The sequence below is a fragment of the Equus asinus genome, chromosome 21 (genome assembly GCF_041296235.1).
Source record: "Equus asinus isolate D_3611 breed Donkey chromosome 21, EquAss-T2T_v2, whole genome shotgun sequence".
NCBI classification, from domain to species: domain Eukaryota; kingdom Metazoa; phylum Chordata; class Mammalia; order Perissodactyla; family Equidae; genus Equus; species Equus asinus.
Genome location: NC_091810.1, coordinates 57,716,807 through 57,788,895, shown reverse-complemented (window position 1 = coordinate 57,788,895; position 72,089 = coordinate 57,716,807). Strand labels below are relative to the sequence as shown.

At 45.4% G+C, this 72,089-nt stretch overlaps 1 protein-coding gene across 4 annotated transcripts; it reads right to left on the bottom strand.

The window, feature by feature from the left end:
* Positions 1-19,676: 19,676 nt before the first annotated feature.
* Positions 19,677-36,771, bottom strand: CX3CR1 (C-X3-C motif chemokine receptor 1). 4 transcript variants are annotated; one of them, XM_070492437.1, is made up of 5 exons: positions 36,527-36,726; positions 35,636-35,775; positions 34,412-34,769; positions 33,895-34,060; positions 19,677-22,614 (listed from the first exon to the last, which is right to left on the bottom strand). In XM_070492437.1, exons 4-5 carry the CDS (start codon positions 33,895-33,897, stop codon positions 21,535-21,537), a joined length of 1,083 nt encoding a protein of 360 aa, XP_070348538.1. In that variant the 5' UTR covers positions 33,898-34,060; positions 34,412-34,769; positions 35,636-35,775; positions 36,527-36,726; the 3' UTR covers positions 19,677-21,534. The 4 variants fall into 4 exon arrangements, with proteins under 4 accessions (XP_070348538.1, XP_070348539.1, XP_070348537.1 ...); XM_070492438.1 differs by having other exon boundaries at positions 34,585-34,769; positions 36,527-36,678; XM_070492436.1 differs by having other exon boundaries at positions 33,895-34,769.
* Between the last annotated feature and the right edge of the window lie 35,318 nt (positions 36,772-72,089).

The following is a 72,089-nucleotide window of genomic DNA, read 5'->3' as shown; positions in this document are numbered from 1 at the left end:
GTCCATCAGAGCCCACTCCAGGAACTGGGTGAAGTCAAACTTACCAAACTTTATGACTGCTGTAAAGATGAACTGAGGGAGGAATGATTGCTGGGGAGATAGCCACAAAGCCCACAATATCGCCATTGTCTCCAAACATGCCTGCCCCTTATATTGTCCAGCTCTCTGCATTGTATCCAGAGTTATCTTTCTAAATCTTGCATATTTACCTTGCTTAAAACCTTCTAATGGTCCCATGCTACATGCATGATACAGTCCAGATCCTTCACTGTGACTTACAAAGTCCTCCAAGGACTAGCTCTTAGGCCCCAAGACTTGTCTTCCCAGTCTGTCCAGGCTTGTCCCTTGCCCCCGCCCTTCCTCATCCCCTACTCCTGCCATCTGTTTTCCAGGCACACAGATCTTGTTTCTTTTCTTGTTTCCTTCTTTCTTTTCTCTTTCCTCTAGAGGTTTATACATACTGTTTCTTTTGCCTAGCACACTCTTATACCACATCTTCACCTAAGTAAATGTCTCCTGACATCTTAATTATCAGGCTAGGTGACCCCTTCCCATGGGAAGACTATACTGACCTTTTCTACTCCAAGGCTGGGTTAGCTGTCTCTTTGCTTATGTGTGTCACCTGTCTGCCCCCCTTTAGCTTGTCAACTCTGTGATGACACATATGAGTTTGTCTTGTTCACTACTCTATCTCCAGTGTCTTCCCCTTTTCCTTGACATATAGAACATGTAAAATAAATATTTGTTGAACAAATGAATAAAATAACAAAGAATGGAATATTATAGTTAATAAACCCATGTAAAATATTTACCTTTGGGAAGAGGGCTGAAGAATAACATTTTTTTTAAGCTTTGTATAGTGTTCCAAATTGTCTTCAACAAGCCTTTATTACTTACAGAACAAGCACAATACAGAAGAAGGCAGGTTCTTCCTAATATTGACTGGAGACTTAATTCCTGGTAACCTCCCCCACTGATCCTGGCCCAGACCTTGAGAACTTCCCAGAGACTTCCACATTGTCAACCTTAAGTCTTGGGGAGAAAAACAAATAAACAAGCAAAAAAAAAAAAAAAAGGAACAAGAGTAGTTCCCTTCTCTTTTCTTCTTTCTCAGACACTCCTGGGGATGATAGGAAAGGAAAACAACACAGAGATGATTTAAAAAAAATTTTTAAAGCCTTTTAAAATTGTGGAGCATAGCCTACATGCAAAGGAGTTTATGAAGACCTAATTGAATTTATAGAAAGATAATAAAAGGAACACTCATGTAGCCATTACCCAGGCCATGAGATAGAATAGTATCATGTGTCAGAAGCCCCTATGTGCCCCTCCCCAAATGTGCTCTTTTCCCTGGTTCCAGAGGTAATGACCATCCTGAATTTTATACCATTCATTCCCTGGTTTGGCTTTATTCTTTTTGTTCTTCTTTTCACCACTTAGGTACGTGTCCCCAAACAAGGTAGTGCTTCATTTCACCCACTGTTGAACTTAATACTAATGAAACTATAAACATTCTTCTGTGTCTTGTTTCTTCCATTTAGTGTGCTTTTGAGATTCATTATGTAGGGTGCGCTCTAAGAAACTCATTTTTTAAATGTTGTATTCTCTTCTACGATATGGGTGTAAGTAAGCATACATTGTCTTGCAGGTGGAAACTTAATTGCTTTCAGTTTTTTGTATTACAAGCAAACTTTGCTGCTATACATTCAAGTACATGGCTCTAGCACATATGAGTGAGATTTTCACTAGATTATGTAACGACAGCTGGAATCGTTGAGTTACAGAACATGCGCTTGTTCAACTAGATATGTCAAACTGTCTTTCAAAATAGTTGTACCAATATACACTACTTTTCATCATAGAGTGACGTTTTTAATGCTTCACATTTTCTCCAATGTTAGGCTGATATAAATCATCTTCAGCCTTTTCTTTTGACTTCTATATCCTTATATTTTAAATGTATGTTTGGAAACAGACTATAGTTAGACTTTAAAAATCAATCTGACAATCTTTATTTTTTAATTGGAGCATTTGATCCATTTATATTTGCTGTAATTACTAGCATTTTAAGTAATGTTTTCTTGCATTCCCCCCCTTCTTTTTTTGCTGAGGAAGATTTGCCCTGAGCTAACATCTGTGCCAGTCTTCCTCTATTTTGTATGTGGGTCACTGCCATAGCATGGCCACCAATGATTTGTGTAGGTCCATACCCAGAAACCGAACCTGGGCTGTCAAAGTGGAACACACTGAACTTAACCACTAGGCCATGGGGCCAGCTCTGCATTCCCCTGTTTTTATTTCTAGGAGATCTATTTGGCTTTATTCTAAAGCTACTTTTCTTTAACTCACATTTTCAAGCTTCTCTGTTATTTCTTGAAACATATTAAATATATATTGTTTTCTCTTACTGATATTCTTAATATCTGAATTTCTTTAGAGCTGATACTTTTGTCACTTTTTTTTCTGGTAGCCTTTAATCATAGTGCCTTCTTCCTTTGTATGACTTACATTCCAGAAATAAAAATTATAATAATTAAAACTGAAAATTCAAAGGACAGGTTTAGCATGGAATAAATAGAGCTAAAGAGAGAATTAGAAAGCTGGAGGACAGAACTTGAGAAATTAACCAAAATGTATGCCATGGAGACAAAGAGATTGAAAGCCTTAAAGAGAGATTTAACAAAACAAGGAGGATAAGATTGTTTGAAACACTGGTTGGTGATCGAGGCTCAGTTTTATGGGCCAGCATGGATATAGGCTTATTCAAAGAACGAGGACTCCAAGGGAGATGGAAATCTACTCTCCAGTCTCACCTGAAAGGATAATGCATTATACAATTATAAGCTGTTTCATGCTTCTCTGGCTTTGTACATGCATTCCAAATACCCAGAATTTTCCCCAGTTCTTATCTACCTAGCAAACTGGGACTTATACTACAAGACCCAACTCAACATTGCCTTTCAAAATAGGTATAAAAAATATTAAAGCTTAAAATATGATAATGAGTGAACATTATTTATTTATTTTTACTTCCATTTTCTCAGAAATTTGTGGCCATTCTTTCAGAACTGGGTTGGGGGAGTTTCCTCCAGAGATTTGAGTTTACCTTTATCCTGTATTAGGGTTACTGTCTGTCCAGGACCACTTTAAATTAAGTTGTTAGCTGAGGTTTTTTTGACCACTGGGAAAGAATGAACATGGGTTTCAAATTCATGTGATGGAAGGGCTTGCGGTTAAAAATTTTCAGGGAAATAGTTCCTCTCTCTGTTCCACACTAAGGATTGAGACTTTCACTTTCTTGGGTTGGGGGTGTAGAAAAGTCCCTGTTTGTCCACTGTCATACTATGGATGCAGTCCTGGGTATCCAGCTTTAGGTGCATTATCCTCTTAGACTCTCTGCCTTGGGCAAGTCATGGATTTCTCATCTGTCTCTGTCTCCTCGAGCAGAAAAAGTTATACTCAATTTCATAAAGTTTTATAAATGCTGTTAAGGCTAAATATGGCATTAGAGCTCTGCTTACATGCACTAAATTAGTCCCTGACTGAGCATTCCTCTTCTTCCAGATCATATATGCTTTTATATTTTATTCAGAATTTTAAATTGTTTTTACTATGAGAGACAGGAGATACAAATATGGAATGGGAGACCAGTAATGTTGGCTTGAAATCAGGATCGATACGGACTCATGATTTTCAAAAACGGTATGTGTGTATGTACATTTCCGTGTGTGTGTCTATCTTAGCTCTGTCCATTAAAAGAGCCTAGAAACAATGACATCCAGTAACATGCAGGATACCTAGTACCAGATCTTGGTTTGTAAACTCAATTCCTTACTAAAAGAATCAGGGCTCCTTGAAAAAAATCATTAATTCAATGTCCAGGGCAGGGAAAGGATGTTGAAGTCCTGTTGTGCAAAAAAGCAAGGATGTACTCAAATACTAATGGAGATGTGTGAAAAGACACAGGAGCCAGCTTGAATGGGTTCCCACGGGCCAAATCTGGGAGAATTTGAGCATCCAAAAAGAATAACAATGGAAATGGATTATAACACATTGAATTTTAAAAATCCATGAATCCATAGTAATACTCAAGGATGAGGGAAAGGGAGTGTGGGTGAAAGGCATCTTTGATAGAAGAGTAAATATCAAGGTTGAGTTCCCCAGGTAATAGACTGGAGAATGGAGATTTGTATGCAGGAGATTTGCTGGGGAAGGCTGCTAGGATCAACACTGTGGGGGACTAAGGAAAGCAGGAATGCGCGGGGGAAGGGGTGAGCCATGATGTCATCATAGCAGGAGCAAAAGCTGTTTTCGTGGGGAGCTCTGGAGTCGGGATGACCCATCGGAGTTCTTCTAAATTGGGGCGAGGGGCCTGAGCCTTTGTATTTCCTCCTACTACATCATTGGAGATAAGGACTATCCCGGGCAGTAGCCATAACCTTGGGGAAGGCAGTTTTTTCCACTGAAGGTAGTTCCTGTGGAGGACCTTAGCTGAGAGCTCTCAGCAGACAACGCCAAGAGCAGCTGGAGGAGCGAGTGTTCCCATCATCAGGGGGAATCACAAAGCACACAGCATGCACCACAGTGCCAGATAATAAGTGTAGAAGGAATGATAGAGTTAGAAAATCACAATTTTGCAAATTTCAGTGTAATAATTGATCCAGGCATGAATCATCAATGCCTGGATGATCAATGCTGCAACCATTAGGTGAAAGGTGAAAGGTTTTGGGGCAACAAAATAGTCAAATAGTCTGAAAGTTTCTCCTCACTTTTTAATTTAATTACTTCAATTAATTCACTTTAATTCACTTCACACATTTAATTTACTTCAACGTAATTACTTTTTAATTGCAAAGATTTTAAATGCAAGGTGTCCGTAACTTCTCAAATGGTTCAGCCAAAGAAAAATTAATCTCTCTCTTTCTCTCTCTCAATCTCCCCTCTTTGTCTCCGTAAAGAGAAATCAAACAAATGTGGCAGAATATTAAAATTCATGCATCCAAATAAAGGTTATATGGTGGTTATTGTAGTACTCATTGAACTTCTTAGCTTTGAAACTTTTCAAAATAAAAAGTTGTGGAGAAAAGCAGAAGAAACTCTCTTAATCTTAATCCTTAATCTAAATATTCTGCCAGTCAGTTTCAGGCTGCTTAAAATGGTTCATTAAATTTTTTTGAAATCTAAAGATGAAAAACTCTGAAGAGGATTTCCCGAGTCCCTCTGACGTTCTCTTCCTATTCCTGTAGATACAACAATAAATCTTGCCAGAGAGGAGGAGAACTGGGTGCTTTCAGCCTGGGTAAGGCCCAGGCAACACCAACCAACGGGCTGAAAAGGAAGGCCACCAAAACTTAAAAACATCCGGTTACACGTCAGTAATGAGAGAGGAGATGACCTCTCCTTTCAGTTCCTAATGTTCAGTTTTGAACTCTAAGGAATGGAAATTTCCAAATTAAAAAGAGCTTCATGGAAAGAGTGTGCCTGAGTATTAACACGGTACTGCATTCAAACCCCTGGCCACTTGCTGCTGGTGGGACGTATCTAATAATGATAACAACCAGTACCATTTCTAACATTCAAGGGGAGTTGGCTGTGTGCCAGGTCCACGTCTAAGAACTCTACAAGCATTCATTCATTTAATTCTTACAGCACTATGGGGTAAGTTATTATTGTCACTCTCATTTTACAGAGGAAGAAACTGAGTCCGAAAGTGTTAAGAGCCTGCCCAAAGTCTTAGCTGGTGGGTGAAAGAGCTGGGATTTGCACCAGGCTGTGTCCCTCTGGAGCTCCCACTTGTCACCACTATACCATGCAGTCTTTCAGTAATGGCTTTAGGGGAAGAGTTGTGGTAAAAGGCAAGTGACTGGTGGTTTGGTTTTGAGGAGGGTTGGTCCATATGCATGTTGACCTTTAACACCCTGGGGCAGAGTGTGCACCAGGTTAACCAGAGTGACCGTCCTTATGATTGGGCCACTCCAGATGAGGTATCGGCAAGGACAGCTATTAAGGGAACCAACCCCAATCCACAAAATGGAAGATCCTTTATAAGGAATGAAACAGAAGTCCATCAAATTCAGAGCTGGGTGGCAGATGGGTCAGAGAGCCAGACTTTCCACTGGAGATATGTGCCTGAACCTCCACCTCATGAAAATCTGGACACTTACTCATTTCATTGCCACGTGCTCCCACACTCTTCCCCTGATAGCAGGAAGAGAGCACCCAGAGTGGATTTCATGTCAGCTCAGCTGGAAGGCTCCCTGCCCAGAGGGGGACAAGACCAATCACAGATGTTCTCAGGGGATGAGGAGTGAGGGAATGAGCTCAGGGAAAGATGTCGCACTTGACTTTGTCACCCTGAAGTTGTACCCCTAAACCTCTCTGCCAGCCTCTTGCAGGTAACATCCAGTACAAGGTGTGACCCTGACTTGGATGGACACTGATTTCTCACATGTTGGGGCTGCCCTGTGTTTGGGTACCAATCAGGCCAGGTATTTCCCAGGACAGGATGATGCCTCCCTTTGGGGTATGCATAATACCCAGACTCCCCACCCTGGCCAGGTTCCCTGAATTAGAAACACAAGGGAGGGAGTCAGCTTGTCCTGCAGAGTGCCTCGGGGCACCTTTCTTGTCCCATCAAGCACAGAAGAGCCTCTGCTGGAACAGTCCATCTTAGTGCTCTCCTCCTAGGGCCTTGGACTCGTTTCAGGGTAAGTCGTGGCTTCTTTTGTCCATTTTTAGAAAGATGCTATTTGGATTTTGCACGTATCTGTGAAAGTAAAAACAGGATTTATGATGCTGGGGATTGAGGAAGAGTTTTGCAACTCACACCCCAAAGGAGAAGTATTGGCTTCCTCAGCTTCCCCCTGACAATGGAGATTAATGTTATCCCACCGCACTGGTGACTAGCAGGCAGTGGAACTAAAATAGATCTTCTTCATGTGGGAAGGAGGAGTGAGGGTGCTAGAGGCTCCCAGCTTCCCTCTCTTCTTGGCTAGAGGGCTGACAGGTGAAGGCTGGATGCTGATTGGCAAAGCCCCCCTGTGGGAATAAGCCAGTAGAGAGGCTCAGGTGCAAGTCCTGTAAGCCGGGAGGGGGGCCGCAATTCTGGAGGCAGCTGCCTGGGTGGAGCACATGGCCCTGAAGGTCCAGCACGGGGAGGAGAAGGTGCTGGGAACTGTTTGTCCAAGCCTTCCTCCCTCAATTAGGGCCTTCCCAGCCCTCCCCACCATGCCTCTCCCTGCGACCCCTCTGCAGCTTTCTGGCTGGTGCCCCATTTCACCCACGGGGCACTAAGGCTGAGACAAGCTCAGGGATGAACTCACTGTCACTTGGCTGTTGTGGCTCCAATGCCCCAGGGCACATGTGAGACCCAGTGAACACCAACCCTCAGTTGTCTGGGGCCCCAGGCTCCCATGAGTGATGATAACATCTCCCTATGCCTTTCTGGAGTCACAGGGGCAGCTCAAAGGTGTCAGGGACAAGTCTGTGCCCTCTGATGGCTTCCTCCATGTTTGCCAGACATCAGCTATTGCTTGCCTGGCATCCACGTCTCCTGGGAGCTGTTTGTGGTACACTCTGGAGGCGCCAAGCAGCCGTGGCTTTGCTGGCTTCCTCATGGATCTGGGGAAACAGTCTTGCTCCTCAGAGCATCAGGCAAAGTCCCAGAGGGGACTGGGGCCAGATGCCTCCTGCTTCTTCCTCTCCATACCTTCCACATCACCAGGCCCAGATAACTCTGCACAGAAGCAGCTCCCTTAGCTGCACACCAGTCACCCCAAGAAGACAACATCCTGCTGAACAGGGCACAGCCCATGTCTGGGTCCCAGGAGGGCTCGGATGGCACCTCCCACCTCAGCTGGGAAGCGCTGGGCTGAGATTCAAGCCTGGGTCTGCCTCAGTGGATGAAAGCCCTGCTCTTCCTCACATCAGAGGTGGAAGGACCTGGAAGACACGGAAGTGACAGAAGCCAGGACACATTATGATGAGTGGACAAGGGAACAGCGATGCTCTGGAACAAAGAGGAATGAGGAGACAGGAGGGAGGGTGCATCTGCAAAGATGTCAGGCTCCCACCAGGAGCGAGTCCTTTGGGTTTGGGTGGCAGCAGGCCAGGAGGGTGTCTCCTTGGCTTGTCTGGGCTGTGAGGGCTGCTGGGGGAGAGTTCACCTGAGAGCTGGGGGCTTTGCCACACGACAGCAGGACTTTTCTGTCATGGGTCACCCCAGGATCTCTGCTGTCTCATGCAGTCACCAATCTTCTCAGCTGGCTTGTGGCTTCTCCCAGCAGTGCCCTGGCTTCTCATGGGACTTTCTTTTTCCTCTTTTGCTGACAGAGAATCCACACCTCCAGGTTGTTAAGTCACTGCCACTGCCCTCTACAAAGCTTGCCCCCTTTATGCCCCTAGGAGTTGTGTGTGTGTGTGTGTGTGTGTGTGCACGCGCGTGTGTCTGTGTGTCCACGCAGGCATGTACCTGGGTACTTAGTGTTAGGGTTTCTGCTACTTTGTGTGTTTTTTTTGTTTTTTTGTTTTTTGTTTTTTGTCTTGAGGAAGATTAGCCCTGAGCTAGCTGCTGCCAATCCTCCTCTTTTTGCCGAGGAAGGCTGGCCCTGAGCTAACATCCGTGCCCATCTTCCTCTACTTTATATGTGGGACGCCTGCCACAGCATGGCTTGTCAAGCAGTGCCATGTCCACACCCAGGATCTGAACCTGCGAACCCCGGGCCACTGAAGCAGAACGTGCACACTTAACTGCTGCACCACTGGGCTGGTCCTGGGTTTCTGCTACTTTGGGTCATCCAGGGAGCTCAGTGGCTGGCGCATAGGTGGGAAGGTGGCTGTCTGACGGGCACTTGCGTGGAGAGCAGGGGGTGAAGGGGAGGGTGGTTACCAGCTAGGATTGCATGGAGCTGCTGGGAACTCTTTCTCTGCCCCTCATTCCTGGCTGAACAGCCCCCAGGACGGGAAGAGTGACAACGCCACAAGGGTGAAGACCACCAGGCAGCTCTGGTGGGCCTTTTGAGGAAATGACAAAGCGGGAAAGGCACTCCGGCAAAGGTCATCCCCCTGTCCTCTCTAGGCTGTGGCCTCAGACTGGGAAGGAGGGACGGCGAGGAGTAGCCGTGAGGTCCAGGCTGGGGGCTGGGCCATAAGAAGCTGGGGCAGGAGATTCTGGTTCGCACGAGGTCACCAGGCAGTGTTGGGGAGGGTGAGGCTGGCTTCGCTAGGCAGCGGAGTTAGTGGAGATGGTAGATGCGTCTGCTTGGGGTAACAGCAGGACGGGGTGTTTGTGAAAGGGTCCAGGGGTGCAGACAGCAGGGACAGGGCGACTCTGAGGCTTGACTATGAAGGGGAGGAGAGGGAGAGCACCTGAGGGGCTCCTTTAGCCCGCCGTCTCCTGGGCCTCTGTGATTGCTCCTCGCTCGCCCCGTCCACACTTAACACACCAGCCTCATACTCACCAGGCGCACCTGTGGGATTCTCCCCGCCTGTTGGTCTCTCAGGCTCCAGCCACAGCACCCATATTACCTAAATCTTCTGCCTAGAGCCTTCCTCCTTTGACCTTGCGTGGCCCTGAGGCTCTGTCACGCCCCAAGGCACCCTGTCCTTCTTTTCTCTATTCCTTTTTCCAAATCCATTCACATCTATTTGATACCTATTCTGTACCAGGCTCTATGGGGCAGGAAGAACCATGGGGAATTTTCACCTAATTTTTTTTTCTGGTTCTACTTTTCAAACATGTAAATTCCTTCAGTGTTGGTAGAGGAGAGTTTCCCCTTTTCTTTCCTTCTAGACTTTAAAAGAGAGAGTGACAAGGTGGGGCGGGCAGCCGGGAATGTATAGACTTTGGTGGGTCTCAGAGAGCGAGGCCCTGCGCGTGTCTCCTGACCGAGGCCTGGAGATGCTGCAGCACCCACGATCATGTGTGAGGTCCAGGGGCAAAGGGGATCTGTGCCCTACTCCCCAGGCAGAGTCCTGGGAAGCCCCGAGCCTGCAGAGAGGGAATGGATCTAGGCAGACAGGGCCATAACCATCGTTAGGGGAGGCCTATGGTGGGTGTGGCGGAGAAGCAGAAGAGTGAATTCTGGGTCCACAGTGTGGAATGGAGAAGTGAGGAGAGCAGCTGGACCGGAGGGTCAAGGCAGGCTGGAAGGGTAGCCAAGCCACCTGGGTGGCTCAGTGGCTGGTATAGATGGGAAGGTGGCTGCCTAGCTGGTATTTACACGGAGAGCAGAGGGTGAAGGGAAGGGTGGTTACCAGCTAGGATTGCGTGCACCTACAAGCAGCACAAAATCCAATAGATGGTGGCACGAACACTCTATGACTCCTGCACTAGGAAGTCAGGGGGTGGGCAGCCCAAGGTGGATGCAGCACCGTAACAATGTCACCCTGGACCCAGGCACCTTATGCCTTTCTTCTTTACCATCCTTTTATTAGGGAAAAAAAAATAGCAAATTGTGGTTTTTGGTTTAAGAACTAAATTTAATTCATGCAAATAATCCGTTCTCAAAAAATGAGTCATAAACACAGAAGTGCATTCTTTTTTAGACCTGTTCAAATGTAGCTCACAAACATCAATGCCTCCACTAGCTAGAGCTACTCCTACAACGTCAAGTTGCCTCCTACTCTGTGGGTCACGATTTTATCAGTGGAAACTTAGTTACTATTTTTCTTCCCCCCTCTCCAGCTTTATTGAGACATAATTTACATATAACGTTGTGTAAGTTTAAGGTATACTATGTTATGATTTGATACATGTATATATTGTGAAATGATTACCGTAATAAGGTTAGTTAACACATCCATCACCCCGCATAATTACCTTTTTCTTGCAGTCAGAACATTTAAGATTTACTCTCTTAGCAACTTTCAAGTATATAATACGGTATTGTTAACTATAATCACCATGCTGTACGTTAGATCCCAAGAACTTGTTAATCTTATAACCAGAAGTTTCTATCCTTTGACCAAACTCTCACCATTTTCTCTAGCCCACAGCCCTTGGTAACCACCAATCTACTCTCTGTTTCTATGAGTTCAGCTTTTTTAGATTCCACATATAAGTGAAATCATACAGTATTTGTCTTTCTTTGTCTGACTTATTTCACTTAGCATAATGCCCTCAAGCTCCATCCATGTTATTACAAATGGCAGGATTTCCTTCTTTTTATCGTTGAATAATATTCCATTGAATATATGTACCACATATTTTTAATCCATTCATCCATTAATGGACACTTGGGTTGTTTCCATATTTTGGCTATTGTGAATAATGCTGCAACGAACACGAGGGTGTAAATATCTCTTTGAGATACTGATTTCATTTCCTTCAGATATATACCCAGAGGTGAGATTGCTGGATTACATAGTAGTTCTATTTTTAATTTCTTGGGGATTTTCCATGCTATTTTCCACAGTGGCTGTATCAGTTTACATTCCCACCAACATTGTACAAGGGTTCCCTTTTCTCCACATCCTCACCAGTACTTCTTAAATATTGTCTTTTGATAATAGCCATTCTAACAGGTGTGAGATGATATCTCATTGTGGTTTTGATTTTCATTTCCCTAATGATTAGTGGTGTTGAGTGCCTTTTCGTGTACTTGTTGCCCATCTGTAAGTCTTCTTTGAAAAAATGTCTATTCAGATCCTTTGCCCACTTTTTTCTCTTTTTTGGTGAGGAAGATTCACCTTCAGCTAACATCCATTCCTAATCATCCACGTTTTTTTGGCTTGAGGAAGATTAGTCCTGAACTAACATCTGTGCCAATTCTCCTCTATTTTTTGTATGTGAGATGCCTTGACATCATGCCTGATGAGTGATGTAGGTCCTTGCCTGGGATCCAAACCCGGGGACCCAGGCCACTGAAGTGGAGGGTATGGAACTTTAACCACTTGGCCATGGGGCTGGTGCCCCGCTTTGCCCATTCTTTGATTGGTTAATCACTATTTTTGTTGCTGCATTAACTTCACCTTGGTAAACCTATAGTACTTTATTAATATTTTGCACCTTATGAATAGCAGCTGCTGAATTTACCCAGCACATGTCACTGAACACAGAAGTTACATCTTTCCAACGGCCCACTCGTGTTAACTATAGAGCATAATCACACTTCTTGCATCCCTCCATTCTCTGCCCTTCATACACTGGTAAGCAAAACTGTGTTCACAAAAATGCATATAAAACTTTAGGTCCTGCTTAAATTCCATGGTGGGTCCAAATGTGCATCTGCAGAAGGTGCTCTAGGATATCACCATAGGTTACTCAGGATACCTGTGTATGTGAGGTCTCAAGTTACACATCCTCACCCCATTCCACTCTTGAAGAGGGAAGAGAACTGAGGGGCCCTTGGACAGTTTTCTAGACACTGGAATTAAGGCCACCTCACATCCTCATCGACAAGACAGCAGCATGATGGCCTTGGGGTTCTGCTGGTTTCCCTGAAGACTCCGTGAAGTCAGAGGTGCTGGGCCCAGTGGCTGGCATATATAGAATACTTGGAAGAAGGGGGGAGTCTGTGGGGCAGGTGTTCCCTTAGCCCGGGAGTGGCCAAAGGTGACGAAAGGGCTGGTGAAATAGAGCTCCCCGAATGCCCAGGGTTGATAACCTGGGCTCCTTATGTCTCCTAAGGTTGCTCTGATGTCACATTTATTTATTTATTTATTTTTTTGAGGAGGATCAGCCCTGAGCTAACCACCGCCAATCCTCCTCATTTTGCTGAGGAAGACTGGCCCTGAGATAACATCCGTGCCCATCTTCCTCTACTTTCTATGTGGGACACCTACCACAGCATGGTGTGCCAAGCGGTGCCATGTCCACACCTGGGATCCAAACCGGCGAACCCCAGGCCGCCGAGAAGCAGAACGTGCGAACTTAACCGCTGCACCACCGGGCTGGCCCCTCTGTTTTCAATTCTCTTTTGCCAGTAAGGGTACAGGAGAATTCAGACATAGTCTCAGTTCCTCATTGCTGCAGCTGCACCGTGCCTATACTGAGCGTTTTCAGAAACCTTCCTTCCATAAGCTTCAGATACTGTCTTACTAGTTCATGCCTCTTCAGGTAAAATACCTGGATGCCTTTAGGAAGTAGCCAAATTGTGTGCTAAACACTCCAGAGAACTGCCGTCGGTGTCGACTGCCTATTTTCTCCCCAGCCCGTGGGTATCTGCCTGAGCTTTGAGCAATGACGGATTAACGCAATGTCATTCCTGCCACCTCTGAACAGTTTCCATTAACGACTGTGATAAATGCGTTGTAGCTAAGAGTCATTTTCTTGACTTTCAGGTTTAAATCGCATGTGGCTAGCAGCCTCTGGGCAGCTCCTTCCAATATTTCATTAAAATGCTAATAAATATGTAGGAAAAGATGAAAATGCTCAGTAATGCCACAGACTGAGACTGAAAATAGCCTTAACAGAATCAGGGAGGAATCTGCATTTATTACAAGGTAGCATCATTTTAAAAGACAAACCACTGTGAGTTTTGCCTTCTGAAACAGAAAAATAGTAAATAAATGACAGCAGGAAAAAATATTTATAACACATATGACAGACAAAAGGCCATTATATTTCCTCTATAATCAGCTCTTAAAAATCAATTTTAAAATGTCAAACATACCAATGTATGTGCAAAAGATGCCAAGAGGCAATTCACACAAAAATATGAATTATTCACTCAGTAAATGTTTGTCAGGCACCATTTGAGCCCTGTGGGTCTGGTCCTTAAATGCCAAAATGGAAGATAAAAAAGAAACAGACAAATATATAATATAACATCAGGTAGAGATAAAGGATAAGAAATCAAATAAAGCCAGGAATAGTGATAGGGAGTGAGGGTGGTGTGGGGTCCGTATTTTAGATGGGGTGATTTGTGAAGGCCTATCTGTGGAGGTGACACTGAAACAAAGGCTGAGTGAAGCTAGGGGGTGAGCCATACACAGATCTTGTAAAAGGGGATCCTGGGCAAAAGAAGGAGCAAGTTCCAATGGCCTGTGGTAGGGAAGAGCTCAGCCTGTTTCAGGAACCACTAAGAGGACTGTGTGGCTAAACAGGGTGTGGGAGGAAAGTCTTGGGATATGAGACTGGGAAAGGAGGCAAGGGCTGAATCATGAAGGGCCTTGTAGATCCTGGTAGAGAGTTTGGGTTCATTCTAAGGGAAATGGGAACGACTGGGTGGTTTCGAGTACAGAAGTGACATGATCAGACTGGAGTATTAAGAGGACCCCCTGGAGTGGTGCAGTGAATGGACAGCAGAGGGGAAGCAGACAGAGGATTGAGGAGTCATCTAGGGGAGAGATGGTGATGCAGTGGATCGGTGGACAGTGGTGGAAATGGTGAGAAGCGATGTGGCGCAGGACCTGTGTTGAAAAAAGTGCTGGCTGGGACGTGCTGGTGTGTTGGAAATGGAATGTTGGGGAAAGAGGAGCATCCAGGATGACCGCAAGATTTTTGGCCAGAGCAGCTGGAAGAATGGAGTTCGTTTACTGAGACAGTGAAGACTGCAAGGTTCTGCGATGAGAGCCGGGAGATGCTTGTTGTACATCCAAGGGAAACTGTCTGGGAACCGAGTATACACATCTAGACTTTAGAGAAGTCTGGGCTGGAAGAAAAGCTTTGGACATTGTCAGTGTAGAGGGATGGTGTTTGCACCTTTGTGACTGGCTGAGCTCTCCAGGCAGGTGAGTGTAACTAGAGAGGAGAACAGACATGGGGACCTTGCTTTGGGGCCCTTGATATTTCGAGGTCAGGGAAGGCGGAAGGGAACAAGTGGAGGAGACTGTCGAAGAGCAGCCAGTGAGGTGGCTGCAGAACTGAGAGAGAGAGTGATATCTCCAGCGCCAAGTGGAGGAGGAAGTGATTAACTTTGTTAAATTCTGCTGATGAGCCAAGTAAGGTGCGCCTGATTAGGGACAATCGGATTTAGTCACAGGGTGACTTTGACAAGAAGGTGTGTGTGCGAGTGATGAGAAGAAACTTCAAGAGAGAATGGGGGCCAAGGAACTGGAGACAACTCTTCTGAGTGTCTCTACATGCAGTAGAGACATGGGACAAGAACTGGAGGAGATATGGGGTCAAGAGGAGGGTTCTAAGAATGGGAAGTACTCTGGCTGCTGTCTGTAAACTGAGAATTATCCAGCAGACAGGGGAGATGGATTGTGCAGGAGAGAGGGAGCAAAGGCAGGAAGACATTCGTTGGGCAGATGGCGGGGGATGTGATCTAGTGCACAAGGGGAGGGCTGGCTTTAGGTAAGAGCAGGGACAATTCTTCCGTCTTTTCAGGAGGGAAGGCAGAGTGCTTGGACACAGCTGCAGGTAGGTGGGAAGATGTCGTGGTGGGAGCCTGTGGCAATTCTTTTCTGGTTCCTTCTATTTCTCAGTGAAATGTGTTTTGAAATGGGCAGTTATCCATTACCGATGGAAGTGTAAATGTGCCTTTTGGTATTAGTCCTCCCGGCTTGGCAGATGGGCATCCTCTTGCCCCCAAACAGGGCTACATGGATATGCCAAGGAGTCCTTAGAATTGGTACTATTGGAGTCCCTGGCTGATTGGAGCATCATCTCTGCCAACAAAAATCCAAGATACAGGGTATCCATGAGTCGCTGTGGTTTGGATTTCTAATAAATTCGCTTCCATATAAGATATAAACAATGTGTGAAATGTAACCCCGAGAGAATTTACTAGAGATTTAAATAAAGCTGGTTATGTTTGGTTTTTCTTCCTTTTTTTTTTTTTTTGCAGGTAATGAGATCTACATTACACTGAAACGGCTATATCTAAGTGTGTCCAAAATGATGGTGGATGCATTGAAAGTCGACCTTCCTGCAACGAACTGTGCTAAATCTCAAATAAATTCTCTCTTTGTTTCCTTTTGCAGACTGTATATTTTTCATAGACATGAGCTTTTTAAACACTCAGATTGCACAGGACCTAACGGGAGCCCCGTTCAGCTCCAGCTCTTCTCCCTCTAAGACGCCCCTCCCTCTCCAGAGCAAGTGTCATCCCCTTCTTCTCTTCCTCGAGTTTCTTGGTTTTTTTCTCCCATTTTTAAAATATGGTAAAACATACATAACATAAAATTGACCATCTTAACCATTTTTAAGTGTACAGTTCATGGGTATTAAGTACCTTCATATTATTATATAACCATCACCGTCCAGCTCCTGAATTCTTTTCATTTTGCAAAACTGAGACGCTAAACCCAGGAAACAATAACTCCCCTGACCCCCACCCCTTGCAGATTTTGTGGGGCTCTGATGGCTTCTGCTCTGCTCCCTTAACCGAGTGCTACGTCATCTCTTTTTCCTTAAAATACTTCTTTTGTGATGTTATTGGTCACTTTTTAAAATCCTCTTATCCCTCTTTCTTTGCTCCCTGCTGAAGAGCAGACTTACCACCTCTTCTGGAGAACAGCAGTCTTTTTTTCCCTCTCTGCCCTTTGAAGTCAGTAGCTGGTGTTTTATAAAATAACAAAAGTCCACAATATCCTGACTAAAAAGCCTGGGAAGGTGGGGGTGTGCTAAAGTCAGGGATTGGGGTTCCTGGAGGGTCAGCACCACAGCATCGTCTTTCTGAAAAGCAATATTGCAGTAGCTAGCAAGAGACACACAGACACTTAAATCCATTGACCCAATAATTCCTCTTAGACGATCAAAGATACGCACAAAGAGTTACATTCAGCACAGTGTTGTACATAATAGTGAAAAACTGGGAGTTGCATCCATGTCCATCAGCAGGTGCTTGGCTCAAAAAGTCTATATGGACTCCTGTGCAGCCATTAAAAATCCTGTTTGAATTTAAGATGTGAGAAAATATTTATGCTATATTAAATGAAAAAATAAAACATAAAACTGTGTGTTATGACCACAAATATTTTTTTTAAAAAATGTATATCTGGGGAAAAAGACACGGTAGAAAACTCTGTTAAACCACTTTCATCTCTGGGAGGTGGAATATGGTGTAATTTTAAATTTTTACACATTTCTTTATTTTTTTTGCATTTTCTATGACTGTGCATCTCTTTTATAATCAGAAAAGATAGAAAGAATATAAACAAGCCCATTGAAAACTGAACAGTCTTACCTAGTATTCAAAGAAATTAAAATTAAAATTTTACTTTGTTTCCACATAAATAAATGAGGAAATATGGAGTGAAAGAGTAATTTTCCTGCTGAGCATGTTTTGTGGTTTCTAGTGCTCTCTAGGGTGTGTCTATGAAGGGACGTTTGCTGTTGCCTAACAGTGTGCCTTATCAACAGAGTTGGAAACATGATGCCACACATCCTTGAGAAAAGAACTTGGCCCTCCCATGGATGCAGGGTGTCTTGAAGAAAAACTGGATATTTCTAAATTTGTTAAGACCTATTCTCTCACTTGCTCTCCGATAATACTACTCTTGGGTAACCCAAAATGTGATTGTCAACTCAGCAAGTTAAGCAAACATTATTACAAGTCATGCTAAACTGAAGTGGTCCCCATGGGCCAGGGGAGTATAATGTGGGTGGAGAAGAAAATTAGCTTCTGAGTTAGGAGAGACTGCCCCAATTTTGAGGGCACTAATGGGATACCATCTAGGGGCCAGGTGGCACCCAAGGTGGACTTCTCAGAGTTGGTTTGTCACATTCCCGGGTGTAGCTGTCAGCTTTGTGAGACCAGAGATGAAGTCCCTCCCTGGGAGTTCAGGGATAGCCTCTGAGAGAGAGATGATGGAAGGCCCACCAGACCCTTTACACACTCCAGATACAGTGGGGTTTAGGGGATGATAGCTCTACCCAGTAACCCTATCCTTCTTGGTGGCAAGGTCCCTGGGAAGCTGACTTCTCCCACAAATGGTCATTTAATGAGCACAGAATAAGCCTAAAGTGAGTAGGATTATTTGGAAGTGACTTGGCATTTCCCCCACCCCCTGGGGCAGCCCTAGGATGTGGCCATCCCTTGACAGCAGCCCCCTCTCATCTAAGGCTCCGTCCGCCCAGATCCTGCTGTAGGCTGCTGAAAGCATTTGCCTCTGGGAATCCCGGTATCCTTTGCTGATGAATCTCTGTTGACCATTTTTTGTTAGAGATACTGATGTCGCAGAACAGCTATCACCAAAGGCTGCACCGCCTAGGCGGCACCTGTCATTGTGAGTGGATCAATTCCGTTAAATTCTGCCTTGTGGAGGGCAGACCTCCCCTAAGTGCCCAAGTCATCCATCTGCAGACCTTTTTTATGGGAATTTTCTTTTGCCCGCCTGTGTTCTCTGCTCTTAGAGGCAGGATTGGTCTGCATTTCCTCCCCTCAGCTTTATGGGGATTTAATTGACATATGACAATGTATGAGTTTAAGGTGTATGACAGTAGTGATTTTATATACTCTGTATATTTTGCAAAATGATCACCACAATATGGTTAGTTAACACATCTATCATCTCACATAGTTACAATTTTTTGTGTGTGTGATGAGAACTTTTAAAATCTACTCTAACAACTTTCAAATATATGATACAGTATTGTTAACTGCAGTCACCATAGGATTGCTCTGTATTTTTATCAAGATGAAGAAGGAATCAGCAGACTGAGAGTCAAGACATCTACCCCTTTCATTAATTCACTGTGTGATCTTGGGCCAGCCTCTGACCCTCTCTGAGCCTCCTTGTCCTTACCTGCAAAATGTAAGTTTGGACCCAATTATCTATGACTGCCCACAATTCTATGATTGAAGAACTAAGAAAAATAAGAAGACAACAAGGTTGAGATAGTATGGGAAAGTTTCAATACAGTAATAATAGGAAGAAAAAGAATCAAATTAGTCACCACCACTTCTTTGAGCTTGCTTTGCCAGGCTGTGCTGTGAACTTTGTGGAGGTAATCTTACAAAATCCTCATAATCCTAGGAAGCAGGCACTACTTTTATTCTTATTTTCCAGATGAGGAAACTGAGCCTCAGAGATGTTAAGTAACTTGAGGAAGATCACAGACTCGATATGTTGGGACTTAGGCGTGGAACGAACTCTCTCTGCCTCTGGAGTCCGTCATTTCCCTCTGTTTTTGGGATGTGCAGACCTCAGAAGCAGTAATGGATGTGATCCGATTGTGCTCTAGGCCAACTGTCCTTTTCAAACCTGGCCGCCTTTATTCAGACACCACATCATTGCTATTTAGCGTTTTTTAATGAACTTCCTTACTCTCCCCCTATTCTGTCTTATTCAGAAAAATGAATGAATGAGTGTTTCTTATGATACAAATTTAATTTTTTTCTAGAAAGGAAAGTGTCTGTTCCTCTACTTTTGTTTCTCAAGCCAAAAGATTTTTTTCTCTCTTCTTGGGAGGCCAGAAATAGGTTAAAATTCAATTTAAAATTTCATGATTGAACAGCTGGAATGAAGACCAAGTAATAAGGAAGCAATCTTGTGAACACCTTGAGGAGAATGCCCCCTCCACTGGTTGTTTGAGCCAATGCTCCAGAAGGTTCCCGCCACCCACTCTGCTCCCAATGCCTTTCAATATTCACACACATTTCTCCTGAGAGCTCAAGACCCCCAGGCTCTCACACGTCTCCTTTATATCCACCATCCACCAGTCTACAGTAGCTTCCCCTCCTTTGCCTAGAGAACACCTTACCCTTAAAGACTCAGGTCAGATGTCTTTATTACCCAAAGGAAATAATTGAAGAGGAGAGAGGAAATTACACAGACAAAAGTGCTTTAAAATAGGTATTTGCTATATATTGCAAACAAGTGAAACATTTATCAACAGAGTAATGGTGAGCAAATTACAGTACGTGATCTTGATGAAACATGATTCATTCTCTCATTGGTTAAACAAACATGCTGACTGCCAAGGAGGCATCAGAAATAGAGCAAGGAGTCAGATGCCTTCAATGAATACACAGCCTGGCAAAGTCTTCTGAAATGCTCCTTGCAAAACCCTATGGAAACAGAGAGCCATTTGTGGCAGATTATACAATTGTACATTATGAGTACAACTCTAAACACGTGAGGGGATGAGCAAGGTCTGGATGGGCAAATGGAAATGTTGTATGGTTAGGTTATAGATGACACTTTCTTTAGCATTGTTACAATTGTTCTTCAAGCTTTGAAGTTTTAGAACATCTCAAATGTTTACTGAAAACAGAAAGCTGCTCTTGTGACCCTGGCTCTCCACATCGACTGTTGCATGAACATTGGGGGTTCTCTCCCGATGGATGGGGGCTTGCCATGAGGTGATTGGGAGGGAACGTTCAAGGCAGTCTGGGAGGGTTGGGTCAGGGAAGGCTATCAATCTTACATCCAGGAGTGTCCACTGAGTGCCACGGTAGGGACCAGCCTTCTCTGTGTCTGGGCTACATTACACAGCAGAGCCTGCAGTCTCCTCCAAGCTCTGTCAACACTACTGCTTAAGTGCCAGGTAGGGGGAAAGCTGAAGTCTGGGAACCAGACAAGAGGGTTGGGACCTGCAAAAGTTGGTGGCTGTTTCTTCATGCTGGAAAGGATACTCTCTAGCTGAAAAAGAAGTATTATCTCCATTCTACAGATGAGGAAACAAGCTCAGTTGGCCCTAAGCCACCCAGTGGGTAAGTGATAGAGTTGAGATTAGAAATCATCCCTTCTTAGTTTGGGCCAGGGTTCTTTCTATTTCTCCCTCTGGGTCTGGAAGCAGGTGGAGACGCATGAGGTCAGATGGGAGAGACCTGGCTGACAGGGTAGGTGCAGTCCTTTGGGAATGGGAGACAATGGGGAACCTGTTGGTGGGACCACATGATGGAGGGTCTCAGAGGTCAGGCATTTAAGTTTGAATTTGATGCAGCAGGCACTGGGAAACCTTTGTAGGTTTGGGGACACGATAGAAGGGAGTTTAAGGAAGAGGAGGCTGGCAGTAAGTGCTGGCTGGTATGATCAAGGCGAGGCTGAGCCAGACACATGGTGAAGTTGGTGGGCAGCACCCACCCCTCCAGCTTCTTGGAAATACATCTTGCACCTCTAACCATGAGTTTGGAATGGAAGCTGCCATCTTATCTATCCCTTGCCTATGGATACCACCACCTGGTCCAGGGATGGGCATCTGATACAAACTTGGCTAATCAGAGCCCTTCCCCAGGAATTTTGACCTTGAGACCCTAGAGGAATGGGTCTCAGTCCCTCTCTGATAACAAAGCTGCATTATGCGAATCTGGGAGCTCTGTCACCCCGGGATATTTGAGAGTCAGAGAGAGGAAATTCTAGCTAGATTCAAGCCCTGGTTTCCACACACTCTGAGGGCTCAGCCACCCCCGTCCATGCTGCTGTGTGAACAATACTCACCACTTCCTTTTTAGCTAAGCTAGTCTGAGTTGAATTTTCGTCATTTGTAAACAAAAGTCTTGACATTTGCAATAAGAAATATTCCCACCCTTTATCATTCAAATTTTGAGCACAATTCTCAAAAACATCTTAGGGTTGTTTTTTTAGGCATTGGGTCCATCATTTCTTGCTTGTAAGAAACGAAAAAAATCTGTCCTCATTCTTCTGTGTCAGATTCAGAAACTCCAGGCTCTCTGTAGGGAGGAGGCTTTGGGGATCCCTTCAGACATGGAGGGACACCTCTCCATCACTGGTGTAGTGGGTAAAATTGCTGCTCAGAATGCTTTCCCGCCTGCCCGTTTGTGACTCAGGCGGGGAGAAACCGGTGTCGACAGAATAACAGCACAGGACAGCCAGGCATTTCCTGTACAGGTGGGAAAGGTATCTTCTGAACTTCTCTCCAGCAAAGGCATAGATAATGGGATTGAGGCAACAGTGGATAAATGCTATTGTCTCAGTCACACCGATGGCCAATTTCAGATCCCTTTTCATGTCACAATCCGGAAAGAAGTCATAGAGATTGAGCGTCTCTAAGAAAATCATGATGTTGTAGGGTGTCCAGAAGAGGAAAAATACGATGACCACCAGAAGGATCAGTTTAATAGCTTTAGCTTTCTTGCGGTTCTTGCAGGAGAACAGCGTCCGCATGATTCTGAAGTAACAGTAGATCAAAATGAGCAGCGGGAGCAGGAAGCCAAGAACATTTGCTTCTACATTGCGGAGCACGGGCCAGATGTCCTGCAGGACCTCGGGGTAGTCACCAAGGCATTCATTTTCTTTTTGTTTTGTGAACATGAACTGGGGTGCTGCCACCAAGATGGCTGCTGCCCAGACGCCCAGGCTGATGGTGACGCCGTGCGTCACAGTCCGGTTGTTCATGGAGTTGGCGGCCAGGACAATGGCCAGGTACCTATCGATGCTGATGATGGTGATGAAGAAGATGCCTCCAAAAAACCCGATGAAGAAGAAGGCAGTGGTGAGTTTGCACACGGCATTGTGAAAGCCTTGTTCACTTCTCAGATAGTGAGTCCAGAAGGGCAAAGTGGCTACAAAAAGCAGATCGGACAAGGCCAGGTTCAGGAGGTAAATGTCGGTGATGCTCTTGCGCTTCCGGCTGTTGCTGAGGGAAAAGATCACCAGCAAATTTCCCACCAGGCCGAACACAAAGACAAGGGAGTAGACCACGGACAGGAAGGCAGTCCCAAAGGCCACGATGTCCTCCATGTTACAGGCTTCTGCAGACTCATCGTACTGAAAATAGTCCGAGATTGGTTCAGGGAAGTGGGTGGGCATGGTGAGGGCCTGGATCAGAAAGGAAAATAAGTAACAGCATTAGTTCTCGAGAAACAAAGTTAGAATTCTGTCTGGCCCCAGGCATAGGTGAGAAACACATACTGGTTGGGTGTCTGACCAATACATTTCCCAGTGTCACACATGCCATCTTGTTTAATCCCCACAACAGTGTCTGAGTGAGGCTGGAACAGACTCCTTTGACAGAAGAGGAAACCAAGTCTCTGAGAGGTTCAGTAACTTGCCCAAAGCCACACAGTAAATGGCTCAGCGAGCACTTGAATCTAGGCCTTTTGAAGCTTGAGACATCGTTTTTTCTTTGCTTTTCAAAAGTTTCTCTGAAAGGTAGCTAGCTTGACCAGCACGTGGACAGCAGCGGAGAGGACTACGGGTGGGGAGGCGAGGCAGTGGCTTAGCAGAGAGGTGCAGCTGTAATTCACACCTCCAGTCCAGCGCCTCCTTTTATTCCCACCTCCTCTACCCTCTGGACCCTAATTTCTCCTGTACGAAGCCGAGGCTGAAGAGAGAGGTCTCAGCCACTCCCCAGAGCCCTGAGCAGACCTGTGCCCAGAAGCCCTCATCTTTGTTTTCGAGAGCCATTTCTTTTCCTCTTCCTCTTGCAACCAACAAGTCCTTCTCTTCCTTAAGGGGTGAGACATAGAGTCACACAGTCAAGGGTGACTACCTCATCTTGGTTTGCCCAGGACTTTTGTGATTTTAGCACCGAAGTTTCACATGTCAGAAACTCCTCAGTTCTAAGCAAACTGCAGCGGCTGGTCATCCGATAACTCCAAGTGAAGAGAAGGTGTGGCCATCACCCGGGCCTTTGCAGTCAGGAAGGGCTGATGGGTCCATGATGGAGGACTGTGTTCAGTTAGCCTGCTGGGCTGCCCCCCGGGGGCTAGTTAACCCGATAACTACCACCCGTACTTCACTTCGACCCTGACTTCCCCACTTTTCTTATTTCCCGTTTCTCTCTTAACAAAAACTGAAAGATAAAACATTTCTGCACAGGTTGGGAAGGAAAACTTATCTCATTCCCCCCAACTCCTCCCAGCCAGGACTCACTCCTCATTCACTCCAGAGGCTGCAAGGGCAGCACTTTCGCCCTGGTCCTCTGGGGCCCGCTCCTCTTCCTTGTGATACCACAGACAGGCCCCTTAGAAACCCCAGGTGTATTCAGAACACACCTCCTAGCTGTCACTGCCTCCCTCCCCATGCAACTAAAAGAAAACTCTTGCTTCTTTAACCAAGGGAGTGTCCACACCCCGCTGCATCCTTTCCTTGCTGGTTTTACCGAGATGGTGTCTGACAAAGTGAGAGCCCACCCAGCCGGGGCTTTGCTCCTCCCTTCTCAGCCTCTGCTTTGCATCCTGGCCCATGTCAGCATCTTACCCAGACTCTTCCAGGATGAAGCTGACCAAGGCTTTCTGACCTGGGCCGTCTCAGGCTGGGATGGAGCTCTGAACCCGAGGGAAAGTCTATGTGTTGTTTGCTTTAGGCTGCAATGCCCTTTTCTTAGAGAGGACATCTGGCTGTGACCTTAATGATGTTTAAGTGGAACCACATAAAATGGCTGATAAGCAACCATTTTTGAACCACACATATGTCAGTTTCAAGTGGCTCAAACTGAGAGATAGGGACACAGGGGGATTGCTACTTGGGGCCAGTGGCTTCTTGCAGAGGCACGTCTTACAGACATGCAGCCATGGAGGAGTATAAATAGTCAGGCCCTTGGTGCTTATGAGTTAGGGGCCTGGGGCTAGCTACCCTCTCCCGTCTGCCCTCCAGTGAAAAGAGCTGGCAAAGCTGACCTCAAGAGGAGCCCAAGGCCAATAAAAGTCATTCTGCATCTCTTCGCATCTGTGCTCAGTCCTGCAGCCCAGGAACATCGTGCTTTGGGATCAGCTCGGTTTTGCCAAAGCTACGGGTGAGTTAGATTTCCACTCTTGGCACTGTGCCTTGCACATAGGGACCTCCTAAAGTCTTCAGGGAAGGATCCCGGGGTCACTGACAGGGAGGGCAGGGAGGTGGGCGGGAAGGGTGAGGGCTGTGTGACTTGGGCTCTCCTGAGACTGAATCCCACATCTGCCCGCTCTGGCCGAGTGACCTTGGGCGACCTTGGAACCTCACAGCCTGACATTTCTCATCTACAAGGCTGGGATTCATTCTCATGCCTGCCCACAGCACTGTTCTGAGGGAAGCACCTGGCACAGTGTGTTGCACACAGCAAGCACTCAATAAATGCACAAGGTGAGGGAGCAGAAGCACTTTGGACCTGTGGGATCATCCAGGCTGCCTGTGGATGCTCACATTTTGCTCCCACCCTAGCCATTGTGTAAAGTTTGCTTTATTTTTTTTTCCCTGAAATAAAAAATGTTTTCTTTTCAGATTTTTTTGGGGGAGGGAGAGGGAGTAAGCCAACATTTACGGAGCTTTTACTAAGCTGTCAGGCTCATTGTAATTCTGAAAGGAAAGTCCTGTGTCTAATTTACCGCCCCCTGAATGGCTCAGGGATGTTTGTGATAAGAGGAAGGGGTAGGCTGGGACAAGAGCGTGGAGAAGGCAGGGATAGTTAGAAATAAACAACTGACTGCCTGGCTGAGTGTAAGGAGGTCCCAAATCCACCCATTGCTTGCTGGGTGCCCTGGCTCAGGGCTGCTACATGCACAGGGACACCTTCTCTAATTTGCACCAAAAGGCCAAATAAGCCAGGAGTGGTCCTGGTTGGAGGGTCAACATCCATTCAGCAGACCATCTGAAGTCCCCGCAGGCACTGGGCTCGGCATGGCAGGGAGCACATGGGGAGATCAGTCAGGCACAGTCGGGGCCATGAAGGGGCTTCTCATCTCAACAGGGAACAGTGCAAATGGGCAAAGACTTTGAGGAAGGCAGCTGCAGGGACTGTGTCAATCTGTCCTCTGCAGATGAGAGGCAACTTCAGGGACGCGATCAGAGGGATCATTTTGCCTGACTATTGGTCTCATTGCTTACTGAGAGTAAAATGGCTGGTCAGGGAACATCTGTCTAGCTTGGGACCACTACCTGCCATCCTGAGGGTTCGCTCAGGTGAGGGTTCAGTAACACTCAGCGGTCTCTTCCTGGCTCCCTAGTGGCTCAGAGTCCTCAGCCAAGACCCCAGAACCGTCCGTGTCTCCCACTGTTCTGCCTGAGCTCTTGCAGAGTGCTATGCACGCAGTGGATGCTCACGCAGCATATTGTGATCCCTGCCATGAGCAATTCTGCACCTTGTACAGAGGAAGGAACGGGAGGGGCACAGCTTTCAATGAGCTCCTATGTGAGTCTGAGGAACTGCACAGTCACTCCAGAGAACTTACTCCCCGTGCCATTCACATGTCCGTTTGCACACACTACGCTCAGCAGGGTCACAGCAAGGTTTAGCAGCTGGCTCATCATACAGCTAGAAGTGGGGGGAGTGGGGCTGAGGCCGCATCCACACTCGTGCCCCTTCCCCTCTCCCTTCCCCAAGATGACGCAGACAAAGCCAAACCCTGGAGGGGAGAAGACATAAGGACTCAGTGAATACCAAAGAAAGCAGAACCCAGAACAGGTGGTAAAAGCCATAAACGCAACCATCTCAGTTTCCCTCTCTAAAACAACCTCATAGGTTTGTTGAGAGCATAAGAATGAAATAAAATGTAAATCTCTTACTGGGAATTTATCCTAGAGATGTACTCACACACATGCTCAAGGAAACATGTACACTGACAGCCACTGCAGCCAGACTGAAATGTACATGAAGGGAACCAACTCATGGTCCATCATTAGGGGCAGATCAAATTAAACTATGGTCACTCTGAATGACAGAATACTAAGACCGTGTTTAAAAAACAAACAAACAGGTGCCAGCCCAGTGGCATAGTGGTTAAGTTTGTGCCCTCTGCTTTGGGGGCTGGCATTCACCAGTTTGGATCCTGGGTGAGGACCTACACACTGCTGGTCAGGCCATGCTGTGGTGGCATCCCACATACAAAATAGAGGAAGACTGGCACAGATGTTAACTCAGTGACAATCTTCCTCAAGCAAAAAGACGAAGATTGGTAACAGATGTTAGCTCAGGGCCAATCTTCCTCACCAAAAAAAAAAAAAAAAAAAAACCCCAAACTACCAAAAAAAACAACAAACAAAAAAACTCCACTACTAGGCAGATCTATATGTTCTTTTATAAAACAATCTCTAACATATACTGATAAGTGGAAAAAGCCAGGTGAGGTACTGTGCATATAGTATGCTGTCATTTGTGGAAAGGAGTGATGTATGCATGTGAGTGTTTGCATAAGGTTTGAGTATCTCTGAAGGGACACACTCCTAGTGGCGACAACAATGTGCTGGAAAGGGGTACTGGAGACTAGAGGATGAGAGAGAGGAGGCTTATCACTGTAAAGCTGTGGAATTTTTTTACAATGTATATGCGTATTACCTATCTTGGAAAAAATTTCAATCAATTGACTTGGAATTTAAAAAATAAAAATAAACAAAAATCTAAAGGGTTATGAAAAATTAAAATAAATAAGTTAGCAAGTAGCCTAATACAGTAACCATCAGCATGTCGTACGTGTTCAATAAACAGTAGCCAACACCTAAAAGGATTATTATCTTTACTTTATGGGCAAGTAGATGCACTCAGAGAGGGTGAGTAACTTGCTCAAGTCCACACAGCTGGCATGTCGCAGGGCTGCAGTTTGGGCATAGAGATGGCCAGCCTCAGCACTTTTTTCCAACCTTACTTTACGGCCCTTCCCCCATCCTCCTTGCCCCAGACTGGGAGTTCCTAAGAGAACAGTGTCCTCTTCAGCTCTGTCGGCCAGTGTTCAGCAGAGGGCAAGGCCTGGCACAGAGCAAGTGCCACAGGAAGATTTGCAGAAGGATAAACATTGTATCCTAGACCTTCATTCAAAGAGTTCCATGGGAGTAATGGTGACAGCAGCCTTTTAATTGCCCCGTTCCCAGGGGAGCTTACAGGGAAACAGGTGTCCTTCCTGTCATGGGCCAGGGGACCTTGATACCTGAGAGCTTAGAGGATGCCTAGCTTGTTGAATGAATGAATGCATGAGTGAATGAATGAATGAAACGCCGAAAGAAGCGATGCATCAGCCTTATGGTGCAGAGCCCCGGAGACAAGCACAGGCCCACCACCTCTCCACCGCGAGAAGACAACCTAGGAACACAGCTGCCCATCTCAGCACACTCTGTCAACGAGTGGCTGTCGGATGCATCTGATCAGGAGGCAGCTGGTGCACAAGCAGTTTCAGCCCTCTCTTCCATGCGAATGTCAAGGGCCAGAAGCCACCTCAAATGTGTGACTCAGAGGTGACCCAGGAGCCAGTTCAAACCCAGCCCCGTTAGCTGCAAGCCCCAGAGCATGGGAGGGCACTGTCTACATCAGAAATCTGACATTGGTGAAGGACATCTTCACTGATCTATTCCACTGAGCTTGGCAGCTTCATCAAGGCATCTTTTTAGGAAGGGTGGGCCTGAGCTGGGTGGACCTTTTATTTCTGGATCCTCTGAGATGTCCCAGGATTGGGAGATGAGCTTGAAGATAGAGCCTCCTGGCAGCAGATGGGAGCAGGGCCAGTCCTTAGGGGTGGCCTTCAGGGGAGGTCAAAGGTCTGCCAGGAGTCTAATTGGCTTTCACTTGGGTTGGACACTGGCTTTCTTGGCCCTGAAGACACCAGAAACCAAGTGCAAGAATCCAAAGAGCTAAACCTTTGCAGTGTTTGCTTGGCTAGGTTTCCTACAGACACGTTGCAAGAGGAAGGCTGCACGCAAGGTGAAGTTGCAAGAAGGCACCGCGGCGGAGGCTGCACTGCACAGCTCAGGGCAGCAGCCAGCGAGAGCAGAAATCCCCCAGGCTGTTCTCAGGCCTCCCCGCCCTCTATCCCTGTTAAGTCAAGGTTTTACTAAATGGTGTTGAGCTGGGAGAGTTTGAGCTGGACCTAGAAGCAGAGCTTTGAGTGCGCGTGGGCTTCATACCCCAGTAGAAATGGATTTTGGATGACCTGCTGGATAAAATTAGTGGCTCGCCTCCCCTGCCGATCCTTTCCTACTTCCTCCAGGCCACTTCCTTTTCTCAGGCCAGCTCGTTTATTTTTTAACTTTTTTTGGTCATCATTACCCATTGCTTCCAACCAGCTTCCCTTTTCTAGACTTCCCTTCTCATTAGGTGGCCCAGATCCTTTTCCTTCTTCTCTCTGAGGTCGTTTTCATATTGCTTCCCCCTGTCTTTTGGCCTCCTGTCCTGCTTACTGTTTTCTAGATGCACTGCATCTTCTTCTTTTTTTACCCTCCTGGGTCTCTGTTTATGGCTTTTTAGGGCCTTGAGTGAAGACTGGGTTTGAGGTTCAGTCTAACGCTAAGAAAATTGTGGGGTTTAATTGTTTTCCTTTGCACCAAATGAAACTCCGCAATTGCTTAAGTCCTGACCCCAGCTCTTCCCCTAGGGAAGCCATTGTGCTACTGACGTTCCAGAATCTGAGGTTAACCTCAGAGAAACCCCACTTTAGAAAGAGAGGAGGTTACCATTCCCGGGTGCCTACTAAGTGTCATGCTCCATACACAAGATCCCATTTCATTCTCTCCAGAAGCTCTCACGAGAAATGGTTATCTCCACTGAACAAAGTAACCAACAGCAGCCCGGAGAGATGGAGATAACTCGTCCAAGTGATGAGGATCAAGGCTGCCCCAGGGAGAAAAGCCCAAGGCGTCCTGCCCTACATACCGATCTATATCATCCTCCCAGAAGCATAGGATGTCCTGACCTGATCCGATCTGATTCTTACCAAAAGTTATATGACCACCAAATAACCAGACCAGACCCCACCTGCACTGATACCATTTTAATGACTTTTTTTTTTACATAATCTTTCCTTTATCTTGTAAAGTGAGAACTCACATACCTATGCCTTAAATTTAGCCCTACCCTCAACCCATGTTTGTAGCTCTTCCCGCCCATGGGTTCTGTCCCCATGCTGCTCCATGCTATTCTCTGAATAAAAGAGCACTACTGCCAGACCCTGACAGTCCAAGAAATCTTTCTTTCGACTCCTCAGCTCGTCGAGCCCGCATCACAAGGAAGAGAGAGAGCCAGGATTTCAACCCAGATGCGTCTCTCCATAAAGCCACGCTCCCTGCACTGCTCAATGCTTTCCGTCTTGGAGGGGAAATCTGCAGGCTATCACAGGCCACTTCTCCAGAACTCGAACTGAAGAATAGTGGAGCAGCCCTCCTAGAAAGAAGGTGATCCACGATGAAACCCTGAACACTCCTCCTGGGTTTCTCCCTTCTAGACTCAGAACCCAGGAGGCTGACTCGCGGTGAAACGGTGGGCGGGAAATGGAGGGGGGATATTATTTGCCTCTCCAGCCATGAGTAGGTGGTCGTCACTGCCAGACCCCCAGAATCTAGCTCTCACCAATGATGGTGAAGAAATTGGGATCCTTTTCTCTGGAGAAGAAAGGGCTGAAGGCTGAAGGGTCAGCTTATTTCCTATCTTCAAATACATGGTGATTTTTTCAGAGCCAGGTACTTCATAGGGGCCCACACTCCGCAGACGGCTGGGAGACCCTGGGCAGCTCACTTCCAGCCCTACCTCAGTGTCTTGATGTGTGACATGAAAGCATCGGACCAGATCATCTCTAAGGGCCTGGCCAGCTCTGGCATGCTCAATTTTCCAGCAAGAGCTGAACAAAAGGAAACAATCTTAAGGAGCAACATGAGTCCCAGGTCAGTGAACGTGTGACCGAGTGTCCACAGAAGTGGCTGCTCAGCAACCTGCCCAGGGAACATAAAGCTTCTGGGCTTGCAGCCTGTGAGCCCTCAGATGAGGTTCCGACTAGAGACAGGGAGCTGGATGGATCAGGGGGTTTCCAGTCCTGACAAGTCTTGAGCTTCATCTTGTACTAGACAGGAAGGTCCTCAGTCTGGCCCCAAGCTCACACCTGCTGCTGTTGGGACCCTGAGTTTGACCAGGTCCTGATGGTTTTCCCATTTACAGGACTGTTATTTTTATAACAGACACTCCTCAGGATGCCAAGAGAGCTAAGCTGAGAAGGCAGCAGAGGGGCAGAGGGAGGAGCTTTGAATTCCACACTAAGGAGCTATAAGAGCACCTTTTACAACTTGCACCCCATCCCCTGCACAAGTAAGTGAGTAGATTTCTATTCCTGCAGCAACAAGTCTGCCTAAAACAACTTCACATTACTCACCCACCGCATTTTAAATGGGGGTGGGGGGACGGTGCAAACGCACACCCCAAGCCAAAACCAGCAACAGGTGACGACCATTCCTGAGGCGTTCAGGCCCCTCTGCTCCGTGAGCCACCGCTTTACAGGACCTGCAGCTGTTCTGGAACTGACACCCCTCCCTCTCCTTTCCACTTCAAAGTCCCCTGCAGTATTTCTCTCTGTCAAAGCGAAGTGTGACATTTCGAAAAGAGATGCTTCAAGATTTTTTTTTTTAATAATTGAAGAAGATGGACTTGTTCGTTAATTATTAATCAAGTCAATATCTATTAAGTATCTTTACCATATGCTAGTGTAAGGACAAATAAAAATTAAAGATAAGAGGCTGAATTCTCCCTGTTGAAAATAAAGAGATTTCCCTGGCCTCCTTTTTCTTAGAGCATCTGCTTTAGAAAACTTGTCATTGTAAGCAGGTCCCTCTCTCTTTGAGATGTGGATACATATGCTTTTGAAAATGTGATGGGTTCTTTCCTCAGCTGTATGAGCCAGGAATGTCTTTCTCAAGGACCTGGGAACCATCTCTTTGAAATGTAAACACTGAGAGCTAGCACCCCATCTCCCAGTTCCTGGGGAGGGCAGGGAGCTGCCGCCGGCAGGCGCCTTACTGCAAGTTGCAAAACCACCTCCTGTCATAGACAGATGAGAAGTCGGCTGCTTCCCTGGATGAAGCCAATCGGCTAACACAGATGGTGACCCCAGTTACCACGGGAAAGTCAGGATGGACCGTGTGTGACTGTCAAGGCCTCTCACATGAGGACGAGTTATTGTTCACCTTGAGAACACGTATGTAAGGGATTGCATCTGCTTGGCTGTATAAAAGGGTGAGAAGTTCTTCTGTCTTTGCAATCTCCCCGTGGATTGCCAAGCGATGCACATCACATTCTGTTTAATGCTTATTTAATAATAATAGTGTTTCCTCTCTCTATTTGTGGAGAGGTTTTCCTGGGTTGGAGGAGCTTTTGTTTTTAATTATATTTCCCCAACGCTAGACATTGTGCTAAATTCTATGAGGAAAAAATGTTTAAGATACAGTCTCTGTAAATTTTTATTATTGTTTAGTAACAGAATATAAGAGACCCAAAGGTTGGGCCATTTAAGCTGAGTTTAAAGGCTGGGAGTGTCTTCCAGATAGACAAAGGTGGAGGTGGGAATGGAGTGTTTGAAGTCAAAAGCACTGAGGGAATGAGCATGGGGATGTCTTCTGGGGCCAAGGCCAGGCAGAGGAGGTGCGAGGGAATACACTAGAAAAGGAAGGAAGTGAGGATGTTGGGGTTAGAAGGGGTCAACATGTTCCCAGAGCATTCAGGAAAGTCCCGCTCAGTGTGAGCACAGGGCTCAGGTAAGGATGCAGAGAGAGCTGAGGCTGCGAAGGCGGAAGCGTGGTAAAGCAAGGGGCCTCCAATTCCCCACTAAGGAACTGTGGGGAAAAACTAAAAAAGACTTTGAAATAGGCAAAAAAAAATTACTGAGTCTTCTATCTAGCACCCCCCATCTCTCCCTTTCATTGTTTCAGTTAATTTACAGCTGTGTACGTTGTAGGAGACTGATAGTTGTGTAATAGCTCTTGTTCATGGATGTAGAAATTGTGTCTGGTGGAGGTTCATTTGGTCACTGCTATGTGGATATGGACCAATTTTGCATCTATCTCTAAATTCATCTCAGCATTTCTGGAAGCTTCTCATGCATGCTATTGCTGTGGCTGGGGTCTGTTCGCTGTCATTGCTGTACAGGATTCCACTGTGTGTGTTCACGATTATTATCTATTCTGCTGTTGCACACCAGCGTGGCTCTCAGCTTGGCGCCACTGTGAACAACGCTGCTGTGCACAATTTCGTGTGTGCGCCTACATCTCCTACTACATGGATGCATTTTTAAAATGCAGACCAAAAAGCAGATGTGCTGTATGAATTAGGTATATGAAGGTCAGAATCAGGCAAAGATAATTCATCTTGTTTAGGGTGCATATCTAGGTGGTAAAACCATAAGGACCAGCAAGGAAGCAACGACCATAAAAGTCAGGATTGGGGTGACTTCTGGGGTGGGGTTGGTCAGGAAGGGACCTGAGGGAGGCTGGGGAGGTTGGCCCAGTTCTCTCCTACTGCTTGGATGGCGGTTAGGTGGGAGATCAATTTATAATAAGTTGGTAACCTGTACACTATTCTTTGACTATGTTATATTTCATGATGAACATAGATTTAAGGAAAAGGACAAAGAGGGCCTGGGAGGGGATTTAAGGAGATGTGATATAGGGTTTCTTCCCTACCAAGACTCACAATCCAAAATAGTTGCACTTGGGCCAAAAAGATGTGGTGGTTGGAGAGCTGCGAGAATTCCAGCCCTCGTGGCAGCCAGGGCATTCTGAGCCCCCAAGGAGGGCAGGCAGGATCAGGGTTCAGCTGGAAGCCTCAACGTGCCCTTGCTGTCCTGGGCAGGGTGAGTGATGCAAAAGAGCACGAGCCCTTGTAATCCTGGCCTGTGCTGCTGGGAATCAGAACAAGTTCTGAAAAGTCAGCGAAGACCTGGCCTGTGCCACCTTGGCGCCACTGCCTCACAGCCGTGACCTGTTATGGAACGCAGGAATTTCCCTCCCTGTCTAGCTCACCCGCTGCCTCTGAACATCTTCAAGGGGAAAAAGCTTGAGTCTGATTAAAATGGGGGCAGCTGAGGACTCTGTCCAGGTCAGACACGGGGTTGGGGAGGGGGCAGCTGAATGTCTCAGATCCTGGCAAGGAGGTTCTTTGAGGCCAGGGTCTCTGACACTGCTGTTCTTCTGCAGCCCAGCCAGGCTGGGAATGGGGTGCCTCTTCAGGGGTGGGGGCTGGGGGGTGGGGAAGGGAATGGGTGTTGGTCTTGGATGAGTCAGCTGTGGCATACCCCTTCCTCTCCTGCCTCTCACAACCTCATCTGAAAGCAGTCAATGATCTTCAGGAGCACAAACTTTCTGAGCCTCTGTTTCCCATAACGACAACACAAGTTGCTTCTCGAGCAACAAACATGAGCTAAGCAGTGTGCTTGGAACTGTACATACCATGCCCTTAATCCTCACAGAAACTTAGCGTGTATCCGTCACCCAGGTTCAGCGATTATCAACTCATGGTCAATTTCCATGTTAAAAGCAGGGCTTGAGGTTCATAGCAAGGTCACGTGCAGAGCCAGGACTTCAGTCCAAAGTCAAGCCATCTTCCCCGCCCCATCTGGGGAGAATGACAGCTGTCAGCAGGGCTGGGGTATGGCTGGCATGTGGTTGACACATCCTCTGGTCCTCCCTTCCTAAGGGTATGGGTGACAGCCAGGACAGCCTGAGAGCTAAAGGGGTTGGGCTGAGTCTATTTCCTGTCGTGTGTCCCCATGTGAGAATAAAGCTAAGCCAAGAGGAAGGCGAAGGATGTGAATCCACCCTGTTCCCCCCCAACACACACAGGGGTCCCCAAGGCTCAGTAGCCCAGATGCCATCTGCCTCATTTCACAAAGCCTGAGCCCCTCCCAAGTGCCCCTGGGCACAGGATGACCTGTCCCCTGAACAGACCCCGGGAGTGCTGGCCCACCTGGAAAGTTCTCTTGCCTGCTTCTCACACAGTCCAATCTTTTTTCCTTAAGTTCTTTTCTACCTCAAGTTTTCCATCTCAGGTATTTGAAAAAAGAAAAAGAACATTTTGGAGGGTGTTAGGGGAAATCCTCCGATGCCCCGGCCTTTCTCTGGGCCCAGCTGTGAACTTACGGAGCTGACCACAGTACTCTGTGAGGCCGTGATGGCCAGATACAAGTCAAGTCATGAGAAATGACGGCCCCAGCCAGTCCTCAGTGGGGCCTCTATGTGTCCCCTGCTGTCTTGCAGCCATCCATGTGTCCGCTCATAATTTCTCTCTGAAGACTGTGCTTTCCAACAACACACACCTTCTTCACCTGAGTAAAGTCACAGCGATTATGACAGCACATATCAAAATGGAACTTGGGATTTGTGCCAGCAATTTATTAATTCAAATAGTTTTCATTATAAATGCAATTGATGCTCTTTGTAAAAAATGTGGATGGCATAAAAAGGCATGGAAATAAAAGGAAAAAACCCCAAAACTACCCACAATCCAACTTTCCAACATCAACTACAGATAGCTTTTAGCTTTTTCCATCCAATATTCATGCATATTTTTATATTCATATAGGGTATATTTATATTTAGAATGTAGATGCCATTTAAAAAACTTTTCACTATAAAATTTTCAGGCATATATAAAAGCAGAGAGAACCCCCAGGGACCTATCACCCAGCTTCAACAATTAGCAACTCAGGGTCAATATTTCATGTATTTCTCGTTTAATGCCTACCGGATTATTTAAAAATAAACCCAGACATCATAGCATTTCACCCATAAATAGTTAAGTGTAAGTCTATGAAAGAATAAGGACTCTTTACAAAAGATAAATACTATTTATCACCTTAAAACATTAAAAATAATTCCACATAACATCTAGATGCAATTTTAAATGATGCTCTTTTTAGTTAATAAGTTATGAGCATTTCTCCATGTCCCTAAGATGTAATTATTAATGCTTCCAGTCATATTCCATCATGTCGAGTGTGTCATAAATGATCTAATCACTCACTGCCCGCCACTACTCCAGCCCCTTGGACATACAGGCTGCAGCATCCTTAGGAAATTGGTCTCCCTGGTTGCATGTAGAGCATACCAGCGTCATTAGCCCACCCTGACTTCTGACCACAGTGCCCCGCCCAGCACGCCCACAGGTGCTGACTGGGTCCTCTGCTCCTACCTGGGCTGGGCCTGGGAAGGGAACCTCTGGACGTGCCAGTCAGCCACCCTGTCCCACGCAGACTCTGCCAGAGAGTATTTCCCTTTCACTCCTTCTGAAGGCATCTTTATTTGCAGAGTCAGCCAATAGTATCTAGTTTCCTGTGAGGGAGACTATCTTTAGATGCTGCTGCCAGCAAGCTCAGAGGTCCAGGCTGGAAGCCAGCTGGTGACAGGAGGGTCTGAATTCACAAACCTGGAAGACCCAAGCCTGGGGGAGACCCCAAGGGGGTTGGAGGGAGTAATGATTTGGGGGCTGTGTGATCTACCCCCACACGGGTGGAGGGCAGGGAACAGCGCAGCTCTCTTTAAGGTGTGCCCACCGAGCTGTAGTTTTCCTGCCCATAAAAGGGAGCCCATCACACTCACCAGACAGCATTGGGGTGCAGATGAAATGAGCTACAGCTTCTCTCTCAAAGAGTGGTCCCAGCTGGGAGCTCGTTAGAAACACAGCACTGCAGGTCCCACCCTAGCCCACTGAATTCCACTCTGCATTTTAATGAATTTCTTAGGAGATGGGTAAGCACATTGAGTTTGAGAAATGTTGGCACAGAAAGCACCTAGTGAGTGCCTGGCACCTGGTAGATAGTTCATAAATATTTTTTTCTCACTTCCCTCTTCAAGGCATTAGTGGCTCCCTAAACATTTCGGTCAAGCCCGTTACATTTCTGATGAGCGCAGGCTTCACCCACAAACCGGCCCAGGCTCCTTTCCGCACTGTCTGTCACTGCTGGCCCCGCTCCAGAGGATGGGGAGTCCACCTGGGCCCTGACTTTTCCAGGCCATGCTCCTGCTCCTTGCCCAGGCGAATCTCAACCACGATGGCCTCATTGCCTTCCCATCGCTTCCTTACCTGCCTGACTCTTGTTCAAGGCAAATGCTGCTTCTGGTCCGTCTCCATCCCAGGGCCTCGCCAGGGTCCAGCTCTGGTAGACACTCAGCACACATTTATTAAATGGTCAGGGGGTCCTCCAAGGCCTTTCCTGGCTCCTCTCTGCCCACGTGTGGCCTGTGCCCCTGCATTTCCTTAGCTCTGGTCGCTGTGGGCTCCTGTGGGCAGGGTGTACTGTGTGCTCCCTGCTTGGCCTCCTCCTCAGTACCTGTCACACCCAGCCAGGACAGAGCTGTGGGCTGGAACTGCAGTGCCACAGGGCTGGCGACCTGCTGGTGTTTGAGGAAGTCCAAGGCCAGTTTCCTTTCCTTGTCTGCCCCTGGCCTCAGTGCTAGGCCACCTTTCTCTGTCCTTGGCCAGGAGGCTGCAGCCCCTCAAACCACTCTCTGATACGGGCCCTTTCTCATCCTCACCCCATGGCCACCTGTCTCAGGGTCCACCCAGCGGGGCCAGATGCTTCAGCCCCCTGTCCCACCTTTGATGCCCCTCCTGCTGCCTCCTGCTTCTCTCTGGGATCTGGCCAAGACTTTGCCTCTCTTCTGGTCACATACTCTTCCTGGAAAATCTCATTCACCCCATGTCAGTGACCACCTCTGTGATCTGATTCCCACATCTCCGTCTCCAGCCAGAGCTTACATGACCTCTGATGCCCATCCATGTCCTCCATGCCTCTCCCCATTTACCCCCCTGACCATTCTCCATCCAGAAGTCAGGGAGCTCTTTCTAAAACCCAAACTGCAGACTTAAACCCTCCAAGATTCTGCTCATTGTCAGTTCAAGTCCCTGGGCTTGTGAGCACGGCCTTCACATGATTCCACCCCTTCCTCAGACCATCACCCGGCCAGTGCAGTGGAGCTGCTCTTCCCTTCCCAACTCACCTGGCTAGTGAGTGTGGGATTCAATTTTACCTCCTTTGAAGCTAACACGTAAGCCTTTACTGTTCCACAGATGCTGGCAGAAGACAGGACTTTATGACTCATGGCCCAGCGAGCAGCATATATGTGTCAGTTCCCCTCCCTCCCAAATCCCACAGAGTGAGTGGTGGGCCCAGGTGGACATCCGCACACGAAGGAGTTTGCTTGACTGGAGAGGAACCCTGAGCTTGGGGAACACGGCATTTTATAGCAAGCGGTGAGCAAGCCTGCTCTTTGGCCCTGAGAGAAACATCACCTCATCCCTCAGGCTGCAAACGCCACACTGAGAAATGAGCCAAGGGATGAGCAGAGCAGCCGAGCTTTACATTCTTGCCACTCTTCTCGTCAGCGAGGCTGGAGGGCCTTGGTGGCTATCCCCCTCCCCACCTCCACAGGCCTCAGTAAATGCGTCTCTGGCTCTGCCTCGGGACCTTCTCCTCCCCGGACCCCTGTTCACCCCTCCCAGTCCTCTCATTCTGCATGCCGCCCATTCCTTAGACCACCCTTTGTCTGAGTCAGTCCTTATGAAGGGGAGCAGAATACACCACCCCAAAATAAGCCGCTTTGGCATATTGATTATTTTGAGATATAGGCACTTGAAAAAGAGCAAACACAGGGAGAGGCTTTCTCTGAACTCTCCCCATCTGCCTAAAGACAGAATCTGCAAAAGGAATTCAATTGTCATAAATCTCCTCCCTGCGAGTTTCACCATCCAGGGAGGTTGACTCTTGTCAGAGGAGAGGAGACTAGAAGTCCACATCACACCCAGACACACTTTGACACCAACTATTATACCGCCCATCTGCTCATCCAAGGGCCCGTTCATCTTTCCTAAAAATCACTTACTCGCTCCTAAATTGTCTATATCCCCCTGCCCTTTCCCTGTTAAGCTGGTTTCTAAGCCTGAATTCCAAGCCACCTCGAGGAGTTACTCACTTTCCCCTGGGTATCTCTCACATATCCACGTAAACAAACTTATGACTGTTTCTCTCTTGTTCATCTGTCTTTCATTACAGGGTTCTCAGTCGAGAACTCAGACGGGTAGAGGGAAAATGACTTCTCCACCCCTGCAGTTTCTGGTGACTCAGATAGGACCTCTGAGACACCTTACCCACTTGGAGCCTGTGGATGGGATCCTGGGAAAACCAGCAGAAGCCAACGAAGGGTCAGAATAATTTTTCCTCCCCTACACTTGTTTACAAGTTCTTTATCACCCTCAGCTTCTCTTCCAGTTGAGACAGTAAATGCCGAGGATAGCCCGGTTTCTGTTGGGTAGGGGGATGAGGGTGTGCTGGACTGGCTTAGTGGCAAAAGCCATGGCACAGAGGCCGTGAGGATGATGGGAACAGCCTGGCCGTGATGGGCACGGACACACAAGGCAGGTGAGGACTGGAGACTTGTTTTGAGTAAAGCTTTGTGGGAGAGACACAGCAAAGGGAAGTAAGTATGATTAGGCCTTGACTACCAGGCTAAATATTTGTACTTTAGCTACGGGCTGTGGGAGCTTTGGGGCTAATCACAGCAAACCCTTATGCAACATGGGGTATGCGCTAGGTAATGTTCTGAGTCCTCGATGCATGTGAACTCGTGTCACCCAGTGACCCCAGAAGCAGGTCCTATCATTATCGTCATTTTACAGGGGAGGAAACTGAGGCCAGGAGAGGTTATGTAACTGGCTCCAGGCCACACGGCTTACAGGTAGCAGTGCCAGGATTTGAATTTAGCACTTAGTTTTCATAACTTATGCCACACATTCTCAGTGGGGGCCACACTGCTCCTAGAGGGGTGAAAATTGTCTAAAGCACAGGTATATGCACAGGACATAAACAGATAGACAGCATATCTATGTCATTAAAATTTCATGAGAGGCGATTAAGAATATGATGTCTAAAAAGACTTGTTGGGGGGTGATAATGAAAAGCAGGTTGAGAGACCTTTGTCTGCGCTCTTGATCACACAGCTCGGCTGTGTCTCATTTTTAGAGCCTGGGGTTAGGGACTAACAGGACCAAACTGACGTCATCAGAAGAATGAACCAGTGGTTGAACAGATGTGAGGGAAGGCTGCTGTGTGAAGGGAGGAGCCAATTATATCAAATGCTTCTCCGTGCCAGGAAGCGCGCCAGCTACACTGACATTAGTAATATCTCTGTGTGGTCTTCACCTTCAAGTTAGGTATTACTATCCCCATTTTCAGATGATGAAATGAGGAGAAAAGAGCAATGGGTCCTAAGCCACACTGGAAAGGGATCAAGTGAGGATTGAGCTTCCTGATTCCAAACACAGGCAGGGAGAGCAGTGAGGTGTCGAGGGAGTGGGGAACAGAAGAGAGGAGGGGCTTTGCTAAAGGAGAAAGCACAGAACTGGTAAAAGATCGGGCATATTGAGGAACCAGGGAGATTTTAAAGACTGTTATGCCATGGACAAGTCCACAGCAATATGCTAGGAGATTTCAGAAGCAGAAAGAAGTTTCTCTTTCCTCTTCTCCCCCTAAGAGAAGAAAAGATCAGGCGTAGAAAATTGGAAAGTAGTAAATCTAGACAAAATAAACGCCATTTACAATTTCCCTCTGTCCTAACGTTTACATTTTAACATTATTTGTTGCAATTTCCTAGGCTTGTTTCATAGATTCTGCTCAGCAGTGATACAAAGCATTCCTCTTTGGTACAAGCGTAACAGGACCCAGCAAAGAACTTCAGAATTATTTTGGATAAAACATTTTTTGACGTCATTGAACTGTTTTCTTAACAATATTTTTAAAAATCTGTTCCACTCCCCCTAAATTTACTGTGTTCCCAACGACATAGAATTTACTAATGGAGAATAACGGAAAATGAATGAATTAACTACAAACTTGGATTATAAAAATATGTCCATTTTAGCCCTTTGAACTACATAAGTAATTCCAATTAACTCCTAGGATGTCTTTGTATTGCTTTCTGATGTTCTGGAGGGTCTGCTCTAAGAAAAAAATAAAATAATAGTTGTCTCTCACAAACGGTGTCCTTTAAGCAGCTTTTTCTATTGTCACTGTATGGATGATATAATGCTCCATACCCAGGGGCAAGAAAATAGCAGAACTCCTGGGTCCCCACCATGGATCAGGTACTGAAAATCAGCTGTCAGTTTAGCCAGCTGCCCAGGGAATAAGTGAACCTGCAGGGTGACCTTATATGTGACATCAGTGACTACAGAAGTGACAGATCTCCTCCAGTCATATTTCCAAGAAGATCATCTTTATTTCAGACACTGTCATTCCAACGATAACAAAAACCAAGGCGTTCGTAACGAAGTACAAAGGTGGAGGAACAAATTCGGCGGCTGACTTGCACTAGTTTGCACAAGTGCACCTGACCCTAAGAAACTAACATCAGGTAATTTTATGGGATCATAGTGTGCTTTGGGGCTGAAGTGGATCCTGTTCAACAGAAGACTACAACTGGACCGCAAACAGAGGGTGGGATTCGGGTCCAGTGCAGCCAAGTTAGCTCCTGATAAACTTCCTCAGTTAGACGGACCTGAACCAAAAATTTAGATGCCTCAGGTCCCCGTTTAATCTTTCAGAACCAATCATTCCACCTGAAGTGGCTAACACTTGTCTCAAAAGTGCCTTATAAAGTGCAAGGACAGCAAAGGCTATGAAAGAAACATTTGGCCGGCTAATTTCGTAGCATTCAGAATATCCGAAACGAGCAGTTGTTTGGCTGCTGTTGTCATGGAAAATTTAGACAGCGTGCAGTTGCAGCTGTGGCTGCAGGGGAACACAGGCAAACCAGACGGGAGCGGGTTCGCGCCACAGTCACCCTGTTAGAGAGAGAAGCCCTCTTCGTAGGGACTTTTACAGACTTTTACTCTTTTGTAGCAAAAAAACATCTTGTTACAATATAGTAATCTGTGTTTTATTCAGAGCCAGCTTCTAATCTAAACTCCAAAATAGAATATCAATATTTATTTCTGCTTGAACTAGCACCCAAAGAATCAGTTCTGGGTAAATCACAGTGAAATTTCTACCCACTTTGGAAGGCAATGAAGATCTGGGTCCGTCCTTGGCTGTAGTCATTTGTCTGACTGTTTACTGCCCTGCGGATGTAGTTGATAGAGTAAGTGTTCCGTCCTCAAGTGACAAATTGGCAGGAAGGGAGGGTTTGGTGTCCAGGGAGCCATGCCGAGTCATTTTATTCAGTCAATATACTTGTTGTGGCAGAAGCTGCAGTAACATTTCAGCTCAGACAGAGCCAGGCTTACTTCAAAGTTTCCAACATGCTAGTTGGTAAACAGACCTTTAGTACTTTAGCACATTGACTTCACACAAGTTTGGAATAGCCTCAAATCTGGATTGGGCACGAGGAGGCATATCTTTCAACAGGTTGAATAGCTTAAATGGAAAATTCACTTAAAAGTTCCCTTTTCAAAAGTGTTCTAGATCAATGATCAAGATTTTGTAAATCTGCAATGTCAAGTCAATTTAACCCGCTTGCAAAAGAGGCTAATAAATTACGTTTCCTGAAGCCAGTACATGTCCTACAGCTTAAGTGTATGTCTGGGTTCCATAAAGAAGTCACATTTGTTGAAATCATACATCCAGCAACTTGGTTATATTGCGACATCTCTCCACACGGAGCATTTCGGAGGTGAATTAGGCAACATTTTGTCATATCTAAAGCTCACGTGTGTGTGATGATTAGTGTGTTTTTTTAAGTAAATAAAATCCATCTGTGATTTGTATGTGAAAATATGTCTGTCTGAGAAAGACAAACAGTGTATGATCTCACTTACACGTGGAATAGAAAATTGTCAAGTTCAGAGAAACAGAGTCATGGTTTCTCGGGGCTGAGGAGTGAGAGAAATGGGGAGATGTTGGTCAAAGGATACAAACTTTCAGTTTTCAGATGAGTAAGTTCCAGGGATCAAAGAAAGCGTGGTGAAGGTAGTTAACCACACTGTCTTGTGCACTTAACAGTTGCTGTGAGTTTAACGTCCTCACCGTAACAACAACAGAGTGGTAATTATGTGAGGATGTGTTAACCAGCCTCACTGTGGTAAACACTTTACAATATATAGGTGTATCACATCAACACAGTGTACAGCTTAAACTTACAGAGCTTTATATGTCAATTATACCCTGATAAAGCTGGAAATAAATAAATACTGGAAAATTTTTTAAAAAGAAAATGTGTGTGTCATTCTTCTCCAGGAGTCTCATTTGGGTTGCGTTATTTCTAAACCTCAATAGGTTGAGGCAGAAGTCCTAAAGGCTCATTGCAAACTAAAGCAAAAGTGCCCCTTTATTCCAAAAAAGTCATCATTTGCACACAATTATATGGTTATTGGCAACCACCACCGCTATTGTGCACGGCATTTTTGTCCATAGGCCACGCATCACTAACCTGGCTCACTTGTATCACTCACTCAGCCATCAGGTATTTATTAAGCATCTTGCTGCATGCCACACCTTGTGCTCAGGGCTGCTTGCTTGGGACACAAGGATGAAGAGGGCAGGGTCTCTACCCTAACCCTTCAGGGTCTCTGGCTTCCACTCTTCAAGGTTGCAAAGAGAGACAGCTCAGGGAACGTCAGGTGATAGGCAGTTATCAGAAGGATACAGGAATGGTCTCTCTTGCCTCTGTCCACTGAGCTCTATCTTTCATCTCCTGGTGTCTCTGCCTCTCCCCAGCACTCCCCAAGGCCCGGAGCATCAGGCTGGGCAGCCGATCAGCAGGCACGGCCCAGCCTGGTGGACAAGCTTGGGCTGCAGGACACCCTTCAATTCACTGGTTTCACACAAAACACAGCTTTGCTGACAAAAATGTCCGCAGCAGCTGCATTTCTCAGGAGTGAGTGGTATGTGCAGGTGAAACTGGCAGGCTCTAGGGTTGCAATTTTGTGAAGAACCTGCAGACCCACAATTGTTTGGTTCAAACCCTGGCCCTGCCACTCTCAAGCTGTGTGGCCTCAATCAAGTTATTTTTCTGAGCCTGAGTTTCCCTGATTGTGAAAATCAGGATAATAAAACCCATGTGGCAGGTTGGTGTGAGGATTAGGAATGACAAAGCACTTCAAATTGTTCCTGGAATGTCAGGAAATGATCAATTACTATTCAAAGCAAGAAGGTCCCAAACAAGGTAATGAGGGTAATAAACACCTGCATGCTGGGGTCACCTGGAGGAAGGAACATTCTCTTCCTATGAGGTCTTGGTGGATGCATTCACCTGGGAGGACGTGCCAGGAGAAGGACCAAACCCTACGAAGGGTCAGGAGAGTTAATGGCCCCACACATCAGGGGAGCGCTCAGAGTGGCCCCTTTCTCCTGGGGTCTCCAGGGGTTTGATGAAGCGCAGCTGCCTGTGCCCTTAGAGCCCTGTTCACTCTCTGTGGTCCTGTTCCATCGTATATTGCTCCCCTCGGCAAGGATTTCTGAGTAACACTGACCTTTTCTACTTCAACCTCTCAGGAAATCTTCTCCGCCCCCAGATGGCCTTTTTACTTAGAAAAAAATTGAAATCCAAGTGTTACAGACTGAAAGTTTGTGTCCCCCCAAAATTCCTATGTTAAAGCCTTAACCCTTAATGTGACTATTTGGAGGTGGGGGCTTTAAGAAGGTTATTAAGGTTAAATGAGATCATTAGAGTGGGGCCCTGATCGAATAGGACTGGCGTCCATACAAGAAGAGGAAGAAACGCCAGGGATGTGTGTGCACAGAGAAAAGGTCATGGAAAAACACAGCAAGGAGGTGGCCATCTGCAAGACAAGGAGCAAGGTCTCGAGTAAAACAAAACCTGCTGACACCTTGATCTCAGACTTCCTGCCTCTCAAACAGGGAAAAGTACCTTCTACTGTTTCAGCCACCCAGTCGGTGGTATTTTGCTATGACCGCCCAAGCAAACGCATACACCAAATTTGATGTCAGTTAATTAGAGTGGAATACTTTCTCAAAGTTTATTGGCTGAAGAGCATTAGGAACACTATAGTCAAAACCCAGGTTTGTTTAGCTTGCTGTAGCAAGGGAGGACACACACTGGAGGAACCAGGGAGCATCTCCTTCCGGGGGAGTTGGGAGGGACTTATAGGATCTGGGTTTGTGCTGGATGAGTCTCAGGAGGGAGACAGGAGGCGAGGTCAGCTGTGGATCAGACTCCGTCAAGAAGCAAGGCCATTCTGTGACTGGACGTCTTAATAAATATTAGCTGGGGTGGGAGGATTGAAGAGGGCTAGAGTTATCCCTGGTTAAGGGACAGCAGTCACTGATGTTGCCAGTCACTTTGTGGTTGTGGAGGGGCCCCGTCTGAGCATCTCTGGTGTTCAGGTGGGAACATCATGTCAGACAGCCAAGGGTCAGGCGAGTCTTCCCTCTCGTGTCTTATATTCGGGAATCCCATATGGTACAGCCCACTGAATGGGAACAATGAAAAGGACAGCCATGGCATGAACGTGCAGCTCAGGTCATGGTTTACAAAGCACTCCCACAGGCACTGGCTCCCTTTCAGAGGCCCAAGGAAGTTAGAGGAGTAACTCTAGACCACTTAGCTGGTAGGTTGAGGGAGTGGGAAGGACATCCATCCCAGGTCAGAAATTCACCTACATGCAATGCCTGGCTGTTTCTCTTCAGGTTATGGAACACAGAGCAGACCCCTTCTGGGCAGACTCGGGGGGGCAGCCATCGCTCCTTCCTAAAGGGGTTGCCTCCTGGCCCTGGGAGGGCAGCAGGCGAAACAGAACAGGGTCAGGCGAGCCATTTGCTAAATGGAAGCCCTGGGGCTCTCCCTTGTGGTTGTCACATGAACTGCTGGCCCAGGCCTGGCTGAGACAGGTGTGGCAGCAGGGTCCCCTCCACAGCAACAGGAGCACATGCCATGACTCAGACCCTGTGCCAGGCATGCCATAGTCAGGGCCTCATCTCACCCTTAACCCATTGGCCTACGAGCTGCAGGTTCTCAGCCCGTCATAGATGTGAGAAAACAGAACTGAAGTCCGAGTTTACCCAGGAAAAGCGTGCAGGTGCTGGGTTTCTAGGCCTTGTCGAGTGACAGAGCTATGCGTGTTGCACTGACTCCCCTTCCCAATTCTGAATTTGCAGTGGCTTCAACTAGGCTGCGGACCTGAGGAGTCATGTTCAGACTCTATAGAGGGCTTCCCAAGTGTACAGTGTTTTCACAACCATCATTGCTTATAGGCCTCCCAGGACCCTATAAAGCAGGTTCGCCAGGCATGACTGTCTCTACTTTACAACCAAGAAAACAGGTACGGAGATAAAGACAGGTGAAACATCATCGCCGTCATCACTGTGTGTTAGCGTCTACCACGTGCCAGGCTCCGTGCAAGTGCTTTACCACTGTCAGCTTGCTTAATACTCAGACAGCACTGGTCTTGTTCCCATTTTACAGACGAGGATGTGGAGGCACAGAAAAGTTGAGTACCTTTCCCAAGGTCACACAGTTCAGGAACTGGAGCTGCAGTCTGACTTTGGAATCTGAGCTCGCTCTTACCACACTATCCTGATGCATGGGACTCATTTCAGGCCGCAGGTCTGGTAAAAGATGTGTAGGAATTGGATTCCATCTTCTCTGATGCCCCAGACAATGTTCTTTCCACCACACCACACTGGCTCTGATGTCCTGTTTCAGCATCTGCAGATAATGATACAGGTGGAAACAAACAAAAAGAGACCATTTACACTCAGTTCTTTGGAGAGAAAAAAAAATTGGAAAGATTAATGAGGGCAGACTCAGGGCCCCGAGGAAGGGTGTTCGATTGGCGCCCTGCAAGAGATGACTGAGGTCGAGGCCAAGCTCCAGGCCAAGCTCGTGGGCCAGTCTAGCTGCATCTCCCTAGAGGAGGGAAGGACTTGTCAGGCCACACGAGTTGCTGTCAATGCTGGCCGTCTGTCTGAGTGTGGTTCTAAAGCGCCTCTGGCAGTTGACTGAAGTCTGGCCAGCGGGCTGGTCTCTCCCAGGAGCCGCGGTTTCAATATCGCAGTGTCGGGAGCTGCACGTCCAATACGGTGGTCACTGGCCGTGTGTGGCTGTCGAGCACTTGAAATGCGGCTAGTCTCGATGGCAATGTGGTGAAAGTATACGCTATTTATCAGATTTTTGAAGACTTAGTGTGAAAAAAAGAACGTCATGTATCTCCTTAATAACTTTTGTGTTAATTCTATGTTGAAATTATAACATTTTAGAGGTACATATTGGGTTTAATAAAACATTTTATTAAAATTAATTTTTCCCGTTTCTCTTTACTTTTTAAATCACTACTAGGAAATTACCTGTTTGGCTATTGCTATTGGCTGCTAATGGATGGCAGTGACACAGAGCTCTTGGTCCTGGTGAATTGGCTTGTGATATATATTGGCAGCCAGACAGCCCTCGGAGATGTCCCACAGTGCAGGCCTGCACAGTGCACTCTCTACTGAAGTGTCGGAGGACTCCACTCTACTGAGTGGAGGGTGGGGGAGAGGTGGCCTTAACGCTTTGTTTCTGCCAAATGGCAAAAAGTTCAGTGACAGGGGTGCAGCATGTTTTATGTGTGAATTACTCTTCTCACAGTGGCAATATCCCTTGGTTTAAGCTCATTTATACTACACTCCAGCCGCGAGGAACTTCTTTCAGTTTGTAAGGCCCTCCAAGCTTCTTCCAGCCTTCGCCCTTTCGTGCTGGAATTATTCCCTCCCTCTCTCTCCCTGTCTTCCTCTCTCTGCTTGGCTGTCTCTTTAGATGGCAAGTTGGTTCCAGAGAGAGGCCTCCCTGACCCTCTGGGCTGTGTGAGGTCCCCCACCCCATCGACCCTCTCAGTCATTATTCCCTCTTCACAGAACTGATCACACTTCATCACCACCCTTGTGGGGATGTCTTTCTGTCCACTAAACAGGAGCATCCTGAGGACAGGGTCTGTGTCCACCCACTGCTGTATCCTGGTGCCAACACGGTCAGCTCAGCGAGGATTTACACAATTAGGGGAGAAGTGGCGATTTGCCCAGCAGCCACTCTGTGCCAGGCACTTTGTCACCTGGTCATCACTCCCCATCTCAGCCCCCTGAGGGAGCCACTGTCACACTTATGTTATGGAGCACAGCACCAGCTTGGGAGGGGAAGACCCTTGCCCAAGGTCACCTGTGTGGTGAGTGCCCGAGCGGGACTAGAAACCAAGCAAGGCGGGTTCCCATACCTGGTGCCTTCCACCTCACCAAGGGCGGCTCCTGCTTTCAGTTTCTATCTCAGAGGGACTGTGGCCCTCCAGTCAAGCTCAGGTCTGCTCTGTTCTTTGGGAGACGCCATGCTTCCTGAGATGGTCGGTATCCAAGCCCTGAAGTCTCAAAGGGTCTGTGCTTGCTTCAGTGACACCGCAGCAGGGCCCAGGGGAGAATACTGCAGGGGTCAGACGGCCGGTGGGTGCAGGCACCGAGTGCAGGGGCGGGGGGCCCTGAACCTCAAGTGCGGGGTGGTTCCAACCAGATGGAAGAGAGGAGCAGGGAGCAGATGTGCTCGGAAGGGCCCGCAGGCTGGGTGAGGCAGGCGAAACTCATAAGGCAGCAGCCCAGAAGGTGTGGCCCCTTCCCCCAGGCTGAGAGAGCTGGGAGGCCCTACAGGGTTCGGGGTGCCTGTCCTCGCCTTTCCCTCTCTCGGGGGAAGTGAGGAGAGTGCTCAGGTGCATAGAAAGACAAGTTTAACAATCAGGAGGGCGAATCAGAGTGAGAAGCCGGACTTCAGGAGAGAAAATGCCTGCCTTGAAAGGACTTCTGTGAGAGAAGGCTGAGAGGCCTGCTCTGAGGGAATATTGACGAGAATGACTAATTGCTTCACCAGGCACCCCTCCTCCCCTCCTCACTATAGGGCTCCCCGTGCAGACTGACCCAAATTCCTCCCCACATAACCCGGCAGGCACACATGAAAAGCCCTGCTTTGCTAGGCTTCTGCCTCATACAGAAACACGCAGAGATGACAGTAACATTGACACGTCAAGTTTGCCAAAGACGGGGAAAAGGATAAAGCACCAGGGGCAGACAGAGACCTGCCAAAGACTGAGGGAGGCAGCGGCTGGACGTCGGGTGGGGGGAGGGGCACAGAAATTTAAAGATCAGAGGGCCTGGTGGGGAGCGGAAGCATGAGGTCATGAGGTCCACAAAGCAGGCTCTCCAGGGCCCAGGGGAACATCTGTGGGGCCCATTCGTGTTCTGGGTAAGGTGTTAGGTAGCCAGACAGGGGGCCAAGACCCGACCCTGTGCTGTCTGGGTTTTTCACTGGGGAACCAATTGGAAAAACTGCTTGAACCATCTTGAGAGTTCCTTGAATTCAACTTTGCCCGTAGGACCCCATCCCAAAGGTAGGCTTGGGAGACACCACACTGTGGGTGACCAGACCACCAAGGAGTACCCACTCAGGTGGCACGTGGGCGGGAGGAACGCTCAGGAAGACCTTCAGAAATTCCCCTCCCTGGGAGACAGCCCGCACACAGAGCTTCATGAAACTGCTCAGTCCTCCCCATCTCTGTTAGCACCTGCTGTTTTCCTGGCTCTCCTTTTGCTCAGGGTAGTGGGGTCGAACGATAGGTATTGGAGCTCACACAGGCTGACAACGGTCTCAGTGGATGACTTCATCTGGAGTTTCATTGTGAGTGAATGAATGGCACATCGTGCATTTTCTCTCCACAGTGAATAACAACTCTACACAGCTGACTGAGAGTGGACGTTGACGGTTATTTTAAAACTGCTTTTTAGTCATTCTTTCAACCCTTAACCCTACAATTGTGTGAGAAGCAGCTACAGGCTGGCTGGAGTGCTGAGACTTCCTGTGTTGTGCCTCAGTTTCCCTCTCCGCACAATGAGAAGGAGTGACCGCGTCCTTCCCAGGGCCTCTTCAGCTCTATACAACTAGTGTGCCTGCCTGAGCTTTGCCTGAGCCCCCAGTTCCAGGAGATTTTAAAATTCTCTTGTAGATACCCTACATGGAGCCCTGAGCTGGCGCTGGGGACAAGGGCAGGGCAGAACTTGAGTCCCAGAGATTCAGTCTGGAAGCTTCCCAGAGACACACCTATGTCATATCTTGAGAGGGGTGGAAGACTGTGGGCCAAGGAAAAGAAAGAAAGAAAGAAGGAGAGAGGAAAAGCGAAGGAGAAAAGAAGCAATTTTCAGGTAATATAGGCAACAAGAATATCTGGTATGGAACAACTCAGATGCTAGATAATTACTTTAAAACACCTTTTAAATAAATGACCGATGTGGCAGAAAGGTAAGGGAAATCTTCATTGCCCAGAATGCAAATCCAGAGAGCAGAGGAAAGGCTGGTGCCTGCCTCATCCCTCAGGCTGAGCCTGGCCTTCATGGGGCATGCCCTGCAGCGAGGAGGATGGAGACAAGCGCTGGGCCAGGAGGGGTGGGAGTTTCCTCTGAGTCCAGCAAAGCAGGAATCCCCAAAGGGCAGCGGCCTCAATACCTCTCTCAGCTCCTTCCCTAGGAGACGGAGACTGAGGCAAACCTGTGTAGTAACGCCCTATGAGGACGTGGGATTCAAGGGAACAAAGGGAAGGAAAAGAAGTGAGGCTGGGAGAGGAAAAGCAAATACAAAGTGGTGCATTGCTGAGCTGGCCACAGTTCCATGAGAAGATACGGCTCGTCACTGGGTCATGTGGGACCTCTGCTAAAGACCCATGGAACTGCTGTCTCTCAGAACAGTCAGCTGTGGGGACAAAGGGCAAGCAATTTAATCCTCGGCTCTTTCTCTTCTCCTCTGTCTCCTTGGTCAGCATTTCCCTCGTGGGGCATTAACTTCCCTGCACTTCCGGGTTGAGTGACCTGGCTCTCTGAGTAGTCACTGTGGAAACCAGAGGCTCCATGGATGCAGGTAGATGAGATTGAGAGCCAGAGCTGCCCTGTGTCCTGGTGCTGCGGGCTTGATGGAGGCTGCCCCAAAGCCTTGCCCTCAGCCCTGGGGAGGCTGAGACACCGACAGGGTTAGGAACTGAGGCTAAGGAGGTGGAGGCCTAGACAACAATGGAGACTGCATGAGCACCTCTGAGGTGCTTTGGCTAGAAGCAGCCTGTGTTCAGAAGGCCAGCAGGGCTGAGCAGTCCTGGGGAGGCACATAAGCTGGGTCCAACATGGGGTCTCAACAAGAAACAGATGTTTTTTATAAAGAGCTATTTACAAGTGTATGGGCAAGTGGAGGCACCCCAGGGCCCAGTGCAGCAACCTGGTCCCCACAGTAGAACAGCAAAATGAACTTACCACTTTTCGGCTTAAAAGGACAAAGGGAAGGAGAGATTTCCAGAACTGGAAGGAGAGAGTCATGTACAGTAGATTGCCCTGAGAGGAGAAGGGATCTTTGGGGGAGGAACCGGTCAAGCCAAGGCAACCTCAGAGGAAGGGATGCAAAGGATTAAATATCTGATGTGGTCCGAATAGATCCAAATAGGCAGAGCGGGTGGAAAAGGGTGGAGCGAATCGGGATCTGAAGGAGTGGACTGCAGATATCTGGCAGACTTACAGGTAAAATTCCAAGTGATATGAGTTCATGATCAAACATCAAAAACACACAAGGAACCGAGCTAGCCTGAATCACAACTAGCCAAAACATCAAATCTCAAAATGAGACCCATGAAGACTTCAAACACAGAAATTGTAAATAAAGAATATAAAATGGGCATATTAATTTGTTTAAAGAAACAAGGAAGATAGTAGAACATAAAGAAGAAATAAGAGGCCATCAAAAATAGTTTGGGTGATATGAAAAACAATGGACGTTCAGGAAATAAAAAATACATAATGACTGAAAATATAAAATGCAACACGTGAGTTAAGGTTAAACACAGGAAAAGAAGAACTTATGAGCTTTAAAAAAGATCTGAAGATATTACCAGAATGCAATGCAGAAAGACCAAAGGGTGGAAAATATGAAAGAGAGGTCAGGAGACATGGGACACAGAATAAGGAGGTGTGAGCACAGAGCTACTCAAAGTCTCAGAAGACTGTGGCGGTCGGGCTCTAAGATGGCCCCTGATCCCACCTCCTGGTAGTCACACCCTGGACTGATCGTCTCCTCTTGAATGTCAGCAGGATCTGTGACTTGCTTCTAACCGATAGCATATGGATGCGGCAAAGGTGATGAGATGTCATTTCTGTAAATTATGTCACATGAGATTGTAACGTCTGTCTTGCTAGCGTGCTCTCTGGATAGACTCTTTGCCCACAGGGTCTGATCAGAGATGGCAGCTGGTGCATCTTGGAAACTCATCACATTCTTGCTTGAAAGAAGTGTCCCGGAACAGGAGAAGGTGAAAATTGCCTCAATTTCAAGACGTGATAAGCAGCTGTCTCCCAGCGGAGTGAGGACTAAGCAAGAAATGGGCAAGATGTCCAGGGGCACCTCTAATGTTTAGGAGCCCTGAAACAAACAAATGACTGACAAGGACGAAGTGGTTATACTTGGAAAGAGGGTCTGAAGAGCAGCAGAATGGGTGTTAAGCCATGAGACTTCCGAGGCCAGGTTCACACGCAAACTTTTGCTCTCTGGAGTAAAACTAATCCTAGCAATGAGGTGACACTTTAATAGGGATTCCACTCTTCTACCCAGAGGCAACTGCTAATACCATTTTGGCAGAGTGCCGTGTTGGGGAAATATTGTTTAAAAAAGCAAAATCTCCTCCCAATCTAGAAAATCTCTCCACAAAGGTAGCAGAGGAAGAAAACAGTTTCATTATTGAATAAGCATTAAACCAAAATGTGGTGCACGTCACAGGGAATCCGTTAAGAGATTGTGAAGACAGAAAACAATTTTGCCCTGTTATATAACCAGGCAGATACAACCCATTACATACATGTTCTCTAGATAAACAATGACTAGTCCTCAAGTAAGAGGACTCCATGGCACCTTGTGTCATATATGGTTTGTTCTGACTTTATCAAAGTAATTAAGGAGACCCCCTGTGTTGGCTTTATCCAGAGGAGAAACCAACTTCTCATTGCAAATTGGAAAAAGGCGCCCATTGAAGTTGGTGCTTATTCTCCCACAGAAGCTGAGAGATGGAAGCACTGTCCCCCTTGATGGTGATTGCATTTCAAAAAGATGGCTCCCAGGTCTTGTTCCTCAGTTATGAGGCTGGTCATTATAAAGATTTACACCCGTCTGAGAAGGACAAAGAAATTCTGAAACAAAAGGGAGAGGAGAGAGCAGTCTCTTCTCTTATTTACGACAGGGAAAATTAAGCTTCCCATTTTTATTTTGTATTTGCCTTTACATCATCTGATGTGTTTTCTATGGCTATTTCTTTTTTCTCAAAGTTAACAACATACTGTATACAGACTTCTAAGTCCTAGGGGTATTTTTAAATATTACTGAAAATTTCCTCATAAAGGCCATTTTAACACAGAATAGCTCACACTATTTTAAATTTTTGATGGTAAATACCAGAGGGGAAAAACAGCTAAAAGTACTTTTGGTGATCTTTCCTGGAGTGTGGGACTAGTGTGAACATTGGGGACAAGGGACAGTTATAAAGTTTTAGCATCGTTTAATTTTTTGTGTTTATTACTGGTATAAAAACTAAAATTAATCATAATTTTAAAATCCCATATACCACTTTTCCCCCCCATCCCAGAAGCGGCACCTAACCTTTAGGTGTTTCATAGGTCAGACAGCTATTTTTATTTCTGCTCTGATATTTATGTGGAAATAAAACTATTTTTGATGTTCTTAATGAACGCTCTGACTCATATCTGGACAGGTGACCTCAGAGATTCATGACCTCAGAGATTTCTAGATCTCTCCCGCTCACGTAAAGGACTTCGTGATTCTCCTCTTCTTTCTCTGAATTTCCTAACTCCTAGAAGTTATGAGGGGCTAGAGAAAATGCCCGTTCCACATCAGATAGTGAGCATAGTGTTTTGGTAAGAATGTTAAGACATGAGTTGGTTAAAAAAGGGTTGGTTACCGTGAAGGTTCTGGTCTACAGCAGGGACTCTAGCATCCCCTGAAACCTAACACTTTCTCAGAGCTTTGGTGCCTGGGCAGCTAGGTTTGAGCTAATCTCGCCATTTATTCGCTCTGTGACCTTGGACAATTTACTTAATTGAGTTAAGCTTCTGCTTCCTCATTAACAAAATGGGGATAATAACAACCCCTCTTTCTTAGAGGTTCGGCAAGGATTAAATGGGACAATGTTTGTGACAGTGTATGTATTGTACTTATTTGAAGTGGTCAATAAATTAGCTATGGTCAGTGTTATTGTAAGAACAACGCAGACCCTATGGAAAGCACCTGTCTATGCAGTTAGCATAAGTGTACTGAAAAGAATAATAATATAACACGGTGAAAGAAAAACATTTCATGGGGTTGGTATCAGATAGACTGGAGTTTAGATCTGGGCTCAGTTACTTGTCTTCTATACGATTCAAGTGGAGTGATCATACAAAGCTGAGGTGCTCAATGCATCCCAAGGGCTCATGTCAGTGAGGGCCTCACACAACTGTGTCTTGGATGACCAGATCAAAACTCACTTGCTTTTGAAATTTGATGAATAGAATTAGAAAATGAGCTTTCATCTTAGAGCCATATAAATAACATATACAATGCAGTAATGTCCATAATATATAAAGAGTTCTTACATGTCGATAAGAAAAAGGCAGCTAAATAGAAAACCAGGCAAAGGATATGTCAGAAGAAATAGAACAGAATGATATCTATATGAAAAGACTCCCAACCTGCAGTATTCAAATAAATGAAGAATAAAACAATGATATAACTGGTTGTTTCTGGTATACAGGAAACAAATTGATACGGGTATTTGTTTAAATTAACCTTTTTATTTTGAGATAATCATAAAAACAAATGCAGTGATAAGTAATTATAAAAAGAGATCACGTGTACCTTTATGTAGTTTCCCTCAATAGTAATCTCTTGCAAAACTGTAGTACAATACCACAACCATGATATTGACATTGATACAGTCAAGATACAGAGCGATTCTATCACCATAAGGATCCCTCGTGTTGCCTTTTTATAGCCACATTCAAGAATGTTATATAAATGGAACCATACAGTATGTAACCTTTTGAAACTGACTTTTTTTTCCACTCAGTCTATTTCTCTAAAAATTCATCCCAGTTATGACGTGTCTCAATAGTCTGTTCCTTTTTGTTGCTAAGTAGTATTGCCTGGTATGGCTGCACTATCCTTTAACTATTCACCCTTTAAAAACAACTGGGTTGTTCAGGGTTTTGGGTTATTGTAAATAAGGCTGCTACGAACATTCATGTTCAGGGTTTTGGGTGAACTTAAGTTTTCATTTCTCTAGAATAAATGCCCAGAAAAGCAGTTGATGGTAGTTGCATGTTTAGGTTTTCTAAGGAACTGCCAAACCATTTTTCAGAGTGGCTGTACCATTTTACATTCTCACTAGCAATGTATAAAAAATTCAGTTTCTCACACTCTTACCTGCACTTTTTTATTTTCACCATTCTGATGGGCGTGTATTGGTATCACATTGTAGTTTTAATTAGCATTTCCCTAATGGCTAGTGATGCTGACCATCCTTTCACGTGCTTATTTGACACCCATTGATTCTCTTTGGTGAAATGTCTCTTGCCCACCTTCTAACTGGGTTGTTTGTTTTGAGAGTTCTTTAGATATTCTAGATGCCAGCTCTTTGTTGGATATGGGTTTTGCAAATATTTCTCCCCCTCTGTAGCTTGTTTTTTCCTCATAATAGTCTTTCACAGAGCAAAAGTTTTTTATTTTGATGAAATCCTGTTTTTACATTTTTGAATTGTGCTTTTGGTGTCAAGCCTAAGAACTCTTTGCCTATCCCTCCAACCCGAAGTTTTTCTCTTAATGTTTTTCCTAAAAGTTTTATAGTTTTGAGTTGTATATTTAAGTCTGTGATACATTTTGAGTTAATTTTGCATAAAGTGTGAGTTTTAGGCTGGGGTGCACTTCTATGCCTATGGATGTCCAATGGCTCCAGCACTGCTGTTGAAAAAGTCATCCTTTCTCTGCTGAATTGCTTTTGCACCTTTGTCAAAAACCAGTCAGGCATATGTGTGTGAACCTATTTCTCACTTCTCTAAACTGTTCCATTAACCTATGTGTCTATTTCTCTACTAACACCACACTGTATTTGATTACTGTAGCTCCATAGTAAGTTTTGAAATCAGTTTATTCTTCTTTTTCCCACTTTATTCTTCTTTTTCAAAATTGTTTTAGCTATCCTAGTTCCTTTGCCTTGCCATATGAAGTTTAGAATATCAGAGTTATACAAGCTTCATAAAATGAATTGGGAAGCACTCCCTGCTGTATTCTGGAAGATATTGTTTAGACTTTGTGTTCCTCTTCTTTAAACATTTGGTGGACATTCCCAGTGAAATCATCATGATCTGATGTGAAAGTCTGTGAAAGTCATCACGGTCCCCAATTTTTTATGAGAATTTTAAAATTATGAATTCAATTTGTTTTATAGTTACAGGGCTATTTCATATTAAGCAGTGGCAGTTTGCGTTTTTTGAGGAACTAGTCCATTTCATCTAAGTTATCAAATTTATGTGTGTGGCACTGTTTGTAGTATGGCTTTATTATCCTTTTGATGTCTTCAGGGTCTGTAGTGTATCCCCTGTTTCATTCTTGATATTGGTGATTTTGTGTCTTCTCTCTTTTTCCCTGGTTAGCCTAAGTGGAGGGCTGTCGATGTATTTCATCTTTTCAGAGAATCACCTTTTCTCCTTGATTTCTTCCATTGTTTTTCTGTTTTCAATTTCACAGATTTCTGTTCTTATCTTTATTATTTCCTTCCTTCTTTTTGCTTTGGGTCTTTCTGTTCTTCTTTTCCTAGGTTCTTGAGATTATTCTTACTTGGATTATTGATTTGAAACTGTTCCTCTTTCTAATGTAAACATTTAGTACTTCAAATTTTCCTTTCAGCTCTGCTTTAGTTGTGTCTCACAAACTTTGATGGTCGTACTTTCGTTTTCATTCAATTCAGTGGGTTTTAAAAATTTCCCTTGAGACTTCTTTTTTCACCTGGGGGTTATTTAGAAGTGTGCTGTTTAATTTCCAAGTATTTGTAGATTTTTCTCTTCTTTCTGTTACTGGTTTCTAGTTAGATTCCATTATGGTCGGAGAACACATTCTGTATGATTTAAATTGTTAAAAATTTGTTAAGGTTTATTTTACGGCCCAGGATGTGGTCTCTATTAGTATTTGATCTTAGCGCACCTAAAAAGAATGTGCTCTGCTGCTGTAAGGTGCTCTATAAATGTCAGTTCAATACTGTTAGTTGATAGTGTTGCTGAGTTCTTCCATATCCTGATTTTCTGTCTAGTGGTTTTATCTACTGTTGAGGGAGGGGTGTTAAAGAAGACAATTATAACTGTTGGTGTGTCTTTTTCTCCTTTATCAGACTTTACTTCACATATTTTGCAGCTCTGTTGACTGGTGCATACATATTTACAATTGCTATGTCTTCTTGATGGATTGACCCTTTTTTCATTACGTAAAGTCCCTCTCTATCTCTGGTAATTTTCTTTGCTCAGAAATCTACCTGATATTAATATAACCACTCTGCTTTCTTTTGATTGATGTTTGCGTGGTACATCTTTATCCATCCTTTTACTTTCAATCTACCTGTATCATTATATTTGAAGTGAGTTTCTTGTAGGCGGCATGTAATTGAGTCATGTTTTCTAGCTGGCCTTTTAATTGGTGTACTTAAACCAGTTACATCTAAGGTAATTATTGATATTTTAAGGGTTAAGTGTTCATTTTTATTGAACCTTTTATTTTTTATTTTCTGTTTATTTTTTTGTTTCTCTATTTTCTTTTACCCACTTTCCTGTGGGTTAATTGAGCATTTTTAGAGTTCTGTTTTGATTTATCCGTAATTTTTGAGTGCATCTCTTGGTATAGCTTATTTAGTGTTTGCTCCAGGAGTTACGTTATATATCCATAACGTCACAATCTACTGGTATTGACATTTTGCTGGTTCGAGGGAAGTGTAGGAATCTTACTTCCCTTTACTTTCTATTTACAATATAATTGCCTTGAATAGTCTTTCATATACATTTAGAACCACACTAAGCACTGCTATAATTTTGCTTCCACCATCAAACAACTTAAAAAACTCAAGAGGAAAAGAAAACTGTATTTACCCATACTTTTATTCTCTCAGTTTCTCTTTCTTTCCTCCTGATGTGCCAAGGTTTCTCCTTTTAGAGACTTCAGTCATTCTTTTAAGATAGGTCTGCTGGCGACAAATTCTCTTAGTTTTCCTTCTTCTAAAAATGCGTTGATTTTAGCACTTGAAAAATGTTGTGTTACTTCTCTCTGGCCTCCATGGTTTCTGATGAGAAATTCACTGCGATTTGAATTGTTTTTCTACGATAGATGGAAGGTGTCTTTTTTCTTTTACTGTGTTCAAGATTTTTCTTTGTCTTCGTTTTTAGAAGTTTGACTATGATGCATCGTCTTGGTTTGGATTTCTTCATTTTATCCTGTTTGGGATTCACTCAGCTTCTTGAATCTGTAAGTTTTTGCCTTTTGCCAGTTTGGGAAGTTCTCAGATATTATTACTTCAAACACTTTTTCAGCTTTGTCCCTCCCCTCGCTTTCTCCTCTCTTTCTAAGGTTCTGACACAAATGTTAAATATTTTGCTATTGTCCCACAGGTGCTTGGGGTTGTGCGATTTCTTTTTTAACTTCTATTTTCTGACTATTGTTCAGATTGGGCAATTTCTTTTGTTCTGTCTTTAAGTTCACTCGTTCTTTCCTGCGTCTCCTCAGTTCTGCTGTTGAGATCATCCACTGAATTATTTTGTTACTGTATTTTTCAGTTCTAAAATTTCCACTTGGTTCTTCTTTGTTTCCTCTACTTCTTTGATGAGACTTTTTATTTTCTCATTTGTTTCAAGTAATTGCTCATTGAGGCATTTTTATGATGGCTGCTTTTTTGGTCAGATAATTCTAGTATCTCTGTAATCTTGGTATTGGTGTCTATTCATTGTCTTTTTAATTCAAGTTGAAATTTTCTCGGTTCTTGTTATGATGAGCGAGTTTCCATCGAAACTCGGACATTTTGCATATTGTGTTACAAGAGTCTGGATCTTATTTAAAACTTCTGTTTCAGCTGGTTTTCTCTGCGAATGCTCTGATGGGGGAGGAGAGATGCTATCTCGTTACTGCCAGTGCAGGTAGAAATACAGGTTTCCTACTTGGCCTCCACTGACAAGGAAGAAGAAAGGGCTCCTCATTAGTTCTGGGTTGGAGTGAGAGTTCTGGCTTTCTCGAGCCTCCACTGAGACCTCCTTGGCTGGGAGGGGCAGGATTGCCTAATTACTGCTCCCCATGTGGTTTCCACTGACACCACAGGTGTTGCCCTCATTCCTGCTAGACAATAATGAAAGTCCTGACTCTCTGCAAGGCCTTCTCTGATACTAAGCTGTAGGGGAGAGTGGGGAATCAGAAGGAGGTTGGGGTGCCTCATTACAGCCTGGAATGTGTGGAAGTCTAGGTCCCCAGGAGGCCCTTGCTGGAGTGGGTGGGGGTTGGCCACAGTTTTTTCTGTGGTTTTTAGCCAGAATAGAGAGGTTATTATCTGAACCTTTTCTGTCTTTCTTTGTACACTGCCTTGGTCCTAGTCTTTTGGTTTTGAGGGGGCTTTTAAAAATCTGCTCCTCTTGGAGCTTCCAGGCAGCTAGCTCCTTCTTTCACTACTTTGTTAGCTTTGGGTCCTCCCAGTCTGCCCTTTCACTCCACCTTTTAGGGTCTCTCTCTCTCATATGTATATAATGTCCAGGGGGGTTCATTGTGTCTAGTGGGAGGAATAGGATAAAGTACATTTACTCCATCTTCCCAAAGTGGAAATCTGTGTATTTATTTTTAAGCATGCCACTTTGCTTAACTCTTTTATAATAATAGGAAGAAGATCCTAAACAAGAAGAAGGATAATAAGCAGTGAATGTTTTTCCAGTGCCCAACAGCCTAAGATATAGGTATGAATTCATTTTACAGGCGAGGAACATGTGTACCAGGTCCCGAGGTCCCACAGGTAGTAAGTGGCAGAGCTAGGATTCAAGCCCAGGTTGAGAGCACCCAAAGCATGATTCTGAATTTCCATCTCTTATTTGATCCATTTGTCTCTTTCCAGCACTCATTTCCAATGAAACCTGTGTCTTTTTAGATCTATCCTCCAGCAGCTGTTTCATGGAGAAGCAGTGAAGCTAGAGGTTAGACAGACCACACTGGAGCCACACTGCCTGATTCAAAGTCCTACCTATGTTAGCCAGATGACCTTAAGCAAGTTTCGCAACCTCCTCTCCCTCATATTCCTCACTTATAAAGTGGGAGTAATAATGGACTTGCCTCACAGAGCTGTTATAAGAATTAAATAAATTGATGTTTGTAAATTACCTAGAACAATGCCTGGCACGGTAGGTATGAATTAAGTCCTTGCTATTATTCTTTCCATGCCATTACACAACTGCTCCCTTTTCCTGGAAATGTCTTTCTCCATTATCAACCCTAATCAAGATATTTTTCTACATCTACGTCAGGCTTAGAGTGCCCCCGGCCCACTGTCATTTCACCAGGAATATGTGTATCCAATTTGAGAAACAAGAATGTGTAATGTGCGGCACAGGAAGCCTGGAATCTCACAGGTGCTTAGTAAATGATTGCAATTTTGATCTATGAGGCAAGAGGACTTCCTTGAATTCTCAGAAGAGTCCTATGAGGCAAATCCATATTTATTATTCCCATTTTGTAAATGAGGAATGTGAGGGAGAAGGAGGTTGAGCAACTTGCCTAAGGTCACATGGCTAATAATAGGTAGGTTTTTAATCAGGCAGTCTGGCACCAACGTGTGTCCCCCTCTCCTCTGCCTTATACTGCCTCTCTATGAAACAGCCGGCACAGCAGACAGTAGACTTTAAGCATTCACTGCTTAAAGTAGACAACGTCACAGGGTGGGGATTGTCAAGGAACGAGTGACTGGGAAGAGTGAGGACGTTATCACAATAGTTCAAGTGAGAGATGCTGGAGGATTCGGACATGTTTTGAAGGAAGAAACAACAAGATGTGCCAAGAATTGGATGTGCCACATGAGGCAAAGAGAGGAGTTAAGAATGACTTATGTTTTTGGCCTGAGTAACTGGGGGATGCAGATGTCAGTTATCGAGAGGTGAATCCTAGGGGGAGGACCAGGTTTGTGGAACATGAATCAAGAGTTTTATTTTGGCTATATAACACTTAGATACCTCAAATGGAACTGTCAAAGAGGCACCTGCAGGTACGAATCAAGTTTAAGGAAGAATTATGAGCTAGACTAGGGAAATAAATGTGGGCATGACCAGCCTTTTGAAAGTAGAAAAGCCATGGGAATGGATGGCTGCATCTAGTGGGGTCAACACAAAGAAGTGGTCCAAAGGCTGAGCCTGGGGACTCCTGATACAGACTGAAATTAAGTAGGGGATAGCAGTGTGTGAAACAGCTGCCTGATTGATTCTATTTTCTCGGTGAAATCAGAAGCAATGTCATTGGCTGAGAAGGAGGAGAGAGGATCAGGAGTGAAATGGTTGTCTTGGAGGCTGGGAGGCTGAGTTGACCAGGGACGCTGAATAGAATTGCCTGGCAATATGGAAAGTCTGCTTGAGGTTTGTTGTCAGGAACTAAGTACAACAAGGCAGAAAGTTATGTGTGTCTCCACCAGGAGCTGCTGTGCGGTGCAGATATAGAGCAGACAGAAGGTGGGTTTAGCAGAGCTGAGGTTTGGTTGGGAGAGTGTGAGAGAGAGAGAGATGGCTGGAGCTTTGAGGTTTCTGTGAATCAGTCTCCTTCTTGCTCCTCCAGAAATTGGTCCTGTTTTCAATGCTGGTTGAGTTTTCACTGGTGCCTCCCCTGTCTCTTTGCTCTTTGTCCATCTTCCTGCCCTTTTCACCACACACATTCATCCCTCTTGGCCTCAGCCTTCCTCCTCCTCTTCCCCTCCTGCCTCCTCCTTTGATTTCTCATCCTGCCCACAAGCCAGCTCAGCCAGAAGAACTGGAACCAGCACTTCAAAAGGCACAGTAATAACGACTTTCTCTATTTGACAAAGACTCCTACCTGTATGCTAAGTCTGAGTTGATTTTCTTAGAATGCAGGCTCATTGAAGCCAGAGGAAGTTCTGTGCAGCTAGTCTGCCCATTGACCAATGTGCTCTGAGGCTTACCATTTGTTAGGTCCATTGGGAAATGTGAAGGTAGTCTCTGAGCCATTCCTTCTGCTGTCTTCTGTAAGGACCTTGTTGTCTGGCAGAGGAGAGAGACTGACCCAGGTGAAAAGGACTGCAGTGGACTTTGAGATGCACCCTTTCCCAGCCCCATCATTCCCCTTAAGACTGAGGGATGTATTCTCCCAGCTTCTGGGAGTGCTGTTGGCAGGCAGCACCATACTGTCAGCCCTCTCAGAAATTGTTTTGGTTGACAATTGTTTATACCTGATTGTAAAGCCCCAGCTTCCTCAGCCCAACTTGAGACATCTCAGAAGGGTCATTCCAGCTTCAGAGCTCCCTGTAGGGTAAGCTGAGGCCTTCACTGAGACCACATCACAGTTTGACTTCTCCATCTCTCCAGTTGTTGCTTCTTCCTCCTCTTCCACAGATGTTGACCCCAAGAGTACCCCTCAACGAACTCCACACACTCTAATCTCCATCTTGGAGTCTGCTTCCTGGGGAGTCCAGCTTGCAACAGTTGGTACCAGGAGTGATTCAAGAAAGCAGATGCTAAGATGGGATTTTATTGCCTTTATAAATTTGTTTTCTTGCCATAGCAGTAAACCCACACCAGTACTCTAAAATAACCCCTTCACTGGATTCTTCATTTTCTATAAAATCATAATTGCATGCATCATCTTCTGGGTCTCAAGCCCAAATCCTTCATCAAATATAATTTGTTGCCACACTTTCTCCTCTACTGCCCCAACCAGACCAAGACCTTGTTTCTTGGGTAAGGATGAGGATACTTGGAGTTGTGCCTACTTCTCTCATGCTGAGATCTTGTATTCTGGGCTGGAGACAGAGCTCAGAATTCAAGGCTATCAGAACAACTGGAAATTGTGGAGACACAAATGCCAGAAAAGAGAAAGCTAGCAGCAGAGCACAGAAATCTGAATGAAGACTCCTCTCCCAGTCTTGGCCTACCCCTCAACTGTGGAGTTATTTCTTAAAACTGAAGGAAAACCACATAGTAAATGATTCTGTTCATATGAAAGTCCAGAATAGGGAAATCTATAGAGCTAAAAGTATATTAGTGGCTGCTTGGGTTTGGGATGAGGATGGGGGAATGGGAGGAGGATAGAGGAGTGATAGCTAAAAGGTACAGGGTTTGAGTGATATCAGCATCATAGTGGAGTAAATTGCTCCCTTTGTCTCTCTCCTCTAAGTTGCAACTAAATGGACATTCCTTAACCAATAGAAGATTCCCTAGACAGCACAATAGGATGCCTGAGAGATCCATGCAGCCATACATCTGAAGATGGGTGGACTGGATCCGCAGGAAGCAGTAGAACTAGGTGAGTGTATCCCTCCCCATCCCAAGCAGCAGTGATCTATGTCTCTGGTCTTCACAGTGGCCAGCATGACTGTAAGAAGAGGTAGGGGCAGCCTGGCCTGCATGCAAACACTTTTGGAGTGGTAGCCCAGCCAGCCCACGATGTCACAGTGGCCCCACCCATGGGAACACTCCCCACCAAGTGGTGGCAGCTCAGCCCCCATGAAGGAGCCCTGCCACCAAATGCAGTAGCTCAGCCAAACCACCAACAAGCACAGAGCCAGCCCATGCACTAAAGAAAGTGTGCCCCCAGCCTAGGGCAGCAGTTCAGCTGGTCCCCTGACGAGTGCAGTGGTCCTACCCACATGGAAGCGACCCAGTGGCAGAGCACAGAGGCCCCTCCAGCGCATGTGTGCATGAGCTGCCAAGTGGTTGTGGCCAGCATGCAAATGTAGAGCAGCCTTCCTGGCACAACTTCCAGCAGATAGGGTGGGATCAGAAAAAGCAGCTCCTGTCCTGCTTCCCGTGGTGGCAAGTGGAATCTGTGACCTGATACTACCACAAATGCACCGGCAAAGGATCAGTTCATCAAACACCATTAAGAACTACAGTAACACTTCATAGCAGAAGGAAAATGACAAGTCTCCAGAAACCAATCCTGCACTCACAGAAATTTACAATCTAATTGACAGAGAATTCAAAATAGTTGTCATAAAGAAACTCAATGAGTTTCAAGAAAACTCAGAAAGACAGTTCAGTGAGCTCAGGAATAAAATTGTTGAGCAGAAGGAATACTTCACCAAAGAGATTGAAACTCTAAAAAAAAGAAAACCCCCAAGAAATTCTGGATATAAAGAACAAAATTAATTAGATAAAAGAATAATCTAGAAACCATAAAAATAGAGCTGACATTATGCAAGACAGAATTAGTAATTTAGAAGATAGAAACATAGAACTGCTTCAGGTGGAGGAGAGAGAACTAAGATTTTTAAAAAATGAAGAAATTCTTCAAGAAATATCTAACTCAATTAGGAAAAGCAACATAAGGATTAAAGGTATTACAGAAGGAGAAGGGAGGGAGAAAGGAACAGAGAGCTTGTTCAAAGAAATAATAGCTGAGAACTTCCCAAACCTGGGGAAAGAACTGGATTTATAAATACATTAAGTATATAGAACTCCTAATTACATAAATGCAAAAAGACCTTCTCCAAGGCATATAATAGTAAAACTGGCAAAAGTCAATGACAAAGAAAAAATATTAACAGCAGCAGGGCAGAAGAAAATAAACTTCAGAGGAATCCCTATCAGGCTTTCAGTGGCTTTCTCAACAGTAACCTTACAGGCTAGGAGAGAATGGAATGATATATTCAAAATACTGAAAGACAAAACTTTCAGCCAAGAATACTCTATCTAGCGAAACTATCCTTCAGATACAATGGAGAAATAAAAGCTTCCCCAGATGAACAAAAGCTGAGGGAGTTCATGGCAACTAGGCCTGCCTTACGAGAAACGTTGAAAGGAGTCTTCCCATCTGAAACCAAAAAGAAAAGATCTGCAAAACCTTCAGCAAGGAGATAAATAGACAGATAGAATCTCGGCTGGCCTAGTGGTGTAGTGGTTAAGTTCACATGCTCTGCTTTAGTGGTCCAGGGTTCGTGGGCTTGGATCCCGAGCACAGACCTACACCTCGCTCATCAAGCCATGCTGTGGTGGTGTCCCACATACAAAATAGAGGAAGATTGCTACAGATGTTAGTTCAGGGATAATCTTCCTCAAGCAAAAAAAGGAAGATTGGCAACAGATCTTAGCTCAGGGCCAATCTTCCTCACCAAAAACAAAAAAATAAACAAATAAATAGGATCAGAAAATTGCAGCTCTATGTCAGAATAGGTTAATAAACAATTATACCATAAAAGATAAAGGGAAAGAAAACATCAAAAATAACTATAAACACTTCAATTTAGTCACAAACTCACAACACAAAAAAGAACAATTTGTGACAACAATAACTCAGAGGGGGAAAAGGAAAGGGAAGGAACCTACTTTGGCTAATGGAAATAAGAAGCTATCAGAAAATAGACTATCTCCTCTATGAGATCTTTTATACAAATCTTATGATAACCACTAAACAAAATATCAGAGCAGAGCTATAAATCACAAATAGAGAGAAAACTGACAAAAACATGACAGAAAACCACCAAACTTTAATGGCACTCAGAAATACAAGGAAAAGAAACAATGGAAATATAGAACAACCAGAAAACAAGAGATAAAATAGCAGTATTAAGCTCTTGTATATCAACAATCACTCTAAATGTAAATGGACTGAATTCTTCAATCAAAAGACACAGAGTGGCTGGATGGATTAAAAAACAAGACCCAACAATATGCTGCCTCCAGGAAACACATCTCAGCTCTCAAGACAAACATAGGCTCAGAGTGAAGGGATGGAAGATGATACTCCAAGCAAATGGCAAGCAAAAGAAAGTAGGTGTACTTATATCAGAAAAAGCAGACTTCAAGATAAAAAAGACAATGAGAAACAAAGAGGGGCAGTATATAATGATAAAAGGGACATTCCACCAAGAGGACATAACACTTATGAATACATATGCACCGAACACAGGAGCACCAAAGTATATAAAGTAACTATTAACAGACCTAAAGAGAGACACTAACAACAACACAATAATAGTAGGGGACCTCAACACTCCACTTACATCAATGGATGGATCATCCAGACAGAAAGTCAACAAGGAAACAATGGCCTTAAATGAAATACTAGACCAGATGGGCTTAATAGCTATATATAGAATATTCCATCCCAAAACAGCAGAATACACAATCTTTGCAAGTGCACGTGGAACATTCTCAAAGATAGACCATATGTTGGGAAACAAGGCAAGCCTCAATAAATTTAAGAAGATTGAAATCATATCAAGCATCTTTTCTGACCATAATGCTATAAAACTAGAAGTCAATTACAAGAAAAAGGCTGGGAAAGTCACAAATATGTGGAGACTAAATAACATGCTACTGAACAACCGTTGGATCAATGAAAAAAATCAAAGGAGAAATAAAAAAATACAAGAGACAAGTGAAAATGAAAACACAACATACAGCTCTTATGTGATGCAGCAAAAGCAGTACTAAGAGGGAAATTTATAGCAATGTAGGCCTACCTCAACAAATAAGAAAAACCTCGAATAAGGAATCTTTCTTTTTCTTTTTTTTTTTTTTTGAGGAAGATTAGCCCTGAACTAACATCTGCTGCCAATCCTCCTCTTTTATTTTTCACTGAGGAAGGCTGGCACTGAGCTAACATCCATGCCTATCTTCCTCTACTTTATATGTGGGACACCTGCCACGGTATGGCTTGACAAGTGGTGTGTAGGTCCACACCGGGGATCCAAACCGGTGAACCCTGGGCCGCCGAAGCAGGACATTTGAACTTAACCGCTGTGCCACTGGGCCAGCCCCCTCAAATAAATAATCTTAAACTCCACCTAATAGAACTAGAAAAAGAAGAATAAACAAAGCCCAGAAGGAGAGAAATAATAAAAATTAGAGGAGTAATAAATGAAATAGAGACTAAAAAAACAATAGAAAGGATCAATGAAACTAAGAGCTGTTCTTTGAGAAGATAGACAAAATCGGCAAACCCTTAGCCAGACTCCCTAAGAAAAAAAGAGAGAAGGCGCAAATAAATAAAATTACAAATGAAAGAGGAGAAATTATAATGGATAGCACAGAAATACAAAGGATTATAAGATGATACTATGAAAAACTGTATGCCAACAAAAGGATAATCTAGAAGAAATGGATAAATTCTCAGACTCATACAACCTCCCAAAACTGAATCAATAATAAATAGAGAATCTGAATAGACCAATAACAAGTAAAAAGATTAAAACAGTAATCAAAAACCTCCCAAAATATAAAAGCCCAGGACCAGATGGCTTCTCTGGAGAATTCTACCAAACATTCAAAGATTTAATACCCATCCTCCTCAAACTATTCCAAAAAAAATTGAAGACAGAGTGCCTCCTAACTCATTCTATGAGACCAACATTACCATCATACCAAAACCAGACAAGGACAACACAAAGAAGGAAAATTACAGACCGATATTGCTGATGACTACTGATGCAAAAATCCTCAAGAAAATATTGGCAAACAGAATAAAGCAATACATTAAAAAGATCATATACCATGAGCAAGTAGGATTTATACTAGGAATGCAGGGATGGTTCAACATCTGCAAATCAATCAATGTGATACACCACATTAACAAAATGAGGAATAAAAATCACATGATCCTCTCAATAGATGCAGAGAAAGCATTTGACAAGATCCAACATCCATTTATGATAAAAACTCTCAATAAAATGGATACAGAAGGAAAGTAGCTCAATATAAGAAAGACCCTATGTGACAAACCCACAGCCAACATCATACTTACTGAAAGACTGAAAGCCATCCCTGTGAGAACAGGAACAAGACAAGGGTGCCTAGTCTTGCCACCCCTATTCAACATAGTACTGGAAGTGTTGACCAGAGCAATTAGGCAAGAAAAGAAAAAATTGGTATCCAAATTGGAAAGGAAGAAGTAAAACTCTGTTTGTGAACGACATGATTCTATATACAGAAAACCCTAAAGAATCCACCAGAAAACTATTAGAAATAATCAACAACTACAACAAAGTTTCAGGGTACAAAACCAACTTACAAAAATCAGTTATGTTTCATGGCCAGCCCCATGGCTGAGCGGTTAAGTTCATGCGCTCCTCTTTGGTGGCCCAGGGTTTCACCAGTTTGGATCCTGGGCGTGGACATGGCACTGCTCATCAGGCCATGCTGAGGTGGCATCCTGCATAGCACAACCAGAGGCACTCACAACTAGAATACACAACTATGTACTGGGGGGCTTTGGGGAGAAGAAGAAAAAAAAAACAGATTGCCAACAGATCTTAGTGCAGGTGCCAATCTTTAAAAAAAAAAAAAAGTCAGTTATGTTTATATACATGAATATCAAACTAGCAGAAAGAGAAGTCAAGAATACAATCCCATTTACAATCACAAGAAAAAGAATAAAATATTGAGGCCAGTCCAGTGGAATAGTGGTTAAGTGTGCATGTTCTGCTTCGGCAGCCTGGGGTTCACAGATTCAGATCCTAGGTGCAGACCTACACACTGCTCATCAAGCCATGTTGTGGTGGTGTCCCACATACAAAAAAATAGAGGAAGATTGGTGTATGGATGTTAGCTCAGGGCTAATCTTCCTCACCAAAAAAAAGAATGAAGTATCTAGGAATAAACTTAACCAAGGAGGTGAAAGACCTATACACTGAAAACTATAAGATATTATCGAAAGAAACTGAAGAAGACATAAAGAAATGGAAAGATATTCCATGTTCATGGATTGGAAGAATAAATATAGTTAAAATGTTAATATTACCTAAGACAATCTACAGATTCAATGCAATCCCAATCAGAATCTCAATGACATTCTTCAGGGAAATAGAACAAAGAATCCTAAAATTTATATGAAACAGCAAAAGACCTGGAATAGCAAAGCAATCCTGAGAAAAAAGAACAAAGCTGGAGACATCACAGTCCCTGACTTCAAACTATTCTACAAAGATACAGTAATCAAAACAGCATGGTATTGGCACAAAAACAGACACACAGATCAATGGAACAGAATTGAAAGCTCAGAAATAAAACCACATCTATGGGCATCTAATCTTCAACAAAGGAGCCAAGAACACATAATGGAGAAAGGAAAGTCTCTTCAATAAATGGTGCTGGGAAAACTGGACAGACACATGCAAAAGAATGAAAGTAGACCATTATCTTACACCATACACAAAAATTAACTCAAAATGGGTTAAAGATTTGAGTGTAAGACCTGAAACCATAAAACTCTTACAAGAAAATATGGGCAGTACACACTTTGACATTGGTCTTAGCAGCATCTTTTTTAATACCACGTCTACTCAGGCAAGGGAAACAATAGAAAAAATAAACAAATGGGACTACATCAGCCTAAAAAGCTGCAAGATAAAGGAAGCCAGGAACAAAAGGAAAAGACAGCCCACTAACTGGGAGAAAATATTTGCAAATTATATACCTGACAAGGGGTTAATTTCCAAAATATAAAAGGACTCCTATAACTCAACAGCAAAAAAACAAACAACCCAATCAAAAAATGGGCAGAGCATATGAACGGACATTTTGCCAAAGAAGATATACAGATGGCCAACAGACATATGAAAAGATGTTCAACATCACTAATTACTAGGGAATGCAAATCAAAACTACAATGAGGTATCACCTTACACCTGTCAGAATGGCTATAATTAACAAGAAAAGAAACAATAAATGTTGGAGAGGCTGTGGAGGAAAAGGAATTCTCATACACTGCTGTTGGGAATGCAAACTGGTGCAGCCACTATGGAAAGCAGTATGGAGATTCCTCAAAAAACTCAAAATAGAAATACCATATGATCCAGCTATCCCACTACTGGGAATTTATCCAAAGAACACAAAATCAACAATAAAAAGAGATTTCTGCACCCCTATGTTCATTGCAGCACTATTCACAATAGCCAACATGTGAAAGCAACCCAAGGGCCCATCAACTGGTGACCAGATAAAGAAGATGTGGTATATATACACAATGGAATACTACTCAGCCATAAAAAAGACAAAATCGTCCCATTTGCAACAACATGGATGGACCTTGAGGGTATTATGTTAAGCAAAATAAGTGAGACAGAGAAAGACAACCACTGTATGATTTCACCCATATGTGGAAGATAAACAAACACATGGACAAAGAGAACAGATTAGTGCTTACCAGAGGGGAAGGGGATGGGGAGGGGGTGGGCAAAAGGAGTAAAGGGGCACATATGTATGGCAACAGATAAAAACCAGTCTACTGGTGGTAAACAATGCAGTCTACACAGAAACTGATGTATAATAATGCACACCTTTTTGCTTGAGGAAAATTGTCGCTGAGCTAACATCTGTGCCAATCTTCCTCTATTTTATGTGGGATGCCACTACAGCGTGGCCTGATGAGCAGCGCTAGGTCCGCCCAGGGATTCCAACCAGCAAACCCCTGCCGAGGAACCGGGTGCGTGAACTCCACAGGCTAGGCTACCGGGCGGCCTCAGGGGTTCTTTTTCAGGTGATAAAAATGTTCTGAAACTGAAGAAGTTGATGGTTGCACATATCTCTGAATATGCAAAAAGTCACTGGACGGTGCACTTTAAAGGAGTGAGCTTATGTGAACCATATTCCAAGGAAGCTGTTTAAAAGAACTGAAGGAAGAGCAGGGGTGGACCCAGGGGCAGCCGGACCGAGGGCTCTGCCATCGCCAGGCTCTCCCATCTGTGGGTTGGCTCTTGATGCTGGCAGGGTGACAGCCATGCCCCTGCCACCAGGAAAAGCCAGTTTATGGTAAGAGACACTGAAGCCTGAATGCAGGATTCGGTAAAACACCCAAACCCGGGAACTTCTGCCCCCACCCACCTCCGTGGTAGCCGAGGTGAGGTCCAGCTGATAAGCAGAGATTGGAAGCGTCTTAGTGTGGGTTCCAAGAAGCAGAGCCTGCGACAAGGACGTGGGTGCAGGTAGTGTCTGGAGAAGGTGGTCCCAGGCAGCAGGAGTGAGGACGGAAGGAAGTGAGGGAAGGGACGGAAACCCACCAGGGACGTTGCTGGGTAGCTTCTGCTGGGAGCCCTGGGGCCTAATCGCGGGAGACCCTCTGAGACAGGGCCAGGGCTTGGGTGAGGCAAGTGAGGCACGTAGGGGGCCAAGTTTCAGGGGCATTAGCACTCGGGTGCCGCCCCTGCTCTGGCGCGCCCCTGACTGTGAGTGCCGCCGGAAACTTTGCACCCAGCCGCCTCTCTTGCTTTATCCTAGTCGCTGCCCTGCTCTGAGAGACTGTAGAGCTCACCTCACAATTCCCTCCAAGCAGTGAGGAGCCTGGGTGTCTTGTCAGTGACCCCTGTCCCAAACTGATTGAGCGTTGCCCCTGGGTCGCTAAATCCTGGTACTTCCAGCCCTCGGGCCGAGAGTCAGACAAGGAAGCTGCTGCCCTCCAGGAACGCCCGCCGGGGATGAGGTGAACTCGGAGGTCGGCTGGGGGCCCGTGCCTGAGCATCCGCAGCATCGGCAGCGGAGAGCCAGGCTTGTCTGGAAACAGTCTGGGCAGGGCTGTAGCGGTTCCCTCCCTGCACCCCGGCCCCTTCTGCTTCTTTGACGTTTGAAGCCAGCTGAGGAAAGCTGCACTTGAAGAACTTGGCTTAGGTCTCCTGGAATATGGGAGCTGGACTTCTGCTGTCCTGAAAGCACCCCACTCAAGAAGACACCTGAAGGGGAATGTGTGGGAGATGCTCTGTCAGAAACCCGGGACAGCCGGGCTTAGAAGGTGTCAACCAGGTCACTGACAGGAGTTTCTGAAAAACCCACAGAAGCGCTCCAGGGGAGGAAGGGAGGCAGCAGGCCACAGCGGATCGCCTCGGGGCCAGACCCTCACCAGGGCCGTCCTGGCATGCCCTCTGCTCCCTGCCTTGCCTCCCTCTCCCAAGCCATTCCTGGAGGAGGGAGAGGCAGCAGAGTGAGTGCTGAGAAGAAAGGGAAGGACAAAGTGGAGAAGCAGGGAAGAAGGCAGCCTCCCCGCCTTCCCCAGCGCGATTTTCTCAGCCCAAAGAAGGCCCAGCTGGAGGAGGGGGTGGGGTGCTCAAGTGGGTAAGAGATCTTCATTCGGATAGTTGATTGGACTGGACTTTTCTAATACCTAAAAAATAAGAGAGTATTGGGGCTGGCCCCGTGGCCGAGTGGTTAAGTTCGCGCGCTCCGCTGCAGGCGGCCCAGTGTTTCGTCGGTTCGAATCCTGGGCGCGGACATGGCACTGCTCGTCAGACCACGCTGAGGCAGCGTCCCACATGCCACAACTAGAGGAACCCACAACGAAGAATACACAACTATGTACCGGGGGGCTTTGGGGAGAAAAAGGAAAAAAATAAAATCTTTAAAAAAAAAAAAAAAATAAGAGAGTATTAACACCCACGTGTGACTCAGAAGGCTGCGAGGTCTGCCCAA